At 47.4% G+C, this 72,089-nt stretch overlaps 2 protein-coding genes across 5 annotated transcripts in view; both read right to left on the bottom strand.

Moving 5' to 3' along the window:
- PTPN3 (protein tyrosine phosphatase non-receptor type 3) overlaps positions 1-1,437 on the bottom strand; it is a 318,436-nt gene extending 316,999 nt beyond the window's left edge. For 2 of the 3 annotated variants that reach the window (XM_066579095.1, XM_066579096.1), the window contains exon 1: positions 1,281-1,437. The gene's annotated coding sequence lies outside the window, so the exon portion shown is untranslated. The remainder of the gene's footprint in view (positions 1-1,280) is intronic. The other variant, XM_066579097.1, reaches the window with a different exon arrangement.
- Positions 1,438-17,968: 16,531 nt separating this feature from the next.
- C9H18orf21 (chromosome 9 C18orf21 homolog) lies at positions 17,969-51,921 on the bottom strand. Of its 2 annotated transcripts, none has more exons than XM_066579094.1 (5): positions 51,695-51,921; positions 46,512-46,534; positions 45,635-45,834; positions 31,062-31,284; positions 17,969-18,393 (listed from the first exon to the last, which is right to left on the bottom strand). In XM_066579094.1, the coding sequence occupies exons 1-5, from the start codon at positions 51,778-51,780 to the stop codon at positions 18,314-18,316; spliced, it is 612 nt and encodes a 203-aa protein (XP_066435191.1). In that variant the 5' UTR covers positions 51,781-51,921; the 3' UTR covers positions 17,969-18,313. The 2 variants fall into 2 exon arrangements, with proteins under 2 accessions (XP_066435191.1, XP_066435190.1); XM_066579093.1 differs by having other exon boundaries at positions 31,079-31,284; positions 51,695-51,892.
- Between the last annotated feature and the right edge of the window lie 20,168 nt (positions 51,922-72,089).

The raw sequence follows: 72,089 nt of genomic DNA, 5'->3' as shown, positions 1-72,089 counted from the left end.
CTCTCTCTCTCTCTCCCGTCAGGGGGCGTCTCTCTCTCCTGTCGGGGGTCTCCCTCTCTCCCGTCAGGGGGTCTCTCTCTCTCTCTCCCGTCAGGGGGTCTCTCTCTCTCTCTCCCGTCAGGGGGTCTCCCTCTCTCTCTCTCCCGTCAGGGGGTCTCCCTCTCTCTCTCCCGTCAGGGGGTCTCCCTCTCTCTCTCTCTCCCGTCAGGGGGTCTCCCTCTCTCTCTCCCGTCAGGGGGGCTCCCTCTCTCTCTCTCCCGTCAGGGGGGCTCCCTCTCCCTCTCTCCCCCGTCAGGGGGGCTCCCTCTCCCTCTCTCCCCCGTCAGGGGGCTCCCTCTCCCTCTCTCCCCCGTCAGGGGGGCTCCCTCTCTCTCCCGTCAGGGGGGCTCCCTCTCTCTCCCGTCAGGGGGGCTCCCTCTCTCTCTCTCCCCTCAGGGGGGCTCTCTCTCTCTCTCCCCTCAGGGGGGCTCTCTCTCCCCTCAGGGGGGCTCCCTCTCTCTCTCTCCCGTCAGGGGGTCTCCCTCTCTCTCTCTCCCGTCAGGGGGTCTCCCTCTCTCTCTCTCCCGTCAGGGGGTCTCCCTCTCTCTCCCGTCAGGGGGTCTCCCTCTCTCTCTCTCCCGTCAGGGGGTCTCCCTCTCTCTCCCGTCAGGGGGTCTCCCTCTCTCTCCCGTCAGGGGGTCTCCCTCTCTCTCCCGTCAGGGGGTCTCCCTCTCTCTCTCGTCAGGGGGTCTCCCTCTCTCTCTCATCAGGGGGTCTCCCTCTCTCTCTCATCAGGGGGTCTCCCTCTCTCTCTCATCAGGGGGTCTCCCTCTCTCTCACTCCCGTCAGGGGGTCTCCCTCTCTCTCTCACTCCCGTCAGGGGGTCTCCCTCTCTCTCTCACTCCCGTCAGGGGGTCTCCGTCTCCCTCTCTCTCCCGTCAGGGGGTCTCCGTCTCCCTCTCTCTCCCGTCAGGGGGTCTCCCTCTCTCTCCCGTCAGGGGGTCTCCCTCTCTCTCCCGTCAGGGGGTCTCCCTCTCTCTCTCTCCCGTCAGGGGGTCTCTCTCTCTCCCTCTCTCCTGTTAGGGGGTCTCTCTCTCTCCCTCTCTCCTGTCAGGGGTCTCTCTCTCTCCCTTTAGGGGGTCTCTCTCTCTCCCTTTAGGGGGTCTCTCTCTCTCCCTCTCCCCCGTCAGGGGGTCTCTCTCTCTCCCTCTCCCCCGTCAGAGGTGGCGGCAGCTGCCCCGCGGGTCGCGGACATGTCACCCTCACAGCCAGCGGTGGCTGGAGCTCTCCCCCGGCAGTACCTGCACCGTCCGCTCCCGCCAGCCTCGCCCCTCCGCTCGGACGTCTTTGGGGTCCTGGGATCTCCTGACAAAGACGAGCAGGTGGCGCCGCTAGAGATCCAGGAAGCTGCGGGCTCCGTCCTCCTCCTGTCAGTGAGGGAGGCGGTGCGGCTGCAGCCACTCACCGGCGCGGCCAGGCGTTCCCTGCAGGAGGAGGAGGCTTCAGCTCCCAGGACGTGACGGCCGTTGGGGGTGCTGCAGAACGGGAAGCCGAGAGCGGCTGGAGCCTCAGAGCGCGGACCCCACAGTGCGGAACCTGCAGCTCTCCAATTGTGACGGCCGCTGGGGCCGCTGCAGAGTGAGAAGCTGAAAGCCACTGGAGCCTCAGAGTGCGGAACCAACGGCTCTGCGGATGTGACGGCCACTGGGGGCACTACGGAGCTGGAAGCTGAACCTCAGAGTGCGGATCCCACAGTGCGGAACCTGCAGCTCTGCGGATGTGACGGCCACTGGGGGCGCTGCAGAACGGGAAGCTGAACCTCAGAGTGCGGACCCCACAATGCGGAACCTGCAGCTCTGCGGATGTGACGGCCACTGGGGGCGCTGCAGAACGGGAAGCTGAACCTCAGAGTGCGGACCCCACAATGCGGAACCTGCAGCTCTGCGGATGTGACGGCCACTGGGGGCGCTGCAGAACGGGAAGCTGAACCTCAGAGTGCGGACCCCACAATGCGGAACCTGCAGCTCTGCGGATGTGACGGCCACTGGGGGCGCTGCAGAACGGGAAGCTGAACCTCAGAGTGCGGACCCCACAATGCGGAACCTGCAGCTCTGCGGATGTGACGGCCATTGGGGCGCTGCAGAACGGGAAGCTGAAAGCCGCCGGAACCTCGGAGTGTGGACCCTACAGTGCGGAACCTGCACCTCTGCGGATGTGACGGCCACTGGGGGGCACTGCAGAGCGGGAAGCTGAACCTCGCAGTGCGGACCCCACAGTGCGGGACCTGCAGCTCTCCGAATGTGACGGCCACTGGGGGCGCTGCAGAGCTGGAAGCTGACCCCACATTGTGGAACCTGCAGTGCTCCAGATGTGATGGCCACTGGGGGCACTGCAGAGCGGGAAGCTGAGCCTCGGAGCGTGGACCCCACAGTGCAGGACCACCAGCTCTCCGGATGTGACGGCCGCTGGGGGCGTTGCAGAGCGGGAAGCTGAGAGCCACTGGAGCCTCGGAGCGTGGACCTAACAGTGCGGGACCTGCAGCTCTCCAATTGTGACGGCCGCTGGGGGCGTTGCAGAGTGGGAAGTTTACCTCGCAGCGTGGACCCCACAGTGTGGCAGCTGCCGATGGCCTGCAGGGAGACGCATTCTACTATGATATTTTTATAAACATCGCTGCTTCGCTCCATGTAAATGCGGTCAGCGACCAAACGATGAACAGTAATTCCTTTGCTTATAATTCATTCTATGAAAGCATGAAAATCATGGTTGTCTTGTTCGCTGATTGTATCTCCCAACCTCAGGGTACAGTCACATGCCAGTGCCGTCTGATCGCATCTTAACCCATGAAGGACCAGGCGCTGTCTTAAAGCCGCTGCTCTTGCAATGTAGCAGGAACAGACTGGGTCCTCAGCTGTCAGACACAGCCAAGGACCCGGAGGAGAAGGGAGAAGCAGTTTTTAATCCCTTCTGCATTCTCTCAAGCTATATAACGCTCAATGAGCGCTATGTACTACGGAGTGAAAGCAGAAGGGTTCCGCTATGTGGCCTGATACTTTATTTTAGCGTAAAATTCTAATGAAAAGTAATACAAATTTAGTTTACAAGTTTTTTACCCCAATAAAACTTAAAAAACAAGAAAAAAAAATTCAGTGGAAAGAGATACAAATAAGTAGCCCACCTGTCACTGGGCAAAAATCAAATAATTGTGGCTGCTGAAGAAAGAAATGAGGCAGTAAAACCACCAGATGGTTAAAATCCCTAAAAAGTGTCTGGTCCCTGAGGACTAAAAAACCCTAGCCCTTAAAGGGGTTGTCCCGCGAAAGCAAGTGGGGTTAAGCACTTCTGTATGGCCATATTAATGCACTTTGTAATATACATCGTACATTAAATATGAGCCATACAGAAGTTATTCACTTACCTGCTCCGTTGCTGGCGTCCCCGTCTCCATGGCTCCGTCTAATTTCGGTGTCTTCTTGCTTTTTTAGACGCGCTTGCGCAGATCGGTCTTCTCCCTTCGGCTCGGCACGGCACGGCACCATCTGCGTTTTGGCTCCGCCCCCTTGTACGCGTCATCGCGTAGCTCCGCCCCGTCACATGTGCCAATTCCAGCCTCCTGATTGGCTGGAATCGGCACATGTGACGGGGCGGAGCTACGCGATGACGCGTACAAGGGGCGCGGAGCCAAAACACCGATGGTGCCGAGCCGAAGGGAGAAGACCCATCTGCGCAAGCGCGTCTAAAAAAGCAAGAAGACACCGAAATTAGACGGAGCCATGGAGACGGGGACACCAGCAACGGAGCAGGTAAGTGAATAACTTCTGTATGGCTCATAATTAATGCACGATGTATATTACAAAGTGCATTAATATGGCCATACAGAAGTGTATAACCCCACTTGCTGCCGCGGGACAACCCCTTTAAGGGGTTAATAAGACATTGATTTCATTGTATTTCAGGCTGGTTTCACCGTGTACCAGGATTCCTGCAACGTGTGACCCCAGGAGGTGGTGCAGCGGAACTGCATGCTGACCGAGCCTCAAACTGCTGAAGGGGAATGTCACATGCCTGAGCAGTAAGATCTGGCGCTCGTGGGATCCATGGCCACCATTTAGGTTCATGTAAACAGCAGTTGGCACACTGAGAGCTCATTGTATCTGCTGGTGGCTTGGTTGGCTTATTAACATCAGCTGAGCCTCTCCACAGTCTTGGAGGTAAAAGAGCTGGACCAGTGAGGTGGACAGAAGGCTTCTAAGTGCAGCCCACCCGCCAAAGCCATCCCACTTTTCCTTAGTCGCTGGCACTTATGAGTGTGGGGGGGTTGGCGCCCCCAATAGTTGTCAGGATGAGCTGTTTTTTGAAAATAAAGGCTCAAGCAGGAGGGCGGAGCGGGTTAATGGTTCATGATCTTATCTTCTTATTTTATTTGATAATAAAGTCTAAAATTGGCCGCCTGCAGACGGCCGGGTCGGATCTGGCCGTGAGAATTCTCGCAGCCGGACCCGACCCGAGCGCCTGCAAAGAGCAGGGCAGAACTCACCCGCTCCTGCAGCTCCGACTCCTTCATGTGCCTGCTGCCAGGCAGCCGGCGCAGAGCGGAGCCGGCGGCTGGTGAGCGACATTCCTGTGCGAGGCCCTGCGAGCCCCGCACAGAATTAGAGCATGCTGCGGTTTGTTTGCTGCGCGGGATTTCGCGCAGACAAACCGCGGCCGTCTGCATAGGATTGCGTGTTGTAATGCAATCCTATGCAGGCGTGTACGGGCGAAAATTCTGCGGGGAATCCCGCTGCGGAATTTCCGCCCGTCTGCAGGAAGCCTTAACCCCTTAGTGACGGAGCTTTTTTGCTTTTTTCCATTTTTGTTTTTTCCTACTCCTTTTTTAAAAAAATCGTAGTTCCTTTATTTATCCATCGACGTCGCTGTATGTGGGCTTGTTTTTTGCGGGACGAGTTGTATTTTTCAATGGCACTATTTATTGTACCGTATAATTTACTGAAAAACTTTTTAAAAATTCTAAGCGGAGAGAAATGGAAAAAAAAATGACATTCCACCATCTTTCGGTGCGTCCTGTTTCTACAGCGCACAAACTGCAACAAAAACGACCTGATATTTTATTCTATGGGTCAGTATGATTACTACGATACCAAAATTATATAGCTTTTTTTTTTGCTGTAATACTTGCATTTTTTTTTAAGATATTTAATTTTTTAAAATTATTTTCTGCGGTCATTTTGTGCGCGCAATACCTTTTTTATTTTTCCATCGACGTAGTTGAGCAAGGGCTCATTTTTTGTGGGATGTTCTGTAGCTTCCAATAGTATCAATTTGGAATACATACGACTTTTTGATCGCTTTTTATTGCGTTTTTTCTGGGAGACAGGGTGACTAAAAAAGTGTATTTCTGGCGGCTTTTTTTTTTTTTTTTTCGGACGACGTTCACCGTGCAGGAAAAATAATGCACTACTTTGATAGTACGAACTTTTACGGACGCGGCAATACCAAAAACATTTTTATTTTATGATTTTGATTTTTTAATAATAGATATGGCAAAAGGGGGGTGATTTAAACTTTTATAACTTTTTTTTTTTTTTTACCATTGAAAAAAAACTTTATTGATTTTTTTTTTATTTTACTTTACTTTGAAGTCCCCTTGGGGGACTTTAGCATGCGATGCTTTGATCGCTCCTGTAGTATGACGTAATGCAATAGCATTACGTCATACTGCTATTTCACAGGCAGCCTATGGAGCCACCCCACGGGGATGGCTTGATAGGCAGTCTGTTAAGGCAGCCCTGGGGCCTTTCATTAGGCCCCTGGCTGCCATGACACCTGTATGGCTCCCCCGATCTTACCGCGGGGGGGCCGTGCGGGACCCCCGAACAGCATTCGGGGGATTTAAATGCCGCTGTCAGAATTGACAGCGGCATTTAAAGGGTTAAATAGCCGCAAACGGCTGAGCGCGGCTATTGCCCGCGGCTGTCAGCTGTAATAAACATCTGACGCCCACGCTGTATGGAGGGAGATAGCGGCGCTACCTCCCTCCATACACGTCCTGCGACAGCAGGACGTAGAAAGACGATAGCGCCGTCACTAAGGGGTTAAAGAGGTTTGTTTTCTTATAACTCAAAGTGCCGCAGCCATTTTCATTACCAAATTGTAGCCATCTTTCGACACTTAGAAAGTCTCTGGTCAATTGAGATGCATAGCTGGAAAAAATCTTCCAGGTTGCCAGGGGTCTTCACTCTGGCAAGTTCATCCTTAATGCATTCGGATAATCCCTGACAAAATTGGCTTAGTTATGCAGCTTGGTTCCACATGGCGTCAGTCTCCCAGCAATGAAATTCTGCAACAGAGCATACCCTTGTTGTAGGTTGTGCAACCTACCTTCGGTTGTGGCACAGCAATTAGAATCCTCAAAGATTTGATCCATAGCGGTCGAAGATATCTCGGAGATTACTGTTGGTCACCATGAATGACGAGGCCCATGCAAGTGCCTCATCAGTGAAGAGGTTGATGATGAAGACGACCTTCCTGTAGCTGGTAAACAAGGTGGGCTATATCTGAAAAAAGATTCAGGAAACCTCGATAGCGATGACAATTCCCACCGAATTTTGATGGCAGTGGCATGCGGACATCTGCACCTGAGTGATGCAAATCCAGAAGTGGTTTCTGTAATGTAATTATCTCAATCTGTTGATCCAGCACTAGTGAAAAACTTTTCTTCATAGAGGCACAGAATTCCTGGAGTTGCATAGCTTGTTTCCATAGGGTGGTCACTACGGACTCCATTCTAAGGCATAATTATTCTGTGGCATTTCTGGCACTGGGGTTGGAGCCGTAGGTCTGGAGAATGGTGAAGGAAAGCCAGAAGTCAATATCAGGAGGTCTCATGTCGTGGTACAAATGTTGGAATAGTAGCAGAGTAGGCAGAAGTGAAGCTTGATCAAGGCTGTGGAGCACAATGAGCACACGTTGAGGGAGTGGCAGGGCCAGGCTTTTATAGCAAGCCTAATCAGGAATAGAGGAAGGAGCAGGACAGGGTTTACAGGATCTGGAAGAAGGTTAAGAGTTATGCAAAGGAACTGTCCAAGCACTACCGGCGTTTGATGTCTATAGCGAATCCCCAGAAGCACTTCCAGCTTATGATGTATATAGAGAATCCCCAGCTGCACTGCCAGCATATGATGTATATAGAGAATCCCCAGCTGCACTGCCAGCATATGATGTATATAGAGAATCCCCAGCTGCACTGCCAGCATATGATGTCTATAGGATTGGGGTACTCACTTTCCCAAAACTCTGCTCCCTCTTAATAATAACGACTTCAAGCAACAACTGGCTTTTTACGTGCGGTTGGCTACAGCTTTATTAAACTTTCTTTTAACATTCTTTTTAGAACTTTAAACCTTTTCCAAAACTTCCTATCATCTAAAACTTCAATGAGTTCCAGAAGGCACCAGAAAGCCCAATTAGAAATAAACCGGGCTTGAAGAACCGCCTTTTTCCTAAATCAATGCTGGTATGAAAAGCAACATTCTGCCACAATGATGTGACGTACCGCTATGCCGCACTGTGCCCCACCCCACCTGCCAGCACTAATGCAGCCTCCAACCCATCCTGCAACCCTGACAGGAAAATATCCAGCCTGATCTTGTTCAAATGAACCCCATCTTCCCTCAATACACTCCAATCCTTACTCTCCAACTCCCAGTGTCTAATTGAAACCCCCCTAAAGACTGAACAAATCTGGACATTTTTATGTTTAAAAGCTTCCTAGCCCTATTAAGCCCTTCTGGATTCCTTGCCCATCTCCACACTCTCCTTGCCATTTCATCTGCCCATACCAAAACCATCCGTAGATAGTTTCCCCCAGCATGAATCCGCAGTATCACATTCTGAAGAGTCCAGTTGCTGATCAGCATTATCTCTGGAAGCAGCCTGGACCATTGCAGTCCTTTGATGCCTTGCCAGAGTACCATGGCGTTCTTCAAACCCAAATTCTCTCTGATAGGCCGAACTCTCGCTCTTTTATCGGCCCAGTAGATGAAAGAATGTCCAATTATGTAGACGGCCTATCACCTGCTGGCTGCAGAAATAAATACCAAAACAAGAAAAAAAATCCCCAAAACAACAAACATCCTGCCAAAACGACTAGCCTTTTCAAACCACTCTCAAGTCAGGGCACTTATACGACCTATATGCTTCCGACTTCCATCTACCCAAACACTTTACTTCCTCTGCATTCACATCACAAGCATCCGCCATTGTAGCCTCCCCAATCCTAAAAGAATGGGTCCCAAACTCTTTAGTATCCAATCCCAACTGCTTAACGTAAGACTTTAAAACCGACGAAAATTGGTAAACCGTTACTGGCAACCTGAGCTGTGAAGCAACAGTTGCTGGTCCCCCGGGTAATGGGAGAAGTACTCACACAAAAAAGCCACCGGACACAACTCTGACCCCAATGCATTTATAGATAACCATTCACCCTGACCATATACATCCATTTTGACTTCCTTACTCATATCTTTGCCACGTCATTCACAACAAACACATCCCAGAATTTCAAACCACCTAACTTAGTCTTGCTAACCGGAACCAATTCCCCTACTTGAAAGGCTGCAAAAAAAATGTCAACAAAAAACATACATCTCTTTCTAGCTGACACATACTGCCTCCAAAATTCGTAAAAGGAGACATAATAGGGAAAACATGATAGGCGCCTTCTATCTACCCATCTCTTCTCCTTCTTCCAATCTTGACTGAAAACAAAGTCCTTTGTAACATCTGTCTTGTCATGCAAACACAGCAAAAAGGTGATACCCAACAAATGCTTCTTTGCCGCTCTCATTGCTACTCCTCTCCTGTGCAGCCCTGCCAAATTGTGCAACGTCACTGACTGTGCCCGATCCAAATCTGGAAAATCCCCTCCAGTGCAGGCCAACCACGATGAACATATGGCATTGTAGCTCTTCCATGTGCCCTCAGACACCGACGACCAAACCAGACTTAGCAGCTCACTTCTACTATGTCCGACAAGAAGGAAGGGCAACATACCCCCTCAACATCCGCTGTTGCATGTAGTTCCCTGAACGTCTCCATCTGACAGCGAAAAAGAGCATCAGCCACACCATTTTGACATCCAGGGACATGTTTCGCCCTAAACTACACATTATATTGTAGGCACTGCAACACCAAATGTCGTAACAGAGCTAAAACCGGAGGTAAAGAAGCCTATTGATCACTTGTACCACCATTACATTATCCAACCAAAAACAAATCCTCTGGTCCATCATGCTAGGACCCTATACATCCATGGCCACCACAATGGAGAATAATCTCCAAAAATGCAGTGTTTTTTACCAGTTGTTTTTCTTTCCAGAACCTTGACCAGGGAGATTGCAGCGTCCGAGACACAAGGCCCATGCTGAGCAACTGGCGGGGTATAGATGGGACTTGTCATGGTGGCTCTACCAGACTCCTCCCCGGAGGGACACATGCAACCTTGGCCAAGGCACTGCTAGGCCTCTTCCAGACAATGCCGGGACAGCAGTTAGCTGTAGAGGGATGTGTAGTGAACTGTAGAAGTTGTCACTCGTTACGCCAACATTCCTTCACACCGCTGATTATCCAGCAATAGAAATAATAGAGTACACACACTGTTATGCTTGAATACCTCAATCACTGGGAATGGGCAGTGACTGGAAATGTACTTCTTGTCATACAAACCTTAACACGCCAGTGGAGGAATGACAGGCAAGGTCAGGGAAGAGAACACAGGATGACACTGGACCTACAGGCAAAGTTATCTGTAAGGTTCCGCTCCTGAAATGGGAACACTCCGAAGGACGAGGGAAGGGAACACTCCACTGACACTCATTTGTACTCTGTAGTGTCAACACTGGACGGTGGACTCCTGTCTTCTCTCTCACTCCTCACAAGCATTTCCTGAAATTGGGGACCTCAGGAAACCTCTCTCCCGCTTCCATCCCTTTACCACATGAGGGTTAAAGGTACCCTCATGTGGCCAGCACTCACACTCTTCTCACAACCGTAGAAGTGGATCTCTCCAGACATTCCTCAATCACTCATATTTATAGCATTCAATCATCATGTGACAAGGCAAACTTGTTACATTTTCCAGACATATCCCAGCCACTTTCAGACATGAACCTCTTATATGCTGCAGCTGTGCAATACACATAAAAGACATGACATGTATGACATTTATAGAGGGGCCAGATATACATGTTTCTGGCCACCAAAAGACCTGCCCCAGTGGTACTCAAAAATGACTCGAAACTGATGGCTCCTGCGGCATCCGTCCAAATAGTTATTGACCGATGTGATGCCCGTCTCATAAATTAGCATCCATTGAAGAAAGAAGCTAAACAGTTCAAAGTAATAACACGAGATGGAGCATCCCATCGGCAAACACATGTCTACAAAAAACTGTCTATCCAGACTGGTGGAAACAATATGGATGCACCGGCAGCAAACGAAAAGCAGACTCAATGCCCTGACATGGCGGAAAAGTCATGGGAACCCACGTCATCGCTTAGCGACGGCGCTGAAAAGTCAGTGATTAAAAGAAAAAGAAAACTGTAGGTCCGACGGCTCGCCGTGTGGACCATCCGCAGGACAGAAAAAAGAAAGAAATTACAGGTCCGTGCGGATGCCAGCGGGGCACAGGGTTGGATTCACGCATGCGGAATCAGACCCAGCTGTGTGCAGCCGGCCTAAGACTGTTCATGGGTTTTGTTGCATTTTTGAACCGCAATTAAAATCACATCTAAAAACTGCATGAACTATTATAAACCGCGCGGGGATTCAACCAGTACATGCGGTTTGTAAACTGCATGCAGGTTTCTTATGCGGTTTTCAGTTGTGTGTAAAATGTTCAAATATACAGTATATACCAAGGTTATATCAGCTGTACATATATAATTATATACAGGAGAGGTATAACTTATACCAGCTGTACCTATATAATTATATACAGTATATACCCAGGTTATACCAGCTGTACATATATAATTATATATAGGAGAGGTATAACTTATACCAGCTGTACATATATAATTATATACAATATATACCCAGGTTATACCAGCTGTACATATATAATTATATATAGGAGAGGTATAACTTATACCAGCTGTACATATATAATTATATACAGGAGATACCCAGGTTATACCAGCTGTACATATATAATTATATATAGGAGAGGTATAACTTATACCAGCTGTACATATATAATTGTATACAGTATTTCCTAAGGGTATACCAGCTGTACATATATAACTATATACAGGAGAGGTATAACTTATACCATCCGTACATGTATAATTATACACAGAAGATACCCAGGTTATACCAGCTGTACATATATAATTATACACAAAAGATGTATAACTTATACCAACCCTACATATATAATTACTAGCTGATATATCCGGATTCGCCTGAATTAATTTGGTACTGGTGTTTATCAGGTGTTCACACAGAAAATCTTATGAAGTCGTGGTTACTTTAGAGATACCGGAAAAACATATGTTCACCATTTTGCACAGTTCTCTGCGTTACCCAGGAACCACCACGGGAGGTAACCATGCGACGTTTCCTTTATATAAAATGACATCAGTAAGTGAGAGAATTAGATTCCAAACGTAAAATTTGGACGCTAATTCTTTTGCACTTAGAATTGAATAATCGAGTTGGGACCCATCAGCTTTTCCTTTTTATGACATAATCAATGCCCGTGCCAAATTTCAAGTTTCTATGACATCGGGAAGTGAGAGAATTAGATTTCGTACGTAAAATGTGGACGCTAATTCTTTTGCGCTTAGAATTGAACAATCGAAGTTGGACCTATTAACTTTTCCTATTTATGACATAATCAATGCCCGTTCCAAATTTCATGTTTCTATGACACCAAGAAGTGAGAGAATTAGATTCCGTACGTAAAATTTGGACGCTAGTTCTTTTGCGCATAGAATTGAATTATCGAGTTGGGACCCATTAACTTTTCCTATTTATGACATATTCAATGCTTATGGCAAATTTCATGTTTCTATGACATTGGGAAGAGAGAGATTTAGATTATGTACGTAAAATTTCGATGCTAATTCTTTTGCTCTTAAAATTGAGCAATCGAGTTGGGACCCATTAGCTTTTTCTATTTATGACATAATCAATGCTCGTGCCAAATTTCATGTTTCTATGACACCGGAAAGTGAGAAAATTACATTCCGTACGTAAAATTTGGACGCTAATTCTTTTGCGCTAGAATTGAATATTCGAGTTGGGGCCCATTAGCTTTTCCTATTTATGACATAATCAATGCTCATGCCAAATTTCATGTTTCTATGACACCGGAAAGTGAGAAAATTACATTCCGTACGTAAAATTTGGACGCTAATTCTTTTGCGCAAAGAATTGAATAATGAAGTTGGGACCCATAAGCTTTTCCTATTTATGACAATCAATGCTCGTGCCAAATTTCACGTTCCTATGACACTGTAAAGTGAGAAAAATACATTCCGTACGTAAAATTTGGACGCTAATTCTTTTGCGCATAGAATTGAATAATCGAGTTGGAACCCATTAGTTTTTCCTATTTATGACATAATCAATGCTCGTGCCAAATTTCACATTTCTATGACGCTGGAAAGTGAGAAAAATACATTCTGTACGTAAAAATTTGACGCAGTATCAAATTAACTCCGGCGAAGACGGGCATATCAGCTAGTCTATATATATATAAAGCTGAAAGCCCTCACTGACTGACTCACTAACTGACTCGCCAAAAGTTCTCCAACTTCCCAATGTCGTAGAAACATGAAATTTGGCGCAAGCATAGATTAGCTCCAGAATAGGAAAATAAATTGGGTCCCAACTCGATTATTCAATTCTAGCGCAAAAGAATTGGCATCAAAATTTTACGTACATAATCTAAATCACTCACTTCCCAATGTCATAGAAACTTAAAGGGGTTGTCCCGCGGCAGCAAGTGGGTCTATACACTTCTGTATGGCCATATTAATGCACTTTGTAATATACATTGTGCATTAATTATGAGCCATACAGAAGTTATAAAAAGTTTTATACTTACCTGCTCCGTTGCTGGCGTCCTCGTCTCCATGGTGCCGACTAATTTTCGCCCTCCGATGGCCAAATTAGCCGCGCTTGCGCAGTCCTGGTCTTCTCCTGTTCTCTATGGGGCTCCGTGTAGCTCCGCCCCCTCACGTGCCGATTCCAGCCAATCAGGAGGCTGGAATCGGCAATGGACCGCACAGAAGAGCTGCGGTCCACGGAGGAAGAGGATTCCGGCGGCCATCTTCACAGGTAAGTATAGAAGTCACCGGAGCGCGGGGATTAAGGTAAGCGCTCCGGTAAGCTTTCTGTACGTCCCTGCATCGGGGTTGTCTCGCGCCGAACGGGGTGGGGGTGGGGGGGGGGTTGAAAAAAAAAAAAAACCCGTTTCGGCGCGGGACAACCCCTTTAAAATTTGTCACGGGCATTATGTCATAAATAGGAAAAGCTAATAGGTCCCAACTCGATTATTCAATTCTATGCACAAAAGAATTAGCGTCCAAATTTTACGTGCGGAATATAATTTTCTCACTTTCTGGTGTCATAGAAACATGAAATTTGGCACGAGCATTGATTATGTCATAAATAGTAAAAGCTAATGGGTCCCAACTCCATTATTCAATTCTATGCGCAAAAGAATTAGCGTCCAAATTTTACGTACATAATCTAAATCTCTCACTTCCCAATGTCATAGAAACATGAAATTTGGCACAAGCATTGATTGTGTCATAAATATGAAAAGTTAATGGGTCCCAACTCGATTATTCAATTCTAAGCGCAAAAGAATTAGTGTCCAAATTTTATGTACGTAATCTAATTCTCTCACTTCCTGATGTCATTTTATATAAAGGAAACGTCGCATGGTTACCTCCACGTGGTGTTTCCTGGGTAACGCAGAGAACTATGCAAAATGGTGAACATATGTTTTTCCTCAGTATCTCTAAGTAACCACGACTTCATAAGATTTTCCGTGTGAACACCAGATAAACACCAGTACCAAATTAACTCGGGCGAAGCCGGGTATATCAGCTAGTAATATATATATATATATATATATATATATATATATATATATATATATATAGTAAGCGCTGCGGAATATGTTGGCGCTATACAAATAAAGATTATACAAATAAAGATTATTATATATATATATATATATATATATATATTATATATATATATAAAAAACGAAAGCCCTGACTGACTCACTGACTCACCACAAATTCTCCAACTTCCCGATGTCGTAGAAACATGAAATTTGGCAAAAGCATAGATCATCTCCAAAATAGGAAAAGTAAAGAGGTCCCAACTCGATTATTCAATTCTAAGCGCAAAAGAATTAGCGTCCAAATTTTACGTACGGAATGTAATTCTCTCACTTCCCCGTGTCATAGAAACGTGAAATTTGGCACGAGCATTGATTATGTCATAAATAGGAAAAGTTAATGGGTCCCACCTCGATTGCTCAATTCTATGCGCAAAAGAATTAGCGTCCAAATTTTACGTACGGAATCTAATTTTTTCACTTTCCAATGTCATAGAAACATGAAATTTGGAACAGGCATTGATTATGTCATAAATAGGAAAAGCTAATGGGTCCCAACTCGATTATTCTATTCTAAGTGCAAAAGAATTAGCGTCCAAGTTTTACGTACGGAAACTAATTCTCTCACTACCTGATGTCATTTTATATAAAGGAAACGTCAGAGGCCGGGCGAGCCTCTCAACCCGCCGGGCGCGTCTATCTATTTGAATACATCCACTTTCAAAATGGCCATAATGTTGGATTTGTCCTTTCCCTTTAGCAACATACGACACACAGGATAGTGTTCCCAACCGCCACTTTCCAGTTACTTGGTTGCCTCCACTTTTGAACCACCCTTCCCAATCATTGTTATAAAACTTGTTAAAAGGTCTGACATTGACTTGCTGGAATGCACACTTCCAAGAGGCACTGCTCCATCTTCCGATTTCAAAAAAATTTCCCCAGAGGAGCAGAAATCCCTTATAGGTCTTCTCACTCTGTGCTTTCTCTCAAAGAGAAACCATACCCTTCCTGACCCATATCATAAGCCTCTCACCTAGTCAAGCCAGCCATCTACTGCAAAACGATGAGGGGCAAAAAACAAAAAAACAAACAGCGTGCCTGTACATGGTTTATCTTATCCTTCTGGAGGAGACTCTGGCTTTGGCTTATATTGCCAATGGTTGTTACAAGGCTTCTTAAAATGTCTGACATTGATTTGCAAGAATGCTACCTTCCAATAAGTGGTGCTGTGAAAGCATTGTTCCATCTTCCTATCTGCACAACTTCTTTAACCCCTTCCCTCCCCGTGATGTAAGGGTACGTCATGGCAGCAGGGTACTTCCAGTAAAATCACGTACCCTTACGTCATAGGGATAGCGTGAGATCATAGCAGATCTTGTGCTATCCCGCAGCGGGAGACGGTGGTCACTAGTAGCCGGCCTCCCGCTGCTACAGCGGGGGTGCATCGGAGATGCGCTCCATACTGTTAACCCCTTCCCTGCCACAATCTAACTAGGGAAAGGGTTCACAGAGGGAGCCTGCTCCCTCTGCGACTCCAGCCAGCTCTCGTGAGGTTATCGCAGAGAACCCGACTGGTTGCCATGGCAACACGACGCCAGATACCAGCGTCCTGCAATGCCATTGCCTGTGATCGCTGTAATAAGTGATAAGGCATGGCAGGAGATAAGTTCTGCCATGCCTTATCGTAGCGATCATCAGTGCTGCAGTGAAAGTCCTTCAAAGGGACAAAAATGGTGTAAAAAGAAGAGCAAAATAAGTACAAAAAATAAATTAAAAAAAAAAGGTAAAAAATCTTTTTTTTTAATGCTAATATGAAAAAAACCATCATATTTGGTATCGTCGTGTCCGTAAAGACCCGTACAATAAATCAAACACGCTTTTTATCCTGCATGACAAAAAGTGTTTAAAAAGAAAAAAACGCTAAAAAACAGGCAAAATGCTAATTTTTAGTATTTTGCTTGCCAAAAAACGCAATAAAAGTGATTAAAAAAAATGTATGTACCCCAAAATGGTACCAATATAAACTACAGCTCGTCTCGCAAAAGATAAGCCCTCACAGAGTTCTGTACATGGGAAAATAAATAAGTTATAGGACTTTGAATGCAGTGATTTAGAAAAAAAAATTATTTCCAAAAAAGGGTTTTTATTGTGGAAAAGTGGACCCCCCCCCCCCCCCACCAAACAAAATAAGAATTTTGGTCTCGTAACCGTATCGACCCGCAGAAAAAATGTATTGTGTCATTTATGCTGCATAATTAGCCCTTAAAAAAAAAAAAAAACTATGGCAGAATTGATGCGTTTTCTCTCCCTACAATCATAAAAAAAAAGTTTTACAATATAGTCTATGTACCCAAAAGTGGCACCATCAAAAGCTACAGTTCGCTACGCAAAAAACAAGCCCTTATATGGCCGCGTCAACGGAAAAATAAAAAAGCTATGGCTTTTGAAACATGGAGATGAAAATCTACCAAAAATTGACATCTCTTGGAAATCCCTCAGTGTGTAATGTACCCCCTCTCACAGCCCTGCTATATGCGCTATACCTGCTACAGGGCTCAGTGGACCTTGAATGTTTACACTGCATAACCTGCTGTATGTAGGGCACGTCTCCTTTCCAGCAGTGAAAGTTACAGCCTGTTTCCATCCATCATTTCAGCTGGATTCTTCTATTTTTTAATAAAATATTTTCGGATCTGTAAGCATTAAAGGGGTCGTCCATCCAGGGGCGTAGCTGCAGGCGCCTGAGCCCAGTGCTAAAGTGCATTAACACCACATCACCATTATCAGGGGTAAAGGGGTGGCCCCACCATTAAAAAATAAATTCAGGCATCTCAGTAGTCTCACTGAAACTGGAGTGCTGACACGCTCGGTTCAAGCAGACAGTGAGCTGATGAAGTCGAGGTGCTCATTGCACATGGTCAGAGTCCACCAGGGAAGAGACCCTTACACTCCGCATGGAATATCTGCAGCCAGCATTGATGTCAGACAGCAAGGGGACCGTCAGTGACAGCGACCCTGCACAGCTCCGACACCACCCTGGCTATTATCTCCATACAGAGCAGATCCTTACTCAACTTTTTTTTTTTTAAATGGCTAACCTCACAATTTCCCGCAGCAAAGCTGGAGCGTTGTTCACACGTCCTATTCCATCATACCCTTCATTAATACCAAATAAACATTTACAATTATACTTTATTTATTGCAGTTCTGTCTTTTTATTGTTGTTATAGTTTAAGAAGACCAGAATACTGCTGTATTTTAAATTAATCCTTGTAGTTCAGTGTTTATAAGAGATCAGCGGCGTTATAAGAGGAGCAGCTGATATCAGTCACCCATGATGTAGATGTCTGGAGGTTGTCAGCATGGAGAGAGATGTGATAAAGTATTGATCCCGCGCGGTGCCGGGAGTTATTCTTCTTTTGCTTATTCCACTCATGAATAATCTGGTGACAGGTTCCTAATCAGGAGGGCAAACACAGTGCCCCCGCAGGACATTTATGCCTCACTGTAGAGTAGTGGGGGGGGGGTTGCATACTACTAAGTAGGGCACCGGAATCTGCAGATCACACTTCAGGCTCCTGTATTTTCCCCTCAATGTCTTCTTGTGTATTAGTGTAACATCAGGCTTTGTAAGCAGCCAGAGTCCGCACGCCTACCAACTCCACTACCCCAGTCCCTTCATCATAACGCGAGTCCTTATCTTGCCCTGATGCTCCAAGTCTAATAATGTCCGCTGAACGTCATGTTGTGGCCTAATCTTCAATATGTAATCTCTGCAAGTAAACAAACCCCGATATTGTCTCCCCATCTGAGGAATTGTATGAAGGAATCCAACAAGTCAGCTTTTAGTAAAACCACATTTAATCGGCTCATAACCGGTCCAAGACGGGGACAAGACAAAGAATAAACGGAAATGGTTCAGGACATACTTTTACTGCATGTAACATTTAACGCACCAAACATGGAGGTCCGCACTGCACAGAGACTCATCAATCTGCTTAGAGGTCATGGTTTTCCATGAATAATCATTAGTTTCAAAACTCGGTTTCAGCGGGATTTAGATTTGTGACTGCGTGGCGGGACCACAGGAGTACGAGCATTCCTACATCCATCAAGACAGAGAGGTGAGGAAACTCTTTAAGTCTTTCTTCTTATCTTGTTCTTTCTCTTCTTGGCTAAGCATCATTTTTAACCTTGAAAAATGGAATTTGCTCTTTTTTGAGGACTTCGCTGTTGTTGCTGGTGAAGACGTGGCAGAGGCACATAACCTGCAAAATCACATGGATATAAATGGCAAGATACAAACCAGACATTCCACACTATTTCTATGCATTTCCTTCAGGGGACAATATCCAGCCGACTGAAAAAGAACGGACCAACTTACAAAACCTCTCCTTAACAAACCCTTTGGTGGAATTACAGCAGCGCATGCTAGAACAGATCTACAAGGACTGCAGGAAGCAACCCCTTGGATTACAGACAGAACGGCAGGGCGCCCCTAGTGGTCACATGCCATTCATTAATCTCCACCTCATACGCCACAGAGATAATATTCCCCAGATAGGAACCCCCTTCATCCCCATCAGAGACTGCAAGACCCGTACGTCCTACCAACGGCCAGCGTCCGCACCCCCAACACCAGCGGGACTGCAGGATCATCGACACTTTAAATACATCTTACAATGTGTGTCCTCCTCGCAGGCCTTCATTTGCTCACTGGCCTGACAGAGGCGCCATAGCTAATAAAGGAATCCTGTAACCAGGAGGATAAGAGATCTGTACATTCTGTATGATGCGCTTACAATTACACAGATACATGCTAAGATTCTCTAAGAGCTACAATTTCATTAAGTCAATTTCCACTCGTTGTGGCAGTTAGACGACACATGTATAAAGAACGGTCCATCTAAAAGCAATGAACCGCTATTGAAGCTTCTAGTGTTCTTACAGACAGTGATTTCAGGCAAGGAAGCAGCAAGAGGAGTCGATTCCAGCAAATGATGACACACAACAATGTAAGGCCTCTTTCACATGAGCAATGCGTTTTCACGAAGGTCGCATCGCGTAAACAAAATTGCAGTGAAGCTGGATTGTTGCGATCTATTTCCAAAAGGAATTAGCCTTTTCTTGTCCATTCATAAGGCCGCATTACGTGAAAAGGACTTAGATTATTCAATGCCAATTGCAAAAGTAAGTGCACCCCTGTGTAATGTAACTTCCCGATGTTGTAAAAGCGTGAGATTTGGCACAATTTAACGGATTTCTATGCATACATACTGAGGAGAATCCCCCCCTCGCCTCTATGCATATACATACTGAGGAGAATCCCCCCCCCCTCACCTCTATGCGTACATACTGAGGAGAATCCCCCCTCGCTTCTATGCGTACATACTGAGGAGAATCCCCCCCCCCGCCTCTATGCATATACATACTGAGGAGAATCCCCCCCCCCTCACCTCTATGCATACATACTGAGGAGAACCCCCCTCGCCTCTATGCGTACATACTGAGGAGAATCCCCCCCCCTCTATGCATAGATACTGAGGAGAATCCCCCCCCGCCTCTATGCATACATACTGAGAAGAATCCCCCCCCCCCCCCCCTCGCCTCTATGCATGCATACTGAGGAGAAACTAACGGACCTCTATGTGCCTATGCTGAAAGGCTGTAAAGTACATAAGAAAGTGGCCATAGACTGCAGTGACGGAGCATGCCTTTAAGGCTAAGGGGCTGGGGGTAAGTTTGAATAAAAAGGGTGTTACCTTTAAGGGTATAAAGTGAGGAGAGTAGGAGGGGTGACACATTCTGCAGGGGGACATCGGTACATGCAGCCTGAGAATCTAAACACTCCTCTATGTGTAGACAGATTTTATTCCTTGGTTCCTGTGAAGTAACCTTGACTTCATGAAAATTTTCAGTGTGAACAACGGGTAAACACCTGTACCGAATTAACTCGGGCGAAGCCAAGTGTATCAGCTAGTAAGTAATAGGTCCTGAGCACCGACAGGATTGGGCTACCATTTTAACACTGAAGGGGCTGCAGTTTTGGGATCCTGAGCAGCAGATCTCCCCAAATCAGATATTGATGGCTTATCAGGGAGGCAGACCATGGATTTGTAAGGGATAGATGACCCCTTTAACCCCTTAGTGACCAAGCCAGTTTGCCCCTTAATGACCAGGCCACATTTTGGAAATCTGACATGTGTCACTAACATAGAATAACTCCGTAAAGGTTCTGCAGATCCAAGTGATTCTCACAATGTTTTTCCGCCTCATATTGTACTTCACTTAGGTTGTAAAAAAGACCGATAGCATTCGTGCATATTTATTGATGGCACCAAAATATTGAAAATTTTGAGAAAAAAAATTGTCATTTTTTTCACATTTTCAACTGCAAAATCTTAAATATGTGAAAACAGACTATACACATATTGGATAAGATATGCATTTCCATCTGTTTACTTTATTCTGGACGCACACTGGAAAAAACTTTAGTTTTTTTAACCACTTAGATGACGTACAAATTTAACTTTGATTATTAAAGGGGTTGTCTCGAGGCAGCAAGTGGGGTTATACACTTCTGTATGGCCATATTAATGCACTTTGTAATATACATCGTGCATTAAATATGAGCCATACAGAAGTTATTCACTTACCTGCTCCGTTGCTAGCATCCCCGTTGCCATGGTTCCGTCTAACTTCGGTGTCTTCTTGCTTTTTTAGACGCACTTGCGCAGATGCATCTTCTCCCTTCGGCTGGTCTTGGAAGCATCGGCGTTTTGGCTCCGCCCCCTTTTCGCGTCATCGCGTAGCTCCGCCCCCGTCATGTGCCGATTCCAGCCAATCAGGAGGCTGGAACCGGCACACGTCATGGGGCGGAGCTACGCGATGATGCGTACAAGGGGGCGGAGCCAAAACGCCGATGCTTCCAAGACCAGCCGAAGGGAGAAGATGCATCTGCGCAAGCGCGTCTAAAAAAGCAAGAAGACACCGAAGTTAGACGGAACCATGGCAACGGGGACGCTAGCAACGGAGCAGGTAAGTGAATAACTTCTGTATGGCTCATATTTAATGCACGATGTATATTACAAAGTGCATTAATATGGCCATACAGAAGTGTATAACCCCACTTGCTGCCGCGAGACAACCCCTTTAATATTTCATTATTAACATTAATAACATTGATTATTAAAAGTCAATTGATTATTAACAGACTAGAGATTGGAGCTACAGGAAGATCATTTGCATACTTCCTGTGCATTCTGGGAAGAGCAAAGAATTACTGTAAGCTGGAAGATTGCCAGGGTTAGCCGGGTCTAGCTGCTCGGAGGACAACACCAGACTAGCGATTGGAGCTGCAGGAAGCGCATTTGTTCAAGTTGTACACTTAGTATCTTACAGGTTATACATCTTCACTACAATACACTAACATTAACTTTTAGAAGTTTGGAAATGACATCAACTGACAACATGGAGGGAGAGGAGCCATATGGTGAGCTGCAACGTATGCTATATGTTTACAGACCGACTAGAGGAAAAGCCAAACTTAACCGGCCAGGAATGTAAGCTTGTGTCTCAACTGAAGGAAAAGGTGCAGAGTAGAGATGAGCGAACGTACTCGTAATGAGTACTTACGCACCCGAGTACCGCCATTTTCGAGTACTTCAGTATTCGCGCGTAAAGATTCGGGGCGCGCCGGGGGGCGGGGAGAGGCGCGGCGGTGCGGGGGGTAGCAGCGGGGAACAGGGGGGAGCCCTCTATCTCTCCCTCTCCCCCCCACTCCCCGCTGCAACCCCCCGCGCCGCCACGGCACCCCCCAAATTTTTTCGCTCGAGTACGAAAGTACTCGAAAATCGCGGTATTCGGGCGAAAAAGGGGCGGGGCCGAGCACGTTCGCTCATCTCTAGTGCATAGTCTTCAGGAGAGAAGAGCTACATTGTAACTCATTAAGGAAGATGAGGATTTCCTTAGAGTAAAAGAAAGTCTTCAAAATGTTGAAGGAAAAGAAATGTCCAGTGTACCTGCAGAAGCCAAGGAATGGAAGCATGGACCCCAAGAAGGAGTCAGCCAGCACCCATACTACTCAGGAATCGGTACCAGGTTCTCACACGGGAGGGGGTGGGGGGGCTGATACTGGTTCCTCAGCAGAGAAGAAAGAGGTACAGCAAGAAATGACTCTACCCACAAAGAGCAGAGGAGAAAGAGGTACAGCAAGAAATGACTCTAGCCACAAAGAACAGAGGAGAAAGAGGTACAGCAAGAAATGACTCTACCCACAAAGAGCAGAGGAGAAAGAGGTACAGCAAGAAATGACTCTACCCACAAAGAGCAGAGGAGAAAGAGGTACAGCAAGAAATGACTCTACCCACAAAGAGCAGAGGAGAAAGAGGTACAGCAAGAAATGACTCTACCCACAAAGAGCAGAGAAGAGGAGAAAAAAGTACAGCGAGAAATGACTCTACCCACAAAGAGCAGAGGAGAAAGAGGTACAGCAAGAAATGACTCTACCCACAAAGAACAGAGGAGAAAGAGGTACAGCGAGAAATGACTCTACCCACAAAGAGCAGAGGAGAAAGAGGTACAGCAAGAAATGACTCTACCCACAAAAAGCAGAGAAGAGGAGAAAGAGGTACAGCGAGAAATGACTCTACCCACAAAGAGCAGAGGAGAAAGAGGTACAGCGAGAAATGACTATACCCACAAAGAGCAGAGGAGAAAGAGGTACAGCAAGAAATGACTCTACCCACAAAGAGCAGAGGAGAAAGAGGTACAGCAAGAAATGACTCTACCCACAAAGAGCAGAGAAGAGGAGAAAAAAGTACAGCGAGAAATGACTATACCCACAAAGAGCAGAGGAGAAAGAGGTACAGCAAGAAATGACTCTACCCACAAAGAACAGAGGAGAAACAGGTACAGCGAGAAATGACTCTACCCACAAAGAGCAGAGGAGAAAGAGGTACAGCAAAAAATTACCCACAAAGAGCAGAGCAGAAAGAGGTACAGCATGAAATTCCCCACAAAGGGAAGAGCAGAGGAGAAAGAGGTACAGCAAGAAATGACTCTACTCACAAAGAACAGAGCAGAGGAGAAAGAGGTACAGCAAGAAATGACTCTACCCACAAAGAACAGAGCAGAGGAGAAAGAGGTACAGCAAGAAATGACTCTACCCACAAAGAACAGAGGAGAAAGAGGTACAGCAAGAAATGACTCTACCCACAAAGAGCAGAGGAGAGGAGAAAGAGGTACAGCAAGAAATGACTACCCACAAAGAGCAGAGAAGAAAGAGGTACAGCAAGAAATGACTACCCACAAAGAGCAGAGAAGAAAGAGGTACAGCAAGAAATGACTCTACCCACAAAGAGCAGAGGAGAAAGAGGTACAGTGAGAAATGACGCTACCCACGAAGAGGAGAGGAGAAAGAGGTGCAGCAAGAAATGACTCTACCCACGAAGAGGAGAGAAGAAAGAGGTACAGCAAGAAATGACTCTACCCACGAAGAGGAGAGGAGAAAGAGGTACAGCAAGAAATTACCGCCAACAAGCAGAGGAGAAAGAGGTACAGCAAGAAATTACCCACAACGAGCAGAGGAGAAAAAGGTACAGCAAGAAATTACCCACAAAGAGCAGAGGAGAAAGAGGTACAGCAAGAAATGACTCTACCCACAAAAAACAGAGGAGAAAGAGGTACAGCAAGAAATGACTCTACCCACAAAAGAACAGAGCACAGCAGAAAGAGGTAGAGCAAGAAATGACTCTACCCACAAAGAAAAGAGCAGAGGAGAAAGAGGTACAGCAAGAAATGACTCTACCCACAAAGAGCAGCGGAGAGGAGCAAGAGGTATAGCAAGAAATTACCTGCAAAGAGCAGAGGAGAAAGAGGTACAGTAAGAAATGACTCTACCCACAAAGAGCAGAGCAGAAAGAGGTACAGCAAGAAATGACTCTACCCACAAAGAGCAGAGGAGAAAGAGGTACAGCAAGAAATGACTCTACCCACAAACAGCAGAGCAGAAAGAGGTACAGCAAAAAATGACTCTACCCACAAAGAACAGAGGAGAAAGAGATACAGCAAGAAATGACTCTACCCACAAAGAGCAGAGGAGAAAGAGGTACAGCAAGAAATGACTCTACCCACAAACAGCAGAGCAGAAAGAGGTACAGCAAAAAATGACTCTACCCACAAAGTACAAGAGGAGAAAGAGGTACAGCAAGAAATGACTCTACCCACAAAGAGCAGAGGAGAAAGAGGTACAGCAAGAAATTACTCTTCCCACAAAGAGCAGAGCAGAAAGAGGTACAGCAAGAAATTACTCTACCCACAAAGAGCAGAGAAGAAAGAGGTACAGCGAGAAATGACTCTACCCACAAACAGCAGAGCAGAGGAGAAAGAGGTACAGTGAGAAATGACACTACCCACAAAGAACAGAGCAGAGGAGAAAGAGGTACAGCAAGAAATGACTCTACCCACAAAGAGCAGAGGAGAAAGAGATACAGCAAGAAATTACCCACAAAGAGCAGAGGAGAAAGAGGTACAGCAAGAAATGACACTACCCACAAAGAGCAGAGGAGAAAGAGATACAGCAAGAAATTACCCACAAAGAGCAGAGGAGAGAAGATAGAGGTACAGCAAAATATTACTCACAAAGAGCAGAGGAGAAAGAGGTACAGCAAGAAATTACCCGCAAAGAGCAGAGGAGAAAGAGGTACAGCAAGAAATTACCCGCAAAGAGCAGAGGAGAAAGAGGTACAGCAAGAAATGACTCTACCCACAAAGAGCAGAGGAGAAAGAGGTACAGCAAGAAATGACTCTACCCACAAAGAGCAGAGGAGAAAGAGGTGCAGCAAGAAATGACTCTACCCACAAAGAGCAGAGGAGAAAGAGGTGCAGCAAGTAATGACTCTACCCACAAAGAGCAGAGGAGAAAGAGGTGCAGCAAGAAATGACTCTACCCACAAAGAACAGAGGAGAAAGAGGTGCAGCATGAAATTCCCCACAAAGGGAAGAGGAGAGGAGAGAGAGCTACAGCAAGAAATGACTCTACCCACAAAGAGCAGAGGAGAAAGAGGTACAGCCAGAAATGACTCTACCCACAAAGAGCAGAGGAGAGGAGAAAGAGGTACAGCGAGAAATGACTCTACCCACAAAGAGCAGAGGAGAAAGAGGTACAGTGAGAAATGACTATCCACAAAAGAACAGAGCAGAGGAGAAAGAGGTACAGTAAGAAATGACTCTACCCACAAAGAGCAGAGGAGAAAGAGGTGCAGCATGAAATTCCCCACAAAGGGAAGAGCAGAGGAGAAAGAGGTACAGCAAGAAATGACTCTACCCACAAAGAGCAGAGGAGAAAGAGGTGCAGCAAGAAATGACTCTACCCACAAAGAGCAGAGGAGAAAGAGGTGCAGCAAGTAATGACTCTACCCACAAAGAGCAGAGGAGAAAGAGGTGCAGCAAGAAATGACTCTACCCACAAAGAGCAGAGGAGAGGAGAAAGAGGTACAGCAAGAAATGACTCTACCCACAAAGAACAGAGGAGAAAGAGGTGCAGCATGAAATTCCCCACAAAGGGAAGAGGAGAGGAGAGAGAGCTACAGCAAGAAATGACTCTACCCACAAAGAGGAGAGGAGAAAGAGGTACAGCAAGAAATGACTCTACCCACAAAGAGCAGAGCAGAAAGAGGTACAGCAAGAAATGACTCTACCCACAAAGAGCAGAGGAGAAAGTGGTACAGCAAGAAATGACTCTAGCCACAAAGAGCAGAGGAGAAAGAGGTACAGCAAGAAATGATTCTAGCCACAAAGAGCAGAGGAGAAAGAGGTACAGCAAGAAATGACTCTAGCCACAAAGAGCAGAGGAGAAAGAGGTACAGCAAGAAATGACTCTAGCCACAAAGAGCAGAGGAGAAAGAGGTACAGCAAGAAATGACTCTAGCCACAAAGAGCAGAGGAGAAAGAGGTACAGCAAGAAATGACTCTAGCCACAAAGAGCAGAGGAGAAAGAGGTACAGCAAGAAATGACTCTAGCCACAAAGAGCAGAGGAGAAAGAGGTACAGCAAGAAATGACTCTAGCCACAAAGAGCAGAGGAGAAAGAGGTACAGCGAGAAATGACTCTAGCCACAAAGAGCAGAGGAGAAAGAGGTACAGCGAGAAATGACTCTAGCCACAAAGAGCAGAGGAGAAAGAGGTACAGCGAGAAATGACTCTAGCCACAAAGAGCAGAGGAGAAAGAGGTACAGCGAGAAATGACTCTAGCCACAAAGAGCAGAGCAGAGGAGAAAGAGGTACAGCAAGAAATGACTCTAGCCACAAAGAGCAGAGGAGAAAGAGGTACAGCAAGAAATGACTCTAGCCACAAAGAGCAGAGGAGAAAGAGGTACAGCAAGAAATGACTCTAGCCACAAAGAGCAGAGGAGAAAGAGGTACAGCAAGAAATGACTCTAGCCACAAAGAGCAGAGGAGAAAGAGGTACAGCGAGAAATGACTCTAGCCACAAAGAGCAGAGGAGAAAGAGGTACAGCGAGAAATGACTCTAGCCACAAAGAGCAGAGGAGAAAGAGGTACAGCGAGAAATGACTCTAGCCACAAAGAGCAGAGGAGAAAGAGGTACAGCAAGAAATGACTCTAGCCACAAAGAGCAGAGGAGAAAGAGGTACAGCAAGAAATGACTCTAGCCACAAAGAGCAGAGGAGAAAGAGGTACAGCAAGAAATGACTCTAGCCACAAAGAGCAGAGGAGAAAGAGGTACAGCGAGAAATGACTCTAGCCACAAAGAGCAGAGGAGAAAGAGGTACAGCGAGAAATGACTCTAGCCACAAAGAGCAGAGGAGAAAGAGGTACAGCGAGAAATGACTCTAGCCACAAAGAGCAGAGGAGAAAGAGGTACAGCGAGAAATGACTCTAGCCACAAAGAGCAGAGCAGAGGAGAAAGAGGTACAGCGAGAAATGAGACTACCCACAAAGAACAGGGGAGAAAGAGGTACAGCAAGAAATGACTCTACCCACAAAGAGAAGAGCAGAGGAGCAAGAGGTACAACAAAAAATGACTCTAGCCACAAAGAGCAGAGGAGAGGAGAAAGAGGTACAGCGAGAAATGACTACCTACAAAGAACAGAGCAGAGGAGAAAGAGGTACAGCAAGAAAGGACTACCTACAAAGAGCTGCCGCGTCCTCCTCCATGCCGACAGAGCATTTCTTCCTGGAAGCAGGGGTCGAATACCCCGCCTTCAGCAAGCTAATGCTCTGATTGGTTAATTCAGCGCCGTGTCAGGCAATGAAAGTCGTCGCTGGATTAACCAATTACAACCATTCAATGATGTCAATAGGGAGGGAATGGTTGAGTCCTTAGGAGGCAGTGATTATGCTATCCTTGAATTTTGGATAACAAGGGGAGGAAGACCTGAGAAAACTCAGACCTCAAGGTTGGATTTTAGAAAGGCAGATTTTAATGAACTCAGAAAGAGGATAGGAAGAATCCAACGGCTGGATGTTCATAAGGACAGAAATGTCCAAGAAGGTTGGGAAATATCGTGAAATGAAATTCTCAAAGCACAACCGTTACCAAGCCCTAAAAGAAGGAAGAATGGGAAGCATTTAAAGAGACCAGGATGGATAAACACAGAACTTGTACACATGTTAAAAAGGAAGAAAAATATGTTTATCAAATGGAAAGAGGGGGGGGGGATATCTAAATATAATGCGGTCTGCAGAAACTATAGGGCAAGTGTCAGAAAAGCTAAAGCTGATAATGAATTGAGGCTTGTAAGAGAGGCCAAAAGCAATAAAAAAGGATTTTGGGGGTCAAAAGCAAAAGAAAAGTCAAAGATGCTATTGGATGCTTACAAGACAAAAATGGTGAATTTGTTAAGAATGATGTTGAGAAGGACGAACTTTTAAATTTCTATTTTGTATCTGTTTTCTCTCAGAAAGTAGATGGAACATTAACTGATCTTCCCTGTGCTATTGGGGAAATACAAGAATGCAGGCTATGTGTAAGCAGAGGGATGGTGAGGGAACACATGGCTAACTTACATGAATTCAAGTCTCAAGGTCCAGATGAATGACATCCTAGGATACTAAAGTAAGCAGCGGAGGTAATTGCTGAACCACTTGCCATAATCTTTGATAATTCCTGGAGGACAGGAGAAGTTTCAGAAGATTGGAAAAGGGCAAATGTTGTCCCTATCTTCAAAAAACGGAAGAAGGTGGACCCAAGAAACTACAGGCCTGTGAGCCTGACTTCTATACTGGGAAAGATCTCTGAACAAATGATAAAACAGCATGTATGCAAGTACTAGGATGAGAATGGAGTAATTAACCAGAGCCAGCATGGGTTTGTAACAAACGAGTCATAGAAGGAAATTAGATTTGTCTGGTATGACAAAATCCCCAACTGGGCTGATCAGGGAAATGCAGTGGATATAGTATATCTTGACTTTAGTAAAGCATTTGACAAAGTATCTCATACCACACTTACTGAAAAAAATGACCAAATATGGGATTGACAAGGCAACTATTAGGTAGATTCACAACTGAAATGAAGAAAGCACATACAGAATGGGAGGAATTGGGCTAAGCAGCAGAACATGTGAAAAAGACTTGGTTATACTAATAGATCATAGACTGAACATGAGTCAACAGAGTGATGCAGCAGCAAAAAGGCAAACACAATTCTGGGATGTATTAAGAGAAGCATAGAGTCTAGATCACGTGAGGTCATTATCCCCCTCTATTCTTCCTTAGTCAGACCTCATCTGGAATACTGGGTCTAGTTCTAGCCACCCCACTTTAAAAAAGACATAGACAAACTGGAGCAAGTTCAGAGAAGTTACCAAGATGGTGAGCGGTCTGCAAATCATGTCCTATGAGGAACGGTTAAAGGATCTGGGAATGTTTAGCAGAAGAGAAGGCTGAGAGGAGACTTAATAGCGGTCTACAAATATCTGAAGGGCTGTCACAGTGCAGAAGGATCAGCCCTATTCTCATCTGAACAAGGAAAGACTAGAAACAATGGGATGAAACTGAAAGGGAGAAGACACAGATTAGATATTAGACAGTGAGGGGGTCAATGAGTGGAACAGGTTGCCACAGGAGGTGGGGAATTCTCCTTCAATGAAAGTGTTCAAACAAAGGCTAGACAAATATCTGTCTGGGATGATTTAGTGATCCTGCACTGAGCAGGGGGTTGGACCCTATGACCCTGGAGGTCCCTTCCAACTCTACCATTCTATGATTTTGAGGAACACTTTGTTTTCCTGCACCAAGCCAAGATTACAAAGGCTCATCGGTGTCAGAATGATAGATATCCCCACAAATGACCCCATTTTAAAAACTACACCCCTTAAGGTATTCACTGAGGGAGTCAGGAGTATTTGGACCCCACCATTTTTTTAGAGGTTAATGCAATTTAGAGGAGAAAAAAAAAAATTCAAATTTTTGCAAGTATGTCATTTTTAAGGCAGTTTTCTTTCTATAGTACATATAATGAGGATTTACAGTACACCCCAAAATGGATCCCCCAGTTTGTCCCGTGTTGAGAAACATACCCATTGTGGTCCTGATCTTATAACAGTATATGCCCAACGGGGGCCAAACCGAAAGCAGCAGCCGGTGGCTTTCAGAACAGACATTTTGCTTGAAGGTGTTTCAGGTCCGATTGCCCACTTGTAGAGCCACTGAATGGCCAAAACTATAAAGATCCCCCACAAATGACCCCATTTGTGAAAACTAGACCCCCTAATGAATTCATCTAGGGGTGTCCTGTGTATTTTGACCCCACAGTTTTTGAATTAATCTAAGCAAAGCAGGAGGAAAGAATTACGATCTTAATTTTTCTGGCAATCGTGTCATTTTAAAAACAGTTTTTTTCGTACAACACACACAGGAATGAAGACTTTCACCCCAAATGGATTCCCCCATTTGGTAGCCAGGAGCAGGGAGATTTTAAATTACCTTGGCGATGGGCGCATGCTTTTCTGTGATCGTTGTTATCCAATGGTCCCCAGTGACATCTCCAGCCTCCTGGCTGCCTTCAGTAGCCGGGATCCAGGAGATTTCATATCTCTTGCGACAATCCAGTCTCTTGCGCATAGGTCACCGTTTTTCCTTTGACACACATGCACAGAAGACGGCATCGGGTCCTTTTCAGACCAGATCACCGTGGGACATCACAGTGGAGGTAGGGGAGTACTCTCAGCCCTCCTCATGGATCCGATCCATGAAAGGAGCTGAAACTAACTTTTTTTTTCCACTTCTTGTTTACTTTCATGCGATCAGCGTTATCCATTGGACAGAGCGTGTTTTTATAGCCTTGGGGATTAAAGCCCACTAAAGCAGGAGGTAAAAACACTATGGGATGGTCACTAAGGGGTTAATACAAGCTTGTTGACAAAGTAACTCACTGTATACACAGAAAGTTCATGAAAAGTGAAATGTTACTTTAAAATCAACTTTAGGCTACATGCACACAAGCCTTCCGGATACTGGCTGCGGAATCCTGCAGGGAATCCAGCCCTGGCTGCAGCCGGTGACCCCGCGTACCTGTCTTTTATCTGTACTGTGGACGGTCAGTCCGTCACACATGCGCAGTACAGATTCCTGCACCATTGCTAGTCAATCGTACGGGTCTTGTGACCTTTAATGCAATGTAATTTGCAGAAGGGCCGTGCGTCAGACGGTTTCCATTGACTTCAACGGAAGCGGTCTATTTGGGGGCCCATGGAAAAATAGAGCATGCTGCAGTTTATCCTCCGCGAGCAGCGATTGCAATTGATTTCCGCTCGTGTGCATGAAAAGTCACTATGCCGTAGCGTACTATAGGCAGTATTTTGCTGAGTATCTGGGGGCAGACGCACGCCACGGATTCCGCAATTCAAGATTATAAACAATATAACCAACTACAATGCAAAAGTTACCGTGTACGAAAATGTAACCAAACTCACAGATGAACGGGTTATACCTGGGCGTTAGGACGGGGCTTCGGGTTTGAGAACTGAGCTTCTCTTCACTGTAAGAGAGGTTCACTTTTCGATTGCTTCCCGGCCTTCCTAAATCAGGAGATCCAAAATTCCTCTTTGCCTTGGGAGTTCCAGGACTGCTTGCAACAACACGCCTGCCTTCACCCGGATACTTGGAAACCATTCTGCACGTGTTACATGTAACTACCTAAAACAATAAGAATGAACATAAAGAGAATATTAAAACACAAAGCAAATCCCCAATCAGCCCGAGCCATGAAAGAACATCAGGGAAGAGGCAGTACCGAGGTAAACGCTGCCATGCCGGATCCGTCCAGTCTGCAGTGCCGTCTGCCACTGACTTGGAGAGCAGTATTGATGCAAGCCCTGTTGCGTCAGTACTGGGATCGCCCCCGGGACGAGCTCTGCTCTACTGTCACCCAATCAATCAGTTCCTAAATAGAACACTACTCTCACTGAACGAATGCTCTGCTCCAACACAGTCACTCACAAGGAATGGGATATGTATGTCGGCACCCGCTATTCTCAATGCCATCATTCCATAATCGTCCAAAAGACCTAGAAATCCTATAAAAATTAATAAATGTGGTACATTTTGCAACTCTTAAAAGGGGTTGTCCCGCGCCGAAACGGGTTTTTGTTTTTTTTCAACACCCCCCCCCCCCCCCCCCCCCGTTCGGCGCGAGACAACCCCGATGCAGGGGTAAAAAAGAACACCGGACAGCGCTTACCTTAATCCCCGCGCTCCGGTGACTTCTTACTTACCCGGTGAAGATGGCCGCCGGGATCTTCTACCTCCGTGGACCGCAGCTCTTCTGTGCGGTCCATTGCCGATTCCAGCCTCCTGATTGGCTGGAATCGGCACGTGACGGGGCGGAGCTACACGGAGCTACACCGAGCCCCATTGAGAAGAGAAGAAGACCCGGACTGCGCAAGCGCGTCTAATTTGGCCATTAGACGGCGAAAATTAGACGGCAACCATGGAGACGAGGACGCTTTGCAACGGAGCAGGTAAGTGAATAACTTTTGATAACTTCTGTATGGCTCATAATTAATGCACAATGTACATTACAAAGTGCATTAATATGGCCATACAGAAGTGTATACCCCCACTTGCTGCCGCGGGACAACCCCTTTAACCCCTTAGTGACCAGCCCATTGCCTTTTTACGTCCTGGCCTGTTGGGCTTAATTCCCAGAGGACGTAAAAACATGCTTCCTCTGGGAATGAAAGCCCTGCAGGCTCTGGACGCGATAGCTTCATGCTGCCGGTTACCAGAGGTAGCCGACAGCATGGATCTGTCATCCGGGGCCACGGGACCCCACTCCCAGTCACGTGATCGCCGGTATCCACCGGATAATGGCGATTGCATTAAAGTCAACGTACAGTAAATAAAAGTTCAAGTTTCAGCTCCCCTTATGGATCCCCCTCATCCTCTGCGATGTCCGGCATCTTCCTCGTCCTCACTGGACCTGCCGCCGGTGTCTGTACATGCGCACCAGACTCATTACGTAACGCGCATGCGCAGAGGGCTGGATGGCTCGGGATATTTAAAAACTCCCTGCTAGTATGAGTAGCCGAGAGCAGGGAGCTGTCACCGGGAGCCGCTGTATGTGGTTCCCGGTCACATGGTCGCTGCTATCCAATGGATAACAGTTATCATGTAAAAGTTTTAAAAAGTTTAAAAAAGTGTAAAAGAAAAAAAAAAAGTTTGTTTCATCTCCCCCCCCATGAATAATATCTGTAAGTTGGGTGATGAAATTAGGTACCTAAGGTCCCCGGATTCATTCGCAGACTTTACCCCGGCTGTGCATGCGTCCATCACCAAAATGGCGGACGCAGGCGCAAAAGCCACAGATTGCCAGGATAATTTAAAATCTCCCCACACCTGACTACTAAAAGGTATCCAAGAGCCTGGAGATTTCATGGGGGCGGGGGGGGGGCACAGTACGCGGTTCCCAGTCACGTGATCACGGTTATCCAATGGATAACGGCAATCACGTAAAAGTAAAAAAAAAGCTAAAGTTTCACCTCCCGTCACGGATCTGATCCATGAGGGAAGGTGAAATTACTTAATTAAGGCCACCGGCGAAGTCTCCAGATGGGATCCTTATCCGGGGACCCTTCCCCAGCTTTGGCACATGTGTCAGTCGCCAAAATGGCGGACGCAAGCGCAGAGGCTGGGGAGGGCAAGAGGAAACTTTAAATCTCCTTGTTCCTGGCTACTAAAAGTAGCCGAGAGCTTGGAGTTGTCATGGGGGGCCTCGTTCGTCGGTCATGTGATCGCCATCATCCATGGATAATGGCCATCACGTAAAAATTAAAAGACAGTTAAAGTTTGACCCTCCGTTCAGTTTGGGCCCCGTTGTGCATCCAGACAGAATATTAGGGCCACAATAGGTATGTCTCTGAACACGGGACAAACAGGGGGATCCATTTTGGGGGGAAGGTCTTCATTCCTATGTGCGCTGTACCAAAAAAAAACAAAAAACTATTTTTAAAATGACACAATCACAAAAAAACAAAAAACGTAATTTTTTCCTTCTGCTTTGCATCGATTCATTCAAAAACTGTGGGGTCAAAATACGCCGTAGATGAAATTGTTAAGGGGTCTGGTTTTCACAATGGGGTCATTTGTGGGGGTTCTCCATCGTTTTGGCCGCTCAAGAGCCCTTAAGTGGGCAATGGGGCCTAAATCACCTTCAAGCAAAATGTCTGTTCTGAAGGCCACCGGCTGCTCGTTTCATTTTGGGCCCCGTTGTGCATCCAGACAGAAGATTAGGGCCACAATGGGTATGTCTCTGAACATGGGACAAACAGGGGTATCCATTTTGGGGTGTAAATCCTCATTTTCATGATCACTGTAGGAAAAAAATCCTGTCTTAAGGCCTCCTTCCCACGAACGGATTTACACCGCGTAAATTCGCGGCAAAGCTCCGCTGCGTTGCCCCCTGCTATTAGGTTCTATTGAACCTAATAGCACAATGCTCACGGTGCGGAATTCCACCGCGGAATTTCGCACCGTGAAATCTCCCGTCCTCACCCGCAGCATGTTCTATTTGCCGTGGGTGTACGTGCTGACGGCTTCCATTGCAGTCAATGGAAGCCGTCTGTTCACGCTATCTCCCGCTGTAACCAGCGGAAGATAGCGTAAAAAAACGCTTTTCCTGCCTACCGCCGCCGCGTCATATGACGCGGCCGCTGCGTCACGTGACACGGCCGGCCGCGTCATGTGACGCGGTGGGCGTGTCACATGACGCGACGGCGGTGGGCGGGGAAGCGTCTTCACGCTATCTTCCGCTGGTAAGTATGGGGTCTCTGGGGGGCGCCGTGACAGGCTTCACTGCGGAATATTACGCGGCGGAGCCCGTCACGCTCGTGTGAAGCCGGCCTTAAAATGAAATATTTGCAAAAATATGAAAGTTTATTTTTTCTCCTCTAAATTGCATTAACTCCTGGAAAAAAAACCTATGGGGTCAAAATCCTCCTGACCCCCTCAGTGAGTACATTAAGGAGTGTAGTTTATAAAATGGGGTCATGTGTGGGGGATCCATCATTCTGACACCTATGAGCCTTTACAATCTTGGCTCTGTGCAGGAAAACAAAATGTTCCTCAAAATCTTAATTTATTTTAAATTTGTACGTCTCCTAAAAAAAGAAAGTTTTTCAAATGTGCGTCCAGAATATAGTAAACAGATGGAAATATATACCTTATCAAAAATATTATGTTTGCACATATTTGAGATACTGTAGTTGGAAATGTGAAAAAAGACAATGTTTTCAAAATTATCCCAATTTTGGCGCTTTTAATTCTATCAGCCTATATTTACCACCCAAATGAAGTACAATATGTGGGGATAAAACAAGGTCAGAATCACTGGGATCTGCAGAACCTTTACGGAGTTATTCTATGTTAAAGTAACACATGGCAGATTTCCAAAATTTGGCCTGGTCATTAAGGCGCAAACAGGCTTGGTCACTAAGGGGTTAAAGCAGATTGGTGGTCTTGTAGCAGTGACCAAAGTATAGAGGTTTATCTGTAACCGTGTATTTGGGCAAGTCAAATTGGTACAAATACCGGTTCTCCGCAAACCAGAAGTCCACGTGACCCCAAAAACGTGCAAATAGCAACAAGAATTCACAGTCGTGTCACCATGTGCAGCTGCCGCCACGGCCTTAGTCAAAAACAGAACAGCCCCAAGTCTCTTCCTCCCTCCACCAGAGAAGAGCAGGGGTTCAGCCCCGTGAGGGTATGGCATACAGTAGGGCCCGCCACTGCCCCCTTTGGTGAAAGGACAAATCCCCCGGTCAGCGGCTCCATGTGCTGCGAAAGGGAAGACGTGGTGGAGTGATAGGGAAAGAGGATGCAGCGAGGGAGGTCTAGTATGGCCGTGGGGAGACCTGGAAGACAACCAGCAGAATCGGAGGGACCCGAGAATGCTGTGGCGCCGCAAACACAGTACGGGGTTGGTTGTCAAGTAGAACATCATAAATGGATTTAAATTGGATTACTAATAAATGCATTTGACTCCTAATTGTTTCCGATCTAATGAGCCCAGGTGATTCTATTCAGCCTGCCAACAGTCTCTTGGGATCCTTCTTGTAAACTAGAACTAGGATTAAACTTGGCCTGCAGATTTTGAGGTGCCCCATTTACCACTGAGCCTCACAATGTCAGTGTACCTGCCCACAGTTCTCCTCTACAAGCATGTCGCAGGGCACTTTGGTACCCTCTACCCTTCACGTTTGATGGAAGTGGGGATTGTACAGCTAGAGCAAGAAGGCTGGCTGATCTTTACTCAGCTACAGGATACATTTGGGTTCCTTCTCCAAGCCTTTTATGGCTAGCTTTACGGCTCACAAGACTATACGGTCTCTACCATTGGTCACTTGTTAATTACCCCAAGAGAAGTTGGGGTGGTTTGGGTCTTCTGCTTTATGACACTGCTGTGCAAACACCTGCTTCTCAGCCTAGGTGGACTCACTCTAGACCCTTCATGACTGATGAAGATGAGAAATGTTCACACAGTCTTTTAGTGCCATTAATAAGTAACACCCATAAGGGGAGGCTTAAGAAAGGGTATATGGACCCAGAAACGCGCTGCCTTGTACATCTATCATTTTTACTGAATCGTCTGTGATTTGAATACCTGTGAACAAAGGAGTGAAGAAAAAAGTAGAGTTTTTTTTCCTATCTTTTAGGTGGACCTGGAATGGGGGAATATGGTTGAATCCAGATCCCCACAGTGAAGCTTTAATGTACGCCCCTTATCTATAGGGGTTTAGTAGCGCAAGGCAGCTGAACCTTTTTCTATTTCACAATAACAGACATGTGCAACCATTACTGGCCTATGGTGGAGGTAGATTTGTGCTCTTACGTCTGAAGCAATGAGGTATAAGCATACGGATCCCTAGGAGTCTGTATCCTCTTATTACGCCCGTATTGTACTACGCCAACATGGCCCAAGCACGGCTGCGGTGTACTTACATTGTCATAAGAGTAGGGAAAATCATATTTAAAAGAAACCATAAACCGCCATGCACAAGCCGTGCGCCATCCGCCCCAGCACTGGAGGTGTAGATAGCCTGCAGTGGTCACAGTCTCATCGAACGGCCTCTGTCTGACCGCAGTGAGATTTAACGACATTGTTGTATCCAATCATTTAGTTCACGATGAATACCATCAAGCCATTATTGTAAACTGTAATGGTTGGCCGGCACAAAAGACACACAATCTTCCCTTGAGCCAAATGTGCCCTTGGAATCTGCATATCCTACGTGGCACACAGAAGGCCGTATCCTGTCTGTTGGTTTAATGAGCATTGATCCATCAACGTACACGTTACAGCAAAGGATGTTCGGTGCCTAAATGGGAGACCGCAAGCCAATGTTTACTGTCAAAGTCAAATCTGTAGGCTTATTTCACAAAACCAAAAAAGTCCAACTTGTTTCTTTCCCAGAGGCAGAATACGACGTTTAGATCTCACAAAGGCAGTTTTCTACAGCATTTAGCCCACTAAAAACACTTTACTAAGCCTCCATTCTTTTCAATGGGCTTCTCATTCAAACCTTTTAGCGCAGCGTTAATATTGCGTGCTGAAACTACGTTCTATTTTTGGGTGTTGCAGCGCTTTTTAGATGTCCTGCATCGCCCATTAAAATAAATAGGGTGCGTTAAAATACAACGTAAAAATGCTGTGTACATTTCCATTAATGGATCCTGTTCTCCCTACTTCCGACTACATAGAGGAACTAGACAGGGGTGTCCCCTCTCCCCCATACTATTTGCCCTGGCCATTGAGCCGTTGGCAATGATTCTACGAGAAACCCAGTTATACAGGGGCGTCACAGTGGGGGATAGGGAAGATCGAGTGGCTTTATATGCCGATGATCTCTTGCTTTTCTTGGCGGACCCTGAGGCAACCCTCCCCCATGTGATAAATCTTATTAATACTTTTGGTGAATTCTCGGGCCTTCAAATCGACTGGACTAAATCAGCCCTGATGCCCGTTTCTGGTGGGAGTCGTTTGGGCGATATTGACTCACTTTGCGGCCTCCGGATCTCAAACCAGTTTAAATACCTGGGGTTACAGATAACCAATGATGTGGGAAAGTCTCTAGAGCTAAATGTATACCCCCTCATAGATTTATTCAGGTCTAAGTTTAAAATATGGGGCTCCCTGCCGCTCTCGGTAGCGGGGCGAATCAATCTTATCAAGCTAATAGTATTACCAAAGTGCCTATACATAATGCAGCATGCGTCGTTGCATATCCCGTCCCGCTTCTTTAAATCCATGCAGTCCCTGATGTCTTCCTTTATTTGGGGAAATTCCCGCCCCAAACTACGAATCTCTACGCTTCAGAGGCCGAAGCAAGACGCGGGCACAGCCCTGCCAGATTTGTTCCTTTACTATGTGGCAGGCCAGCTAATTCACTCGAGAAGCTGGCTGAGTGATGACCCTCTCTCCAACTCTGAGGTGCATCTGGCACATTATCTTAAAATCCCTAGATTGTGGCCCCTGCTGGAATCTCCTCCTACCCTAACAGGCAAAATGCTACCAATTCATAGGCCTCTCAGGTCTGGCGGCAGGCCAAGTCAATTGGCCGTTTTATGGACATAATAGCTGACACACCCTTTGGCGTAATCATGGGCTCCCAGAATTACTCCGACTGGAGGACGCCCACATTTGGGAACAATATGGCATCCGGACCCTGGCAGACCTCTATCCACAGAACACCCTGTCCTCATTTGAGCAGCTACAAAATAAATATGATCTGCCCCGTTCCCATTTTTATAGATTTCTCCAGGTCAGACACGCTTTAGAGGCGCAGTTCCCGCCACCCAGACCTGCTATTTCTCATTACCCCTTAATAGGCATCCTTCGCTCCCAAGGCCCCCGGGGCCTCATATCAGCACTATACTCCCACCTCATCTCAATACGAGCCTCTCAGGATATACCCTCTGCCCTAGTAAAATGGAGGACACTGATACCGACACTAACAGACGATACGTTCCAAGAGCTCCTGGAATCTCCTCTATATGTATCCCCAGCAGCCAATAATAAAATGATCCAGCTGTATATAGTATATCAGGGTTATCTCACTCCAGCAAGATTGTACAAAATGGGCAGAATACAGTCTACAAACTGCATTAGGTGTTCCTGCGAATATTCCGATTTTTGGCATATGATGTGGGAGTGTCCCGTTACTGAAAGTTTCTGGGGGGAGGTCACAGGCTTCCTCTCTGAACTTGTGGAAGTCCCTGTTCCACCGAGCCCAGAGATCTGCTTATTTGGAATATTAGATGAAGAAAGCTGGCAACACCATAAAAAGATTTTTCTTCTATACCAGAACCCCAAAGCTAGAATCCATACACCAGGCTTCATCTCAACACCCTTTGAGCTTCACAAGGGCACCAGGCAGGGCTGTCCATTATCACCCTTATTATTCGATTTAGCACTAGAACCACTTGTACAAAAGCTAGATGACCCTAGTACATACGAAGGCATAAAAAGTGGAGACCAAGAGCTTAAAATGACCCTATTTGCAGACGACATACTGTTATTTCTAGAAAAACCAGAACAACATTTAAAGACGCTGCTGAAAACCATAAAAGATTTTGGAGACCTTTCAGGGTATCACATTAACCCCTTAAAGAGCGAAATACTGGAGCTAGGCTCCCCCTGCCCACCAGAGTTATGGACATCATTAGGCTGGCCAAACACTATAGTAAAACCATACATCACATATCTGGGTGTCAAAATAGGAAAAGCCCCGAGCTCTTTGTACACATTAAACTATATCCCATTATTTGATAAAATACAAAAAGACCTGGAGCGTTGGATGCACCTCCCATTGTCTCTGCTGGGGCGATGTCAGCTCATCAAAATGATGAGCTTCGCAAAACTTCTGTACCCAATGCAGACGATCCCCTTACTGCTAAAACATAAAGATGTGAAACTTCTAAACTCAGCATTCACCCGTTTCTTATGGGTGGGCAAGAAAGCACGGATATCATTACAAAGAATGATGCTAGATAAAGAGGAAGGTGGAATGAGTTTCCCAAACATACGTAGCTATAACATAGCGTGTCTCACAAGACATATAGGGGATTGGATACAACAAACAGACGCATACTCCTGTAGGACAATAGAATCAAACCTAGCAGCTCCTTGGAGTCTAGTTGCGTGCCTACATACGCCAATATCCAAATTACCGGGAGACATTAAAAGATGGCAGCTGCTAAGAGACACCATAGTAACCTGGAAAGAGTTAAGGAAGGCGTTTAACCTACCTCTTCTAATATCCAAGCACATGCCACTGATATGAAATCAGGATGTCCTAGGGGACTAGATGATAAGATCTTCAGAGATTGGAGTGCATGCGGCCTGACAACAGCAGGGCAGTTCATGCATGAGGAAGACCGGAGATGGCATACGCAGAAGGGAATCCATGGCAAATACAAGATACCCGGCGCACAATTCCTACAAATCAAACAAACCCTTTCTTTCTGTACAGACAAACTGATAAACTTAACCAGAGAAGCCCCGACCAATGATTTTGACTCGTTAATTGCGCAGGTACAGCAAACTCCTTCCTTGTCCAACATACAAAAAGCAATTACACACAAATTCAACAAAAAAGGTAAAAATAAGCTTTTTTCACAATGGAAAGGGATTACCAATGACATGGATCTAGAAAGCAAAATACTGAAGGGCTGGAATACGATCCGTAAACATGTTCAAAGTGAGGTGTGGAGGGAAACTTTTTTCAAGGTGATGCACTACGCCATATATGGCTTCAACATACCTGCAGCACCGCATAGACCTAACCAATTGGTAGAATGCCCAAAGTGTGGCGCACACGCTACTGACTTTGAACATGGTATATGGTCGTGCACATATGTAAACGCCTTCTGGACTACCAGAGCACAACATATCTTGAATAAATGGAAGATAAAAATATCGGTAGACGTACAATCCATGCTATTCCACGCTGCACCACAACAGGCAATGGACACGCCGGACCAACAGGCAATGGACACGCCGGAACCAACAGGCAATGGACACGCCGGAACCAACAGGCAATGGACACGCCGGAACCAACAGGCAATGGACACGCCGGAACCAACAGGCAATGGACACGCCGGAACCAACAGGCAATGGACACGCCGGAACCAACAGGCAATGGACACGCCGGAACCAACAGGCAATGGACACGCCGGAACCAACAGGCAATGGACACGCCGGAACCAACAGGCAATGGACACGCCGGAACCAACAGGCAATGGACACGCCGGAACCAACAGGCAATGGACACGCCGGAACCAACAGGCAATGGACACGCCGGAACCAACAGGCAATGGACACGCCGGAACCAACAGGCAATGGACACGCCGGAACCAACAGGCAATGGACACGCCGGAACCAACAGGCAATGGACACGCCGGAACCAACAGGCAATGGACACGCCGGAACCAACAGGCAATGGACACGCCGGAACCAACAGGCAATGGACACGCCGGAACCAACAGGCAATGGACACGCCGGAACCAACAGGCAATGGACACGCCGGAACCAACAGGCAATGGACACGCCGGAACCAACAGGCAATGGACACGCCGGAACCAACAGGCAATGGACACGCCGGAACCAACAGGCAATGGACACGCCGGAACCAACAGGCAATGGACACGCCGGAACCAACAGGCAATGGACACGCCGGAACCAACAGGCAATGGACACGCCGGAACCAACAGGCAATGGACACGCCGGAACCAACAGGCAATGGACACGCCGGAACCAACAGGCAATGGACACGCCGGAACCAACAGGCAATGGACACGCCGGAACCAACAGGCAATGGACACGCCGGAACCAACAGGCAATGGACACGCCGGAACCAACAGGCAATGGACACGCCGGAACCAACAGGCAATGGACACGCCGGAACCAACAGGCAATGGACACGCCGGAACCAACAGGCAATGGACACGCCGGACCAACAGGCAATGGACACGCCGGACCAACAGGCAATGGACACGCCGGACCAACAGACAATGGACACGCCGGACCAACAGACAATGGACACGCCGGACCAACAGACAATGGACACGCCGGACCAACAGACAATGGACACGCCGGACCAACAGACATTACCACCTTTCCTACATATTTTTCTCTTGGCAGCCAAACGGGCATTACTTAAACACTGGTTAGAACAAACAATACCAGATGTAATGGAGGTAGAAGCACAACTCATACATGTAATGACGCTAGAAAGAATAGAAGTGGAGCGCAACAAGGAGAAAGGGGCAAAACACCATTTTAAAAAATGGAAACATTTTCTGGTATCGCATTTCTCAGATTCTGAGATTTCGGCTATAGTTGCTCCTTTCAAATATACCAAATGGTATCTAATAGAGGAATTGAAAGGAACATTAGGGAGACTAGCGGGACGAGAGAGAAGCTGATCTTCCCAAAGAGAACGGACACATCTGCAAGAAAATCGCAAGGATCTGACAAACCACGACACGACGGAGGCAAATTGATATGGTAGATTTGCAGCATTATCTCCCCTCCCCCCAGCCCATATTTTCCTTAATCAACTATGCTCCCACACAATAGTCTCAGGGAAAGAAATCTCTCTTTTTTTAAAAATTATTTTATTCGGAAATTATTAGCTACATGAATATGTACAATATGAGTATGCTCCGTCTATGCTGTGTTTTTTTGTTAGTTTGTTTTAATTTAATACAAACAGCTGATTTAGTTTCTATATGCTACACATGGTATATACTATGTAAAACAACAAGCGTGATGTCTTTGTACTATTTTTATTGAAAAATATGCAAAATCAACAAATAAAGAGAAGTTTGAAAAAAAAAAAAAAAAAAAAAAAAGATTTTTCTGAGGGAATCATTGTTCCTTGCTAGAAAAACGATTGCACTGCGATGGATGGATCGTAAGAACCCCTCACTCTCAATGTGGAGGAAGCTGGTCAATTCGGTGGTGCCATATAATTATATAGTCTACAAGGGACGCAAGTGTCCTGAGAAACTTGATAAAGTGTGGGGTCTGTGGTGCGATTCCCCCCTCACGTTATATTCACCACAATTAATGCCTTCATCTATTCTGGAGCTCAGGCGTGCCCCCTAGTGGATGCACGTTCTGGAGCGGGACCTGTGGCCTCGGAGATTTGGCTTCTGTGTACCTGATCAGGCTTTACAGAATTAATGTGTTATTTATGTTGTACTGCATTGACTGAACCTCTATACCAACCTAATTATACAGTGATGTGTATTATCTACGTGCTGCACCTTCCTGCGATTGTAAGTTTCTCTAGGTTATTTAATTTTTAATAAAAAGAGAAAAAAAAAAAAATGCTGTGTACAGTGTTTAATACTGCTTACTATGCAATCAGTAGGGAGGAAAAACGGTGACGCCATGAGCTTGTCTGCCTGCGTTGTTACAGCACAAAATATGCAGTAATAACACAGCAAACGCACAAAACCACTGAAAACCGCCGCTCTCAATGCTGTAAAACGATGCCTTAAAAAACACAGCGTTTTTACAAACGCTTGTATGAGAGCAGCCTTGTACACCCTACAGCAGAGGCCGCGCAGGTGATGTGACTGTGAGAGTACTAGGCATCTTTTCCTCCATCTCTGAACCCAATTTTCAGAATTCCTGCTCCTATACACAAAAATTAAAATTCTACACGGCAGTCCTCTCACCAACATCTATAGTTATTATTAGAGCAAGTGGCTAACGAGGTCTCAGAGGAGTAGTGCTAGCTCCATGTTGTAGAAGTCATGAGCATTGTGCTCTTCATTGGAGAGATGACCAGCTCTGAAGCAGACAGTCTGGGGTGCCCGTGTGGTTCACCTATGAGGTGCAGGGCCGCCCGCTGGATTGTAATATGGCATCATTAATAGGTTGTAAGCCTGTATGGTGCACTACACATACCATGTGGCCCGACACCCTGCAAATGCCTTTGTTGTGCAAGAATAGTAGGGAGCAGCCTCGCCTTCAGTCTAAGGAGGGTGTGGTTGTTCATCAGTACCTTCACCTGTGCGGTGGCTCCACCATTTATCAGTCTGGCCGGCTGCACGTAGAGGGATTTGGTGTTTTTTACCTGCCTCCCATGTTATATCAGTAAGTACACAGCTGCTTTCTGGGATTTTCCCTACAAAGTCCAATTACTATTTTTTACTGACAAGATATAAATCGATAAATAAAAAGTTAAAATAAGTTTGATGTCTTCAATCCGTTAATTTCATGGATCAGTTATCCTTTTGCAGCACACTTTTCCCTTTATCCCCCTCATCTACAGGGGGGCTGCCATGACGCCCATTCCAAAGAAGCCTGCACGGGGCTGTGGTCACACATGTGTACTGCAACATCTTTAGGGCAGATGCAGATCGTGATGTATTCAGCCATCATCAGTCCCATGGACATGGACAACAGTTCCATGCAAACCCCTCCGAGCTGGAGCCTCAGAGCCCCCGTTATGGTAAACTCCAGTCTACGTTTCTATCGTCTAGCAGACATTTACTACTATGAACGAGGCGGTCCAATGGAGCCTTCACCCGAAGAGGACATTGGTATGTTGTTGTAATTCGGCCAGAAGTACTCCGTTTAGAGTTCATTAAAGGTCTGGATGGTTTCATGTTTTTAATGTACCCAACGACCATTTCATAAACATGTGGATGTTGGTATCCGGTGTAATCACAGGGGCATTTGTATGTCTGGGCTTCCAAGATGTAATAGGGGCTCTTGGCATAGTAACAGCCGTCTTCTAGGGTCTCCGGTCACTCCGACCGCGGAGGATCCCATCTACCTTTAGACACAAGATCTTTGTCCTCACATATAAGTTAGTAACAGGACATAACCTGGGGAGGGGTGCAGGAGAAATAAAACAGACCTGCACTTCAACCTCTCTGATTCAGAGTCACACAACTGTATGGCAACTGACCTAAAAAAGGCCGACTATAAGGGTTAATGGGGTATTTGTAGCTGCCGTGGGACCCACATTCTGATTCAGTAGGGGTGGTCCTCACAGATGTACCTGCTGTCCTCGGGGGTGCAGCCCCACAGGTTTACTTCTGCCCACCAGAAGGCCAAAGGATAAAGAGAAAAGGCTCTTTATATTAGCTGAAACGCGTCGCATGTTATTGGTCTATGGATGAATAAACACGCTCTTTTTTTTGGCCACGCTTGTTATATTATCTGCCTTTCGGGATTCAGGGGTGCCAGGTGACACAGCACCCCTGCAGAAGTGTTACACCTTGTTATCTTCTCTTCGGTGCATCGAAGCGCTGGTAATTTTTCTCTTTATCCTTTGGCATTGTGGATTCCGTGGTTGGACTTTTTTTCATACCACGACGCTTTCCTGTCGGATGTTCTAATTAGTCGATGCAACCCTTGCCTAATCTCAACAACATCTGAGGTTTGGATTATCTCATACCATCCAGATATTCATCTGGATTGGGATGTAGCGGTGCCTCTCAGGTGAGTTATCTGTTATACATTTCTTCTCACCTGCATATACCTCCAATACACCCAGCCTCCGGAGCGCTGTTCACGGTGTACTGGGAGGAGGAGTTAGTAGGACATCTATTCCCATAAGAGGATGCCTGGCACTCAGTCCTGGATGGTCACAAGTTCACCTTTCATCAACTTCTGAAATGTTTGACTTTGAAATATCAGGATATTGTTATGGGTACACAAATAGCTAACCCTTGTCCCTGCATGTATTTATGGGGTTGTTTCATCACATATCTCCCTTTTAGGGTGTGTTTACACTGCAGAATGTCCAAACCAGTCACCATCTGCACCGCTGGTGAGGATTGTGAGTGGAGCGCCAGCACTCCCCTGCGGAGCCCTCAGCTGCCGCTCAGGCATTCCTCATATATAGTCTATGTTGTACTTACATCTAGTTAAACCCCCATTCTACATAAACCCCATTTACGATCCCCGATCGTGCTGCCAATAAGGAGGCGGTCTGCCTAGAAAGAATCTGGAACGGTTTCTTACCAGAGAACTTCTAGAGAGTTTATATCTCCTAAGTAGCTTTGTTTGCTTCAGGTTGAGCCGGTGGCATGCGGCCTCCTTCTTCAGGAGATTCGCAATCTGGGGGGTTATTCTCATTTTGGGGTTGAGGCGAACTTTGTGATTATCAGGCAGACGAATCTGGAAACAGAATGGACAAACTCCACTTTCTTTGCTTTCGTTCCCTGCAACAAAATATCACAATGTAGTGTCAGTCCAGAACTGCAGAATACAATAGAAGGTGTCATCATATATATTCTGGTCTTTACTTCACAGCTGTCATAAAGTGTCAACAACTTTACCAACTGTGGGCGCTGTTGCCTGTTACTAAGCCCAGGATCTTTTATGGTCCCAATTGTACAGTATTGCACAGTGGCCTGGCCCTGCAGTCCGAGCCCCATTCACTTCAATAGGTCTCAGCCTGCAGTACCAACCTGGGCCACTGTGCAATGTACAGCGCTGTCTGCTTCCTGCAGAAAAACAGAGTGGGACAACCCTCTTAATGAATTTACTTGGGTACAAACTCAGTCACCTCAAAGAACTGCACAGCTACTCTATCTACATTCAATAACATTTTCAATGTCTTTTCAAAGAGAAGTCCTGAATCCCTGGAGAAAATGGATGTAATCTTCAGATTGCGGGTGCTCTGGGTGTGCTCTGCTCACGTGAGGAGCAACAACCCTCGGCAGGGTCTCCTTGGGATCCTATTTCCACAGCCCCATAGCAGCTGCACCCACCAGTACAGAGGTAGGTAGAATACTGCGCATGAAGTGCTGGGAAGACTCCCACACATTTCCAGAGACCCTCCTATTAGAGGAAGGCCTTGGCGAGTATACACGGCACCCCCTGATAATATACTTACATCTGGGCAGAGGACAAAGTGACCTGCAAGAGACAAACAGATATTGTATTTAGTAGGACGGACAGAAGTCATAGACCGCATCTGCGCCGGCGTTATTAAAGGGGCCCTCATCGGGCAGCGGGAGCCCCTCGAGGCATCTGCGCAGGCGTTATTAAAGGGGCCCTCATCGGGCAGCGGGAGCCCCTCGAGGCATCTGTGCCGGCGTTATTAAAGGGGCCCTCATCGGGCAGCGGGAGCCCCTCGAGGCATCTGCATGCGGCTTCGTTCTCTGGGAACGCAGTAGAGGAAGCGCTTGCAGTTTAAAGGCAGTTTGGGGAGTAAACCTCTCTAAGGCCCCCTGGTGGTTTAACGCTGCAATATCTTCACAGGATTGTCAGTGGGACTTTCTAATCTTAAAAACGCAACGCAAAAATCGCACAAAGCGCCAACTTGGGTTTATACATTAGAAAGTCCCATTGACAATCGCGTTAAAAACCCCCAAGTGTGCGGGGCCTCTAGTGCCCGTTCACACATTGCTGTAATGCATAATAGGCATACCGCCAGCCCATCCCAGCAGTCACAGGCTGGGCGCTGGTCTGTATTAAACTTGTGGGGAGCTGGACATGGGGCCACATCATAAACCCCTCCCCGGGCAGCCCGAATCCCACCACCCCCCACTCCCTCTCCCCGCGCGGCCTGAACCCCCACCCCCCTCCCCGGGCGGACGATCCGGCACAGATTCCCGGGACGCAGCATGTCAATTCTTTCTTTTTGTTGCAGCCTCACTTCTCTCTATGGGAGATCCGGCCGCAACAGCAGAGCATGAGGCCAAGCCGCTCCAAAACCTGCGCTTATCCCGTGCAATTCTGGTGGTTTATCACTGCGGCAAAACCACGAGAGTCCTGCGGTGAGACCGTCCGTGGGACCGCAGCATCAGGCTGCTTTCACACAGGTGACAAAAAGAAAAGCCCCGCTTTCTTCCGATGCGACACGCTTCAAGCCGCACACATGCGACGCCCACGCTTCCTACAGCTGCCTTCACATTAGCCATCTTTCGTCTGATGCAATGCTGTAAGAAAAAAACAAAACATTGCGCCACGTCTATACGGCCACAATTAGCAAGGTGCCACCCTGCGGAGCCTCCGTGTTCATCGCAACTCACAAACCAGTGATCTCCGTACGATGCAATACATCCCCCGGCCCCTAGAGGAAGCCCTAGCTGCAGTCCCACAAAACAAAGAAAGGAATACCTACCGTGTTTCCTCGAAAATAAGGCACCCCTGAAAATAAGGCACCCCTGAAATTTGCAGAAGTCCCAAATATAAGGCACCCCCAATTAGTAAGGCATAGTAAAGTGTGCAGGCAAGTCAAGAGGCCCGTCCCCTGCTGCCATCCCCGTTGTCTCCTACCTCCAGATGTATAGGTAGATCTGCAGACAGTCTGCTGTTATCCTGTCCCTGCTGTGCTGTACCAGTCTGCTGTTGTGAGCTCCCCTTGCTGGCTGGAAAAGTCCATACTGTACATTCTGTTCCTGCTGTACATGTCTGCTGTAATGAGCTCCCCCTGGTGGCCGGAAGCTGCAATACTACATCCCTGCTTACAAGTGGTAGAGGAACTTCTGTCTGCAGACAGGTACGTTACTTTACAGCCCTTATTTTTTATGGCTCTGTGTGTGAGTCAGGCAACCTGTGTGTGATTCTTAAGGCTGGGTTCTCACAGAGCGTATTTCCAGCGGAAATCTCACAGTTTGGCCACAGCGATAAACAGCGAGATTTCCGCCGGGAAAGCGCTGCTTCAAAACCCACGGCACTCAGCCGCTTGTTTTGAAGCCACCTGGCTGCACGCTTTTCCGTTTCTGTGGCCGGTGAATCCGCACCACAACACCGGCTTCTCCCAGCTTTGCCGTGACAGATTTGCTGTCCCATGTGGACGAGATTTCTGAGAAATTTCGGCCACAAAGCTGGCCAATTGAGGGATTAGCAATGGCGAAATAAGACACCCCCTGAAAATAAGACGTAGCGCATATTTGGGAGCAAAAATTAATATAAGACACGTCTTATTTTCGGGGAAACAGGGTAGCTAGCAGGAACGCTGCTCCGGAGCTCCGCCGGGTGTGATGCAGTCCTCAGTAGCCCCCACAGAGATCACTTCAAAAATCCCACCTCCAGGAAGCAAAAACTGATTGGTTCTTCAAACTCTGCTCAGCCAATCACGTTGCGTAAGAGGGATTTATGAATTGATTGGCCAATTCATAAATCCCGCCTCCACGAGGTGATTGGTTCTTTAAACTCTGCTAAGCCACCAATCACAGCCATTGGTTCATCAAGTGCTGCATTGATTGGTTTATCCAGCCGGCGGGAACCAACCGGAGAGGCAGATGTGGGGGGCTTCTTATCCCCCTTTTATTTCCATTTCTCTGCTCAAAAAACCCGAGCGCAAAAAGGGAAGCCCTGAGCGGACGGCAGCGGTCTGACGCGGTCACTAGGCACGCCGCGCATCACGCCGCGCAGTGCAATGTACCCACCCATCCTGCAAAACACTAAAGATATAAGACTGGTAACATGTTCTGTCCTGGCACGTATGCCACAGAGAGCGCCAGTGGACCGTGGCTAACTACAGGGTGCGAGAGGCCGCAGAGGAGGTCATGGAGAGGCGCGTTTTACCAGGCCGCTCTGTAGTCTAACATGGGAGTACTGTGGAGGAGGTCACTAGTCAGCAGAGGGCAGTACCGGTATAACATGGGGGTACTGTGGAGGTCACTAGTCAGCAGGGGCCGGTACCGGTATAACATGGGAGTACTGTGGAGGAGGTCACTAGTCAGCAGGGGGCAGTACCAGTATAACATGGGAGTACTGTGGAGGAGGTCACTAGTCAGCAGGGGCGGTACCGGTATAACATGGGAGTACTGTGGAGGAGGTCACTAGTCAGCAGGGGGCAGTAACGGTATAACATGGGAGTACTGTGGAGGAGGTCACTAGTCAGCAGGGGGCAGTACCGGTATAACATGGGAGTACTGTGGAGGAGGTCACTAGTCAGCAGGGGCGGTACCAGTATAACATGGGAGTACTGTGGAGGAGGTCACTAGTCAGCAGGGGCAGTACCAGTATAACATGGGAGTACTGTGGAGGAGGTCACTAGTCAGCAGGGGGCGGTATCGGTATAACATGGGGGTACTGTGGAGGAGGTCACTAGTCAGCAGGGGGCGGTACCGGAATAACATGGGGGTACTGTGGAGGAGGTCACTAGTCAGCAGAGGGCAGTACCGGTATAACATGGGGGTACTGTGGAGGTCACTAGTCAGCAGGGGCCGGTACCGGTATAACATGGGAGTACTGTGGAGGAGGTCACTAGTCAGCAGGGGGCAGTACCAGTATAACATGGGAGTACTGTGGAGGAGGTCACTAGTCAGCAGGGGCGGTACCGGTATAACATGGGGGTACTGTGGAGGAGGTCACTAGTCAGCAGGGGGCAGTACCGGTATAACATGGGAGTACTGTGGAGGAGGTCACTAGTCAGCAGGGGGCAGTACCGGTATAACATGGGAGTACTGTGGAGGAGGTCACTAGTCAGCAGGGGCGGTACCAGTATAACATGGGAGTACTGTGGAGGAGGTCACTAGTCAGCAGGGGCAGTACCAGTATAACATGGGAGTACTGTGGAGGAGGTCACTAGTCAGCAGGGGGCGGTATCGGTATAACATGGGGGTACTGTGGAGGAGGTCACTAGTCAGCAGGGGGCGGTACCGGAATAACATGGGGGTACTGTGGAGGAGGTCACTAGTCAGCAGGGTCGGTACCGGTATAACATGGGGGTACTGTGGAGGAGGTCACTAGTCAGCAGGGGGCGGTATCGGTATAACATGGGGGTACTGTGGAGGAGGTCACTAGTCAGCAGGGGGCGGTATCGGTATAACATGGGGGTACTGTGGAGGAGGTCACTAGTCAGCAGGGGGCGGTATCGGTATAACATGGGGGTACTGTGGAGGAGGTCACTAGTCAGCAGGGGGCGGTATCGGTATAACATGAGGGTACTGTGGAGGAGGTCACTAGTCAGCAGGGGGCGGTACCAGTATAACATGGGGGTACTGTGGAGGAGGTCACTAGTCAGCAGGGGCGGTACCGGTATAACATGGGGGTACTGTGGAGGAGGTCACTAGTCAGCAGCAGCGGTACCAGTATAACATGCGAGTACTGTGGAGGAGGTCACTAGTCAGCAGGGGGCGGTACAGGTATAACATGGGAGTACCGTGGAGGAGGTCACTAGTCAGCAGGGGCGGTACTGGTATAACATGGGGGTACTGTGGAGGAGGTCACTAGTCAGCAGCAGCAGTACCAGTATAACATGCGAGTACTGTGGAGGAGGTCACTAGTCAGCAGGGGCCGGTATCGGTATAACATGGGAGTACTGTGGAGGAGGTCACTAGTCTGCAGGGGGCGGTACTGGTATAACATGGGGGTACTGTGGAGGAGGTCACTAGTCAGCAGCAGCGGTACCAGTATAACATGCGAGTACTGTGGAGGAGGTCACTAGTCACCAGGGGGCGGTATCGGTATAACATGGGAGTACTGTGGAGGAGGTCACTAGTCAGCAGGGGGCGGTATCGGTATAACATGGGGGTACTGTGGAGGAGGTCACTAGTCAGCAGGGGGCGGTATCGGTATAACATGGGGGTACTGTGGAGGAGGTCACTAGTCAGCAGGGGGCGGTATCGGTATAACATGGGAGTACTGTGGAGGAGGTCACTAGTCAGCAGGGGGCGGTATCGGTATAACATGGGGGTACTGTGGAGGAGGTCACTAGTCAGCAGGGGGCGGTATCGGTATAACATGGGAGTACTGTGGAGGAGGTCACTAGTCAGCAGGGGGCAGTACCGGTATAACATGGGAGTACTGTGGAGGAGGTCACTAGTCAGCAGGGGGCGGTACCGGTATAACATGGGAGTACTGTGGAAGTGATCACTAGTCAGCAGGGGGCGGTACCAGTATAACATGGGGGTACTGTGGAGGAGGTCACTAGTCAGCAGGGGCGGTACCGGTATAACATGGGGGTACTGTGGAGGAGGTCACTAGTCAGCAGGGGCGGTACCGGAATAACGCATACCCCGGCTTTACACATTATTGCCTGCTGCAGTAGGTGACTACGGAAAGAACCAATCACGGGCGGGATTATTAGGTCACGTGCACAAAGTGCCGGTCGTTACTCACATGAGGTGCCGGGATAGCGCGGGGTTCGTCTCCTTCACGGCAGCCCCCGCTCTTCTCAGGTACGCGGCCGTTACCGCGTTTGCCATCGCGCTCGCCCTCGGTCAGCGGCCCGGTCTTCGGAACATAGGTCACGTGACTGACGTTATTTTCGGCGTGGTGACGTACATAGTAAACGACAGAACTGTCTGACGTTATCCCGTCGCTGCAGCATCGGAGGAGGGGCGTCAGTTACTTGCTGTCTCGTCGGGCTGCTCCAGTATTACTACCACGTGAGCTGTGGAGATACGGGAGGAGGAACGGCCGGCCTCCAGCGAGTGGCGCACAAGTATCCGCAGCGCTGGCAGTAGAGCGCGGGGCGCATATAACTATATTACTCCCCATATCCACACCATTCGCAACATGATTGGTTGTTTTTATTTACTCACCAGATGATTGGTTATTTGGGTTTGGTGATTCCCGGTGATTGGATGTGTTGGTTGGGTGATTCCTGGTGATTGGTTGTTTGGGTTGGGCTGATTCACGGTGATTGGTTATTTTGGGTTAGGGTGCATTTACACGAACGTATATCGGCTCGGTTTTCACGCCGAGCCGATATACGTTGTCCTCGGGTGCATGGGGGAGGATGGAAGAGCCAGGGCCAGGAACTGAGGCTCCCGCCCCCTCTCTGCCTCCTCTCCGCCCCTCTGCACTATTTGCAATGAGAGGAGGCAGGACGGGGGCGGGGGCTAAGGTCCGGGAATTAGCCCCGCCCCCGTCCCGCCTCTCCCCATTGCAAATAGTGCAGAGGGGGCGGGAGCCTCAGTTCCTGGCCCTGGCTCTTCCATCCTCCCCCCTCTGCACATGAGGACAACGTATATCGGCTCGGCGTGAAAACCGAGCCGATATACGTTCGTGTGACTTCACCCTTAATGCATCAATGTTGGTGCGGGAGTACTTGCTGTGCACGCCTTAAACCGGATCTGGACACTCCGGATCCCAGAAACACAGTCCAATCTGTAGGATAGGCAGCACCCAGGATTCAACGCCTAGTCAGGCAGATTTGGCGTGGTCGAAGCGCCGCTGGTGGACACGCTTTACTTTTTTATGCAATAAAAAGTCTGGAGATTTTTTTTATGACCCAAATTTGCCTGACTATGCTTTGAATCCTGGGTGCTGCCTATCCTACAGACAGATTGGTTATTTTGGGTTGGCTCCTGTAGAAATGGGGAGTAAAAGGCTAATATGCCTGCAGGGTCCCTAAGGGCTGCTTAACCCTTTAAGTACGCAGCGTTTTCTCCCCCTTTTTAAAAAATCATCCGTTATTTCACCGTCTGCGGTTGTTTCTTGCGGGACGAGTTGTATTTTTTTTAATGGTTCTATTTAAACTACCGAAACACTTAAAAACAAATTCCAGGGGCGGAGCCTGACCGCTGAGTGAGATGGACGCCCGAGTGCAGGGCTCCATCACAGCGGCACCTTCTGGGACCCTTCCAGCACCTTTAAGGTGACCGAGATGAGGAAGATCGGCAGGGAGAGAGGGGCAGAGCTCCAGGAAACTTCCCGACCGGGGAGAGGACAGGCTGATATACAACGGTTCCTCAAGGAACGGAGCGCCCGGTCCCCGCATGCAGCCTCCATGATGGCTCAGGAACCCACTGCCTCTCACAGTAAGGGGGGAGAGGAGGAGGCATCCACAGATGGGGTGGATGGAGAAACCCTCTCCAGGGGCTTTATGAGGGACCTGATCTCTCAAGCCCTGCGCCTGTCAGATCACACCTGGCTGAGGCAGATGGACGCAGGGTGGAGCAGCTGGAGGCTACATCTGCTTCTGTTACCTCTCACTCATTGGAAATGGAGCAAGTCCTAAAAGAGCAGCATTCCCATATTAACAGAACCCTGATAATGCAAGAGGACCTTGAAGACAGCAGTGTGCGCATGAAGGGACTTGCGCAGGGGACAGCCTAGCAAGAAATCTTTGAATCCTTGCTGGGGGCTGATAGAGTGATGGCCATTGTTATCAAGCGTATTCATTGAGCTCTCAGACCTCCACCAGCGACTGCTGGACCACCCAGAGATGTTGTTTGTAAAGTGCTCTCCTTCCCGGACGCTGTAGCCATCCTAAGGGCAGCAAGAAACCACAAAGATCTCAGTTACACTGATGCCCCTATTCAAATTTTTCAGGACTTGGTCCCTTCTACTTTGGCGAAACGCCGCCTCTTACGACCACTTCTGGATACTTTAAAGGGGTTGTCTCGCGGCAGCAAGTGGGGTCATACACTTCCGTATGGCCATATTAATGCACTTTGTAATGTACATCGTGCATTAAATATGAGCCATACAGAAGTTATTCACTTACCTGCTCCGTTGCTGGCGTCCTCGTCTCCATGGTTCCGTCTAAATTCGCTGGCAGCTTGCTTTTTTAGACGCGCTTGCGCAGTCCGTTCTTCTCCTTTCAGCACGAGCCGCTTCAGTGTGCTCCCCGCTACAGCTCTTCTGCGCATGCGCAGACGAGCTGTCACTGCTCGGGAGCGCGCTGGAACGGCCATTCTGTACCATCCTCTGTTAGAGGAAGGTGCAGAGCTGCCGAGCTGTCCGGAGAAGCCGCCCAGCTGTCCCGCCGTCCAGCTGTCCCGCCGTCCTGGTAAGTGATGGGCCGGGGGGGCTGCCGCTGCGCCGGGGGGGGGGGCCTGTCGCTGCGATGGGGGGGGGCTGTCGCTGTGACGGGGGGGGGCTGCCGCTGCGATGGGGGGGGCTGTCGCTGTGCCGGGGGGGGCTGCCGCTGCGATGGGGGGGCTGCCGCTGTGCCGGGGGGGGGGGGCTGCGCCGGTTACCTGCTGCCTGGCGGTGGGTGACTGGTCGGCCGTGTTCACTCCAGGAGTCCGGTCGGCGGCTGCGGGGCGTCTGGTTGTCAGGGGGACACAGCTGGTAGCGTCTCGGGAGCGCGCACGTCGGGCTACAGCAAGCGAAGGGAAAAGAGCCGGCGGCCATCTTGGGAAAATTTTTATAAGTTGCTGAAACGCTGGAACTGTAAGTACAAACCAGCTAGAAAAGTCATTTACAGGGGGGCTTAGTAATGTATGCTTAATTAGGGGGACTGGGCAAAAAAAAAAATCCACTCCTGCCTCGAGACATCTCCTTTAACCCCTTAATGACGCGGCCATTTTTCGTTTTCCATTTTCGTTTTTTCCTCCCCCCTTTAAAAAAATCATAACTCCTTTATTTATCCATCCACGTCACTGTATGAGGGCTTGTTTTTTGCGGGATGAGTTGTATTTTTCAATGGTGCTATTTAAAGTACCATATAATGTACTGAAAAACTTTTAAAAAATTCTAAGTGGAGTAAAATGGAAAAAAAACGACATTTTGCCATCTTTTAGTACGTCTTGCTTCTACGGCGCACAAATGGCAACAAAAACGACATGATAACTTTATTCTATGGGTCAGTACGATTACTACGATGCCAAACTTGTTTAGGTTTTTTTTTACTATACTCCTCTTTTTTTTTTTTTTAAAGACATAAAATTTTTTTCAATTATTTTCTGTCGTCATTTTGTGCGCGCGATAACTTTTTTATTTTTCCGTCGACGTAGTTGAGCAAGGTCTCATTTTTTGCGGGATGTCCTGTAGTTTCTGATAGTACTATTTTGGAATACATATGACTTTTTGATCGCTTTTTATTGCGTTTTTTATTGGAGACAGGGTAACTAAAAAAGTGCATTTCTGGCGTTCTTCATTTTTTGTTTCGGACGACGTTCACCGTGCGGGAAAAATTATGTGCTACTTTGATAGATCGGACTTTTACGGACGCGGCGATATCAAATACATATTTTTAATTTATTATTTAGATTTTTTAATAATAGATATGGCAAAAGGGGGGTGATTTTAAACTTTTACAACTTTTTTTTTTTTTCAATTAAAAAAAAAACTTTATTGATTCTTTTTTTTACTTTACTTTGAAGTCCCCCTGGGGGACTTTAAGATGCGATGCTTTGATCGCTCCTGCAGTATGACGTAATGCTATAGCATTACGTCATACTGCTTTTTGACAGGCAGCCTATGAAGCCACCCCACGGGGACGGCTTGATAGGCAGTCTGCTAAGGCAGCCCTGGGGGCTTTCATTAGGCCCCCGGCTGCCATGATACGTGCAAGGCTCCCCCGATCTCACCGCGGGGGGGCCGCGCGGGACCCCCGAACATCGTTCGGGGGATTTAAATGCCGCTGTCAGAATTGACAGCGGCGTTTAAATGGTTAATAGCCGCGATCGGCCGCGCGGCCGCTCGCGGCTATTGCCCGCGGGTGTCAGCTGTTATAAACAGCTGATGCCCGCACTGTATGAAGAGAGGTTGCCACGCAACTAGAGATGAGCGAACACGTTCGGCTCCGCCCCTTTTTCGCCCGAACACCGAACTTTGCGAACACTTCAGTGTTCGGGCGAAAAAGTTCGGGGGCCGCCGTGGCAGCGCGGGGGGGTGCGGCGGGGAGTGGGGGGGAGAGGGAGAGAGAGAGGGCTCCCCCCTGTTCCCCGCTACTGCCGCGCATCTCCCCGCCCCCCGGCGGCACCCGGACACTTACGCGCGAACACTGCAGTGTTCGGCAAAGCCGGTGTCCGGGTGCGGATGTGTCCGTAACGGACACGTTCGCTCATCCCTACACGCAACCTCTCTTCATACATACCCCGACGCTCCATGACGTACCAGGTACGTCATTGGTCGTTAAGGGGTTAAGGGACAAGGACATAAAATATGCAAGGCTTTTCCTATTCGGCTTAGGTATTACCCACAAGGGCCGGAAGCTCAATATCCGTTCTCCAGAAGATCTTCAAAAATGCTGGCAGCTCCTTGATATTGAGCCCATTGATCTTCCTTGCTGGCTGCCTCTCCCGGACCTCCTGAGGTTCTCCAGGCTGGAAACTCCTGAGAAATGGCAATTGGCGGGCAACTCCAAGTCCCCTAAAGACAAAAAGAAAAACCCCAGAGACGAGTTGGTGGGAAATGATACTTGAATGATGCTTCACTATAGGAGATGATTCGTTTGTACTTGCATTCCACGATGGCTCATGCTCCGCCTACTCTCGCATTTTGTGATTGAGGTTAAGGGTGGGTCCTGGCTTCTGCTGCACTAGCCTCATGGCCACCTGTTGGGGCATTGGTTGCAGGTCTCATTCTCTCCTGTTTAGTTAATATATCAGTAGGGTCATTATGTTGACGTCCTTTGTGGTAAATGACCCCCTGCGTGTTCTTCCCCTAATGCAGGCTTTCCAGATCGTGTTCCATTTCTTATTTACTGCCGTTGCAGTGATGCTTATTTCTTTCTGTGGCTCGCCCACTATTTTGGGGGAGGTCTCGGGAGTAGTGAGGCCCTCTCCAATCTGTTAAGTGCTAATATCTGCTGGTTTTTCATTTCCAGTTGATAACTTTCTTTTTCCTTTGTACTTTTCTTCGTTTTCCTTTTGTTACTTTTACTTGCCTCCCCCCCCCCCCTCCTCCCCCTTCCTCTCTTTCCCTTCTCTTCTCCCGAATTCCTTAAAGTGGTCAATTTGCCATTTGTGATTTGTAATTTTTCTCAGATTGCTAAAACGCTCGTATTTTTATTGAACATCTTACCTTGCATTTTCCTCTAGTACAAGTCTGTGCTGGTATGGGGGATCTACGTCTCATGCCCTTTAATGTCCGAGGCCTCAGCTCGCTATTCAAATGCCACAACATTGCACTTCTCAAAAGGTATGATGCAAAGATCCTCTTTCTTCAGGAGACTTTCTTTAAAAGAGATAAATGCGGGTATCTCAGAGAGAGATCTCTCACTCTCCTCCCGCCAACTCCCCCCCCCCCCCTCCCCCACATGCTGCTTGGGTGAGTACACAGTTACTCAATAAGACTGCTACTCAATCAAGCAGCAACTTTAAACGAGCGTGCTCGCTCATCATCTCTAGTAGTTTATGCTCAGGGTAATAAAGGGAGTAAAAAATTAACTCCATAAAAACCCACACGGGCTCTTTAGTTACTGCCTCTACGGACATAGCTGAGGAAGTTCAACAATTTTATTCTAATCTTTACCATCTTAGGAGTAACAGTGCCAAGCGAGACCGTGAATTCTGTTAACGTGATAGATTCCTTTCTACACCAAGTGCACATGCCCAAGCTGAGCAATAGTGAAGCGTCCTCTTTAGTCATACCGTTCACACAACCTGGGTTTGAAAAATTACTAGCTTCATGCCCACCGAATAAAAGTCCTGGCCCAGACTGATTAACTTTATTATAAATCATTTCAATCTGTCTTGATACCTAGATTGACTGAACTCTTCAATGCTCTTCTTTAAGGGGCATCCTTACCTAAACATTCTCAGGAAGTCCACATCACCCTGATCCATAAAGACAATAAGGACCCCAAATAATGTGGGAGCTATCGGCCGACCTCTTTGATCAATTCCGATATGAAACTCTGGGCCAAGCTCCTTGCTGGAAGCTTTCATGCCATTTTTAATTGATGGGGAACAAGCCAGTTTTGTCAGAGGGAGGGAGCGCAACTGCCGTAGGTTACTCCATGCTGCTCATTTTCCCCAGTATCATAATGTGCTTCTAGCCTTCGTGGTTACTGACGCTGAAAAAGCTTTCAACAGTTGTTTGGGGCTACATGGAAAGAGTATTCGCTTCAATTTACCTGGCCGAGTTTGTCTTGGCGATTTTTAATTTTTTTTCGCTATATCTATGCTAGACTTAAAATTAACTATGTTCTTTCCCCTCCCTTTGATATAAGGAATTGCACACATCAGAGATGCTCCCAGTGTCCCGTGTTCACCCCCAGTGATTCCCCCCAGTGTCTCGTGATCACCTATCTAATAGCCCACCCATCCCAGTGGTCACCGCATCCCAGTGATCCCCCAGTGTCCCATGTCCCCCCCCCCCTAGTGCCCCGTGGTCACCCCACTCCAGTGATACCCCCCCCCCACCAGAGTCCCGTGGACACCTCCCCCAGTGTCCCATGTTCAGCAACCCCCCCAGTGCCCATGGTCACCCCACGCCAGTGATTCCACCCTCCCAGTGTCCCGTGGTCACCCCCCCAGTGTCCCATATTCATCCCCCCCAGTAATCCCCCTCCTCCAGTGTCCTGTGGTCACTCCACCCCAGTGAACCCCCCCCCCTACCCCAGTGTCCCGTGGTCACCTATCTAATGGCTCACCCATCCCAGTGGTCACCCCATCCCAGTGATCCCCCAGTGTGTCACGGTCACCCCATCCCAGCCCCCCACCCAGTGTCCCATGGTCACCCTTCCCCCAGTGATCTCTCTGCTCCAGTGTCCTGTGGTCACCCCAGTGATCCCCCAGTGTCCCGTGGTCACCCCACCCCAGTGATCCCCCAGTGTCCCGTGGTCACCCCACCCCAGTGATCCCCCTCCTCCAGTGTCCCGTGGTCACCTATCTAATGGCCCACCCATCCCAGTGGTCACCCCATCCTAGTGACCCCCCCAGTGTCCCGTGGTCACCCCCCCCCAGTTATTCCTCTCCTCCAGTGTCCTGTGATCACCTATCTAATGGTCCACCTATCCCAGTGGTCACCCCCCCCCCCCCGTGTCCTGTGGTGACTTAATAGCCCACCCATCCCAGTGATCCCCCCCAGTGTCCCATGATCACGCCGCCAGTGATCACGCTCCTCCAATGTCCCGTGTTCATCTATCCAATGGCCCACCCATCCCAGTGGTCACCCCATCCCAGTGATCCCCCAGTGTTCCGTAGTCACCTTCCCAGTGATCCCCCCTCTTCCAGTGTCCTGTTGTCACCCCAGTGATCCCCCAGTGTCCCGTGGTCCCCTATCTAATGGCCCACCCATCCCAGTGGTCACCCCATCCCAGTCATGAGCACTGGCCCTTTAACAAATAATGCAGGGGAAATCATTGAAGATGATGGAGGGAAGGCAAACCCATTAAATAGTTTCTTTTCAAGCGTGTTCACAAACAAAAAGGAAATGCCATATGCGATGCAGGGGAATAAAATAAACCCCTTACAAAATATCTCACACCTAATGCAGGAGGAGGTGCCGAACAGGTTAAAAAAAGACTAAAATCGATAAATCGCCAGGCCCAGATGGAATACACCCAAGGGAACTAAGTGATGTGATAGCTAGGCCACTATATCTAATATTTATGGATCCTATCAAGACCAGGGTTGTACCATTGGATTGGCGCATCGCCAATGTGGTTCCAATTTACAAAAAGGGGTCCAAAAGTGAGCCTGGTAACTACAGGCCGGTAAGTCTCACTTCAGTAACTGGAAAAATATTCGAGGGGTTTCTGAGAGACGCCATTGAAGAATACCTCAAGGAGAACAGCGGAATAACTCATCAGCATGGATTCATGAGGGGTCGATCGTGTCAGACCAATCTGATCAGCTTCTACGATGAAGTAAGTTCTAGGCTGAACCTCGGAGAGTCTATTGATCTCATATCTGGACTTCTCTAAAGCATTTGACACTGTGCCGCATAATAGGCTGATATATAAAATTAGACAGCTCGGACTGAGCGAAAACATGTCTATCTGGGTAAAGAATTGGCTCAGAGATAGAAAGCAGAGGGTGGTAATAAATGGTTCATACTGTGATTGGGCCACCGCCGCTAGTGGGTGCCACAGGGTTTAGTATTGGGGGTACTAGTGGATTATAGACTAAACTGGAGTAACCAATGCCAGTCAGCTGCTGCAAAAGCTAATCAAGTCTTGGGGTGCATTAAAAGAGGTATAGGGGTGAAGGACGAGAACATTATCCCCCCCACTATATAAGGCACTTGTCAGGCCTCACATGGAATACTGCGTACATTCTGGACACCAGTGCTCAGGAAAGATGTTACAGTGCTTGAGGGGATTCAAAGAAGAGCAACTAAACTAATATATGGAATGAAGGGACTGGCATACCCTGAGAGGCATCAAAATTGGGATTATTTAGTCTAGAAAAAAGACGGCTAAGGGGCGACCAAATAGCTATGTATAAATCCATGAGGGGACGATACAAGGATCTCTCCCATGATCTGTTTATACCCAGGAATGCGACGGTAACAAGAGGGCATCCGTTACGTCTAGAAGAAAGCAGGTTTTATCACCAACACAGAAGGGGGTTCTTTACTGTAAGAGCAGTGAGACGGTGGAACTCTTTGCCTGAGGACGTGGTGATGGCAAAATCCATAGAAGAGTTTAAAAGGGGACTTAATGTCTTTCTAGAGGGGAAGGATATTACAAGATATAAATTTTAGGTCAATTGTTAATCCGGGTTTACAGACACGTAGGAACTATTAGAGGTTGATCCAGGGATTAGTCTGATTGCCATTAGGGAATCAGGAAGGAATTTTCCCCCAAAAGGGCTAATTGGCTCCAGCCTCTTGGGGTTTTTGCCTTGCTCTGGATCAACAACATGGGAGGATTAATAGACTGAACTAGATGGACATTGTCTTCATTTGGCCTTACATACTATGTTACTATTACCCAGTGTCCTGTGGTCACCCCAGTGACCCGTGGACATGCCTCCAGTGTCCTGTGGTCACCCCACCCCAGTGATCCCCCTCCTCCAATGTCCCGTGGTCACCTATCTAATGGCCCACCCATCCAAGTGGTCACCCCATCCCAGTGTCCCTTGTTCACCCCACCCAAGTGATTTCCCCCCCCCCCCAGTGTCCTGTGGTCACCCCAGTGACCCCTCCCCCACCATTGTCCCATGTTCACCCCACCCCAGTGATCCCTCCTCCTGCAGTGTCCTGTGGTCACCCCACCCCAGTGATCCCCAGTGTCCCATGGTCACCCCAGTCACCCTTCCCCCCAGTGTCCCATAGTCACTCCAGTGATCGCCCACCCTAGTGTCCTGTGGTCACTCCACCCCAGTGATCCCCCCTCCCCCCTGTGTCCTGTGGGTACCTATCTACTTGCCTATTCACCCCACCCCAGTGGTCCCCCCCCCCCAGTGTCCTGTGATCACTTAATAGCCCACCCATCCCAGTGGTCACCCCCCCCCCCCAGTGATCCCCCTTTTCCAGTGTCCTGTGGTCACCCAAGTGATCCCCCAGTGTCCCTTGTTCACCCCACCCCAATGATCCCCCCCCCCCCCCCAGTGTCCTCTGGTCACCTAATAGCCCACCCATCCCAGTGGTCACCCCATACCAGTGATCCCCCAGTGTCCCATTGTCACCTATCTAATGGCCCACCCATCCAAGTGGTCACCCCATCCCAGTGATCCTCCAGTTTCCCTTGTTCACCCCACCCCATTAATTTCACCCCCCAGTATCCTGCGGTCACCTAATGGCCCACCCCCCCAGTGATCCTTCAGTGTCCCGTGGTCATCCCCCCCAGTGTCCCATGTATACCCCACCCCAGTGACCTCCCTCCTCCAGTGTCCTGTGGTCACCCCACCCCAGTGATACCCCCCTACCCCAGTGTCCTGTGGTCACCCCATCCCAGTCACCCCCCCCCCAGTGTCCCATAGTCACTGCAGTGATACCCCCACCCCAGTGTCCTGTAGTCACCCCACCCCAGTGATCCCCCTCCCCCAGTGTCCTGTGGGTACCTATCTAATGGCCCACCCATCCCAGTGGTCACCCCTCCAGTGTCCCGTGGTCACCCCACCCCAGTGATCCCCCTCCCCCAGTGTCCTGTGGTCACCTATCTAATGGCCCACCCATCCCAGTGGTCACCCCATACCAGTGATCCCCCAGTGTCCTGTGGTCACCCCATCCCAGTCTTTACCCAGTGTCCCGTGGTCACCCCAGTGCCCCCCTAGTGTCCCGTGGTCACCCCCACAGTGATCCCCCAGTCTCCCATGTTCATCCCTCCCCTAGTGTCCCGTGGTCCCCTATCTCATGGTCACTCCATCCCAGTGATCCCCGAGTGTGCCATGGTCACCCCACTGACCCCCCCCCCCAGGTGTCCCGTGGTCACCTATCTAATGGCCCACCCATCCCAGTGTCCTGTGGTCACCCGACCCCAGTGTCCCATGGTCACTTATCTAATGGCTAACCCATCACAGTGATCTCCTAGTGCCCTGTGGTCACCCCCCTCCTAGTGATTCCCCAGTGTCCTGTGGTCACCCCCACCCCAGTGATCTCCCCAGTTTCCCGTAGTCACCCACCCCAGTGATTTTCCCCCCTCCCAGTGTCCCGTGATGTGGATTGCTCTATCCATCCAATCAATCTTCTGCACATAAATACTAGCCACTCCTATTAGAAGATGCTGGTCATTTATTATCTCATTTCATCCTGGCACTCTGGTGCTTGGAGTCATGCATGTACTGCTTTGTGTAAGCTGCATGCATTAAAGGGGTTCTGACACGAATAAGGTTTTTATGCTTTAGCACTGCAGCCATTGTTCTCTGGTCTGCCTAATAGACACAGGGAACCCACGATTAATGGCTGCTAAAACATAATACTTACCTTGTCTCCTGTTGTTGTTGACATCGGGGGGTCATCTCCCAGCAGGCGCTGCTCTTCCTCTTCTTCCTCCACGAGCCGCGCTGCTCCGGGATCGCGCGCATGCGCAGTGGAGAGGTGCACTCTGACAGGAGTCAGGACGGGCCGCGTCTCAACTGCGCACGCGCAGAATCTCGGAGTTCAGCGAGGACGGACGGGCCACCCACAGCAAGCACTGCTTGTGACGTGCTTGCTGTGGGTGACCCGTCCGTTCACCTCGGAAATGACTGACGGACGGAGCAGAGCCGGAAGCGGTCATTTTGACCGCTGCTGCTCTGCTTCTACAAGCCACAGAAGAAGATGCCGGCTGGAGGCGACATGCCTGACGATCGGTCCTAGCCAGGCAAGGTGAGTAAAAATTTTTTTTTTTATGTCATAACCCCTTGAAGTTCTGGGTAGGTTTTCCATGTCTGTTTGTAGGTGTTTAGACATTTGGTGTAAACTGCCCTGTTTCAGTGTGTATGTTGTATTTCCCTTGTCTGGTGTTTCTGCGTGTTACCATCTAGGGCGAGCTAGGCCCCTATGTTCCAGGGGGGGGGGGGGGGCGGTTCCTATTGGAACGATTGCCCCACTTGTAGGCTGGACTCCCTTTTTGGGGTTTTAGTTGTCATGTTAGAATAGGGAATCACAAAACAACAAGGACGCTTGACATTGGCTTATGAGCTTACATATTCTGTCCAAAATGCAAACCCATACCTTGCAGGTACTCATTAGGAATTCCATCTGCCTATGTCTATTTGTTCATTGGTAAGTATTTGGCCTCTGGTGGTGTTAAGTCTATTGTCTTTGTTGCATACATGCAGGTCCCCTACTTCCCCTTCTCCCTTCCCAGTCATATTTGGGTTGTGTCCATGTAGGGCGTTCTTCCCACGGCCTGCTCAGATGTAACACTTCCTACCTTGGAGGGTGGCTAGGGTGCCTGGGTAAGTCTGTCAGAGCTGTGCCACCAGAGCAGTGTGGAGGTGCGTGCCAGTGCTCAGAATCCAAGATGGCCCCCTCTGCCATGTGCTGGTTGGATCCTCTGGAGAAAAGTGTAGAGCCGATCCATCTGCACCTGGACCTCATCAAGGGCCAAATGAAATGACGTATATTGGCTAGATTTGGCCAGCAAGCCTTGAGTTTGACACATGTCTTAGGCCAGTTGCACATCTGTGTTGGCACTCCCGCTTGGAGGTTCTGGTTCTGATCCATCTCAAAACACTGGAAGAAAAAGTGCTGCATGCAGCGCTTTTATCTTCTGTCCAAAAGGAGGGCAGTTGAGCAGAACCATTATAATCAACAGGGTCCATTTGGTTCCGTCCTGAGACGGAGCCGACCGGCCAGGGGGATTTCCCTTTTCTCTCCCCCGAATAGAGCAGGTAAGTGAAATCCCAGGTGCAGGAGTGTAACCACACTTGGATAGAAGGCTGTCCGTTTTTTTTAATGTAAGTTTATACAATTGTTTGTTTCTTTTTTAGAAAGATATGTGTGGCCGATTTGCTGTTTGATATTTAGTTTTAAGCTTTTAGACCCTAAGGCTGCCTGTCTACTGGCGATATGTCACTGCTTTATCCACGGCGATCATCCGGCCGCGGGTAATGCAGTGAACGATTTCCGTAGGCTAACTATGGAAAGCGCAGCCCGATGTCCAGGAGTGGAGAATCATAGCGATTCTCTGCTTGCGGGAATGAAATCGTGGCATGGTGCGACTGCCGTGATTCTCAGCGGTGAGCCTATGTATTACATAGGCTCATTGCGGAGACCTGCCAGCTCTCCCCCTGCTCCTCCGCGGTGGAATATCTCTAGCAATATTCCGTCACAGCTGTGGACAGATAACCTAAGTACAATGCCTAAAAAAAACTTGATGCCTTCTACTTTTGAGATTATTTCTTAACATGTTAGAAAAATATGATATCAAGATTACATTCTGTTTTATTGAGAAACCTAGAAATTTTTTCTTAATTCAATTTAAGGTTAGAACGGTCGTCCACAAGACTGGGGTCTTACTGGACCCCGCAAAGTGAGTAAGGGTTAGAGAAATATTAAAGTAAGCTAATGGTTAATCCTTGTATTTTAAGGGTTTAAATCCATAGCATAAATTCCACATCATGTTGGCCGTCTGCACACGGCGGATTCAGCCTTTGGATTCCTCCCAGTTCCCCCTTCTGCGTATACTTTTGATTCAGACCCAAACTAATTGGGTTCTACATGTGAAATGAGCTTGAGTTGCTCTTAATTGCTCTATGCAACATATACATGCAGAGAGAAAAGTCAAAAATAAACACATGCATAGACAAAGTCAAGATGGCGTATGAGTGAGTATTATGCCTTCTCTCACAATCCTGACTACGGCATGTAAATAGTTAAACACCCAGGATCAGAGTTGAGTCTGGTCTCAACCATTGTGGCGAGGTGTCGGCTGCCAAAGACAGCTGTGTTTGTAACAGGCTCAACTACCGCACCCGCTCTACATACTGACACCCAACATCTACCGAAAATTTATAGCAGATGTTAGGAAGGAATTAATAAAGAGTATTTGAAAAAAAGTACAGAGTTAATAAAAATAAATTCCATAGAGGGAGGCTGTGGCCAGCGGCGCATGGAGGAAGACTTGTAGGCCTTCACTACCAGAACACTCTGCTTCAACTTGGCACATGCCAGCGTGTGAACAGCCATTTCACTGACCTTAACAGCACCATCCCATCCCTCTGACAGCACTGACACTGCCAGCATGATGGTCCACCTCAGGAACAAGCGGAGCCCGCTGAAACTCACCAAATTCTTCCCGGACGGTGAGTCCTCCCAAGCTTGCGTCAGCCCTCTCCTCCGGCGGTACTTTCCAGAAAGGCTCATCTATACATATGCTTGAAGTGTACGATATAACGCTGATGCCTACTTATCTTGTGGTGCCGATCTCTCAAGCAGGCAGCCCTTTACCTATGCCTATGTTACCAGGTACCGCAGCAGACAAAGCTGTCAGGGGGTCTTTAGCTGAGGGAGCTGCAGACTCCATGGAAGCATTAATCCCTTTGCTTCCTCCTACTTCATAGTATAAGGAAGGACAAGGAGAGTTTTTAAAGAGCAGCATCCCAGTACAGCATGTGTCATGGGGTGCTGCTCTTATATGGAAGATGGCTCCAGACTGAAGGCCTAAAGAAATGCTTTGCTGATTTCTTCACAACGTTACTACCTGATGCCACCCAGCTCGACATCACCATTGACCAGGCACACAAGCTTTCTGAGCTTGAATTTCTCCCTGCATCTACCCCAAGAGACATCACTACCCGCATGCACTTCTTCCACATAAAAGGAAAAATAAATGGAAGCGGCTAGGCTTCCAACTACCCTCCCAGCCTGTTTTAAAAGCATCTCACTCACTTGCAGGCCCGTCCGCAGCAGCGCTCCTATGGAGGAGAGCAGAAGCATCAAGCATCCAAATACTGCATGATATATAAATGGGGCTTCCCAGTAAAAGTCATACCAGAATAAGCCCTACAGCTCTGCAGAGATTGGAATCTCATCCCACAGAATCTGCATGGGACAACTGGGAAAAGAAATTCTCCAGCACTTTGAGAGGAATGGAACTTCTGCAGCAAACAATGCTCCAAGTGTCCATAGCCTAACCAGCACATTATGCTGAGAGGAATAATAATCCTACTGATTGAGGACCTTCGTCAATTATAGGTGTATCCTTACTTAGCCGATGCTGGTGGGTGAGTCACTGGTAGCCGCTAAGTCCAGCTCCCTATTAGGACTATGGATACTATTTACTCTGGTGAATTCTTTAGTGATCTTTCCAGTCTATGTTTAAGGGCTCAAAGCTTGTTATAATTTCTTTCCGGTTAACGCATTGAGAAGCTGACTTCACAAACACAGATCGAACATAAAAACAGATTTGAGACACGCGGTGTATCTCGTCACTTAAACGTTTACCATAAAGATCCGTTCCCGTTACGTGTTACTCCCCTTTAATTAGTAGAGCCAAAGTCTGTTACACGCCTAAAGGCCAAGGAGATGTATTGGATTTTTAGACTAAATATGCTAGCATCTAATGGGTTAAATGACGTTTTAGAGGAATTTCAATTACTTACCATGATGCTGTGTTTTTAAAAGAAGAAAGGGAAAAGAAAAGGTTTTTGGGTTTGATGTAAATATACTTTGGATTTAAATTCTTGTCCACATTCAACCACATATGAAGTTAATCTCCATTTATTTAACACTGTTTCTAATTAATTATAATGGTAATAAATTGTTGCTCTATACCTCATTTTAAAAGATGTCTCTATAAATAAGGATTGCATAGGATTTTATGTGTGTGACCTATATGTAGTTTTATATAATTGTACCCTGCACTATATGATTGGAAGGCAGCTTTGTTCTTCATAATAAAGAGAATGACCTACGCCAGGTTTAATCTGCGCAAGCGCAGAAAGTGCAGCGAGCGATGCATTGCATTATGAGTTATAGGTATCTGTGTTCTCAGTCTGCGCAGGCACGGTATTTGGAGCGCATGGTGCACTCCCGTAGACGTCGGTTGATGCTTACTCTGCGCATGCACGTTTCTTGGAACGCATGCTGCGTTCAATCTGGAAGCCATGATGTCTCTCACCGGGTTGCTGCTTGTGATGCTTACTCTTGCGCCCGGCATCCTGACAGTCCAGCCGCACCTTGAAACACCAAATAACTTCCCGGTAACTAAAAGGTTTAATCTAGATGTATGTATGTTGTGTCTAGGTATGCTTAAGAAAGGCGTCATTTGAGCGCAGAAACACGTTGCACCTGTCCTTACCTCCAAACGGAGTGATTTATTGACATACTTTTTGTTTTAAAGATCCATCTGGTGCTTTCCTGCATATTCCATACACCATATTTTTGGCAGTGCAACTTACCGGAAGCCATACTAGTGAAACAGGCAAAATCACATACAAACAAATTTTGCATACAGTATATCCACAATGACAATAAAATATTGGACCCTCAGTCAATGTGCTGGCGGGTTCGGATAAATGGCATCATAGTATATTGAAGGAAGCAGTGGAGGTAATTGCCAAACCACTCACCCGAATCTTTGAAAATTCCTGGAGAACAGGAAAAGTCCTAGACGTTTGGAGAATGGCAGATATTATCCCTATCTTCAAAAAAAAAGGGAAGAGGGTGGACCCAGGAAACTACAGGCTTGTGAGCCTGACTTCTATACCAGGAAAGATCTCTGAACAAATTATTAAACAGCATGTATTCAAGTACTTCTATGAGAATAGAGTAATTGACCAGAGCCAGCATGGGTTTGTAACAAACAAGTCATGCCAGACTAATCTAATTTACTTCTATGACAGAATCACTGACTGGGTTGATCAGGGAAATATGGTAGATATAGTATACCTCAACCTTAGTAAAGCATTTGACAAAATATCTTCTAACATCCTTATTGAAAAAATGACCAAATATGGGATTGACAATTCAATTGTAAGGTGGATTCACAACTAGTTTACTGATCGTACTCAAAGAGTGGTCATAAATGGGGGCAGGCCCTGACTGTGGAGAGTGATGGCCGCTTGAAGTGAGCGCTCCGTCACTCAAGTACTGTTCCAAAATGAAGAAAGAGAGCAGGGAAAGAGGAGACGAACATCAGGGAACTCCTTGGGCGGCTCGGGGACAGTCGGACCTGTAGAGGTTTCTGAAAGATCGGAGCTCCCAGTCTCCCCATGTGGTGTGCAAGATGGCGCCAGCTCCGGAGGCTGCATCAGCTACTACTAAAGAGAGAGAACGGGAGGAGGAGACATCATCCAACGGGGAGGAAGGTGAGCGACGCACAAAAATCTTCATGAAGGAGCTACTCACAAAGACAATGCACCCTACATTAGCTGACCTGGCAGAGATAAAGTAGGACATTAAACACATGGGGAGGAGAGTGGAGGACTTAGAGGGGATATCATCTTCCATCCCCTCACATGCCCTGCAGATGGCTACTATGCTCAAAGAGCAGCACACATTTAAATGAAGCACTTCTTATGCAAGAAGACCTAGAGAATCGAAACCGCCGTAACAACGTTCGCATAAAAGGATTGCCAGAATTCTGGGCGGTGGACTCCCTTAACAAAGTTGTGCTTGAAATCTTTCCCAATCTGGTGGGGGAGGAAAGAGTAGCGACCATCTCCACAGAACGTGCCCATAGAGCTCTGAGACCTCAACCGTCCCCTTCAGACCCGCCTAGGGATTATTATTTGCAAACTTCTTGCCTTCCCCGACCCGGTGGCCATTTTGAGTGTGGCCAGAAACCACAGAGATCTACAATATGCGGGATCAGCAATCCAAATATTTCAGGACTTGGCACCCACAACATTAGCGAAGCGAAGGCTGATTCGGCTGCTATTAGAGACTCTAAAATCCAAGAACATCAAGTACGCGTGGCTGTTCCCGTTCGGGCTGGGAATAACTCATAAGGGGAAGCGAGTAAACATTTGCTCCCCAGAAGATCACCACGAAGCCTGGCAGTTCCTTGACTTGGACCCTATGAAGCTCTCCAATTGGCTTCCACTACCAGAGCTTCCGGCTTTCCCATATCTTGGGCTGAGCCGTGCATAAACGCTTTATCTGGAACTGTTGCAATACCGGGCTCTGAAGTGACTTTAGTTCTCCCTCCATCAAGGGCGTACCTTTGTGTGGCTAGAGTCCACTACCACTGTCCAGGTAATTTATAGCTACCTGGGAGTCCTCCCGGTGGACGCTCCTCCCCTCAATTGTAGCGGTCTTCTTTTCTCTCTTGGTTCCTCTGCCTGTTAACCTGTTTTATCCTTTTTAGAGGCTCTTTATTCGCTTCCTCATCTTAAAATAGTGCCTGTTTTGTGCTTTTGTGTTTCTCTGATCAGGCTAAATTAGTTATCACTTTAATTTGTGATACGTTTCTCGTCTTTTGCTTACAGTCTGGTTCAAGAGGTCTTATTGAACCTATGCATTACTCTTGAGAAAGAGTGATTATTAGCTTCTCTTTTAAGCTAACTTTATTATTTGATTCTTCTCTCTATTTTTTTACTGCCCCCTCTCTCTCTCCTACTCTTCTTTCCTATTCTTCCCTACAATCTCCTCCAAGAAATAGAGAGTTGGTTTATCAACCTCTAGTTCCTCAAATTGGGATATATACCTTTACAAAAGTTCACTATATTTACTGTGCTTTCCTCCTAGTCCAGATAACTTACTTGTCTACTTACTGAAAGTATCAGCATCACTCCATGTATAGAGAAGATAGGATTCACATCTTTCAATGTCTGAGGTCTCTACTAGCCGTCAAAAAGGTACAACATTTCACAACTGGTAAAAAAAAATACAACGCCAAAGTGCTTCTCCTTCAAGAAACACACTACAAAGGAGATAGATGCATGTCCCTACCGGAAAGACCTTTCTCACAGAACTTTCACAACTCACACCCGGATTCTGCTTCCAAAGGGGTCCCTATCTTATTTCATAAGCCCATTAGGTTTACTCTTACCTCTAAATTTTCTGACAAAGTAGGTAGAGTCCTCTTTTTAAAGGGCTCAATTATTAATATTAAAGTGACAATTGCGAATCTTTATGCTTCTAATACAAACCAAATGAGATGGCTTAAAGAGAAACTCCAAATTTTGAGGGAATTTGCGAATGGCTTCTTGATAATTGGTGGAGATTGGAATATCACTCTAAACCCACTATTAGACTCCTCTGTGGGCAGATCCTGGATTTCACAGGGTCAGATTTGATGGCTGAATAGAGCTCTCCAAGACTTGGGAGTAGTGGATGCGTGTCGGGCTTTGAACGCCTCTACAAAGGACTAAACTTATTTATTTATTTTTTTTATAACTTTTTTATTGGCAATTTTTGTACATAGTAGAAACATAAGTTAACAGTTAGCAGTTAGCAGTTTTACATACATCTTGTTTCTCATCTTAACAGTTTCTATTTGTTACGCTCTGTTCACAACGATTTGATGCCTCATTTCCCCCCCCTTTTATTTATTCCCTCCTCCCCCCCCCCCCTCAACTCCCCAAATCTTAATACTTTAATGTGAAAACATAATAACTGCAGTTAATTACTATTTTGTTGAGTTGACCCGCAGGGCGCATCATTTTCCTACCGCATTCTGTCATGTGATTTTAAGAATTCCCAATTTGTTCATGTGATTTTGCTCATGGTACCACGTCGTATTGGTAAATTGGTACATGCATTCTTTGATTTCATTAGAGTCAAGAAACTTTTCTATGAATTCTCTCCATTTTTTGAAAAAGTTCTTTGCATGGGATTCTACACACCTCTCTATCTCTAGCCTTTCCATTTTCAATAGGTATTTTAGCTGTTGTATGACGTCTTTTATTTCTGGTGGTCTGGCTATCAACCAGTTGTTTAGAATACATCTTTTACTTATTAATAGGATGTTATGGGTCATTTTGGTCCTTCTCGCACTGTCTGGTAATTGGTGGAGTATAAAGGTTTGCGGTGTTAGGTGTAAATTCTGTCCCCCCATGTCTTTGGTTAGCTTTTGGATCTCTTCCCAGAATTTCTTGATTTTAGGGCATTGCCAGATTCCATGCAGAAAATCTGAGCGTGCCTGGGAGCATCGTGGGCATGCTTGAATTCTGTCTGGGCCGTTGGGGTTCCGAGGTTTATCAAACCCGTATATTGCTCTATGTATTAATTTAAAATACGTTTCTCGCCACCGCTCATTTGATGTCGCTTGTCTTACTGCGTTCCAGCTTTTAATTATTCCTTCCGGAATTTCTGGGTCATTTAATTCTTTCGCCCATTTTTTAAACCCTCCCATGTCATTATCCTTCATCCACCCTTCTCTTAATCCGTTGTATAGGCTAGATATTGATTGTTTGTCTGCCTGGTTATTTATCATTCTATCAATTGGGTTAGATATTTTTTCTTTTGAGATGTCTACTAATCTTTCTTTCAGAAAATTTCGCACTTGTGCGAAGGGTAGAAAGTGTGTTGACGGTAGGTTGTATTCCTTACAAAGTTCCTCAAAGGTTCT

Source organism: Eleutherodactylus coqui, chromosome 9, assembly GCF_035609145.1.
Source record: "Eleutherodactylus coqui strain aEleCoq1 chromosome 9, aEleCoq1.hap1, whole genome shotgun sequence".
Classification (NCBI taxonomy): domain Eukaryota; kingdom Metazoa; phylum Chordata; class Amphibia; order Anura; family Eleutherodactylidae; genus Eleutherodactylus; species Eleutherodactylus coqui.
Note: the sequence above shows the minus strand (reverse complement) of the source record. Positions and strands in the feature narration are given on the sequence as shown.

Coding starts and splice junctions, on each gene's coding strand:
- C9H18orf21 (XM_066579093.1), bottom strand. CDS start 51,780: ATGGCAAACGCGGTAACGGCCGCGTACCTGAGAAGAGCGGGGGCTGCC. Junction 45,835..46,511: donor ACTTTGTCCTCTGCCCAGAT/GTAAGTATATTA, acceptor ATTTTGTTGCAG/GGAACGAAAGCAAAGAAAGT. Junction 18,394..31,078: donor AGCCCCGTCCTAACGCCCAG/GTATAACCCGTT, acceptor GTGATTTTGCAG/GTTATGTGCCTCTGCCACGT.